Source organism: Hyperoodon ampullatus (assembly GCF_949752795.1).
Source record: "Hyperoodon ampullatus genome assembly, chromosome: 5".
NCBI lineage: Eukaryota > Metazoa > Chordata > Mammalia > Artiodactyla > Ziphiidae > Hyperoodon > Hyperoodon ampullatus.
The window spans coordinates 43,525,264-43,596,772 of NC_136918.1; the positions used below are offsets into that span (position 1 = coordinate 43,525,264).

A 71,509-nucleotide genomic window follows, 5' to 3' on the forward strand; every position below is an offset into this window, starting at 1 on the left:
GCTGGAAATAAACTGTATGTTTGGTTTTTGTTTGTTTGTTTTTGTTTTTGCGGTACGCGGGCCTCTCACTGCTGCGGCCCCCCCTGTTGCGGAGCACAGGCTCCAGATGCGCAGGCCCAGCGGCCATGGCTCACGGGCCCAGCCGCTCCACGGCATGTGGGATCTTCCCGGACCGGGGCACGAACCCGTGTCCCCTGCATTGGCAGGCGGACTCGCAACCACTGCGCCACCAGGGAAGCCCTAAACTGTATGTTTTTGATCCTTTTATAAAAACACTTGCCAAAAGGAAAAACCTTGTTTTGCTCATTCCTTCTTAATTCAAAATTTTGCATTTCTTGATTGATTTTGTTAAATTTGTTTTAGGTACTACAGATCCCATCATTGAGTATAAGTCTTATCTCAATATTATCACATGTTACTATTACTTACTTTTTAGAAAATTGAATCAAGAGTTTATGATCCTTAAATAAAGCTAAGCTAAAGAAATGATATCAGCTTTTACCTAACTATGAAATTTATATTTTCAACCAAAAAATGATACCTCAGAGTCCCAAATGTGGTATTTTCTGGGAAAGTTTAATACTATTATCAAATCTTTAAAAAGAGCACAACTGGAAGCAACCTTTAAAATCAAGTTACCACCCTCCAGTATTATAGGCTGGGTAAGCAAGACCCATAAGGACAAAGTAATTACAGCAGGTCAGTGGCAGAGACATGCTGGGAACTTGGTCTCCTGGCTGTTGATTTAGCTAAATGGCAAGGACCAGTGTCTGTGAATGTAAGTGAATCCATTCATGTCTTTCAGGTGGCTCCTTCTCTCTCATGCTCTGTGCTTCTCCTTGTTGAAGGCTTTGGCCCACATAGTGGAGCTTAACAATATGTTTGGCCAGATTCAGTCGCCTGGCTATCCAGACTCTTATCCAAGTGATTCAGAGGTGACGTGGAATATCACTGTCCCAGAGGGATTTCGGATCAAGCTTTACTTCATGCACTTCAACTTGGAATCCTCTTACCTTTGTGAATACGACTATGTGAAGGTGAGACCCCTAATGTTCCCTAACTGGGCCAGCTTCTCTACAGGAGAATCTGCTGGGAGTTAGAGGAGCTTAGATGAATTAGATGCTGTGTTTACCACCCAGGCTGGCAGTCCAGTGAGGGAGACATACAATATTATAACATTATGAAGGAGGGTTGGGGGTGGCATGCTGGGTGCAGGCTGAGTAGGAAGACCTAGGAAAGACCTTGAGGGAAACTGAAACTGGCAAAGTGTGACTCAGCCAAACACAACCTTGCCTTTTCCTTTCTGACCTCAAAGTCTTTAACGTTTCCACTAACCTCTGCTTCAATGTCACCTTTAATTCAACAAGCAGAAAAGGGCAGAGACCCCAGAGTCAGCATTAATCAGAGTAAGCTAGCATTATATCCAAAGCTGAGGCATTAGAAAACATTGCCCTGTTCCCTAGGTAATGATCAAGTGTTTGAGAAGTGTAGAGTATGCCACAGCGGAGAGTAGGAGGTGAAGTTGGAAGGTTGGATTGGGGTTAGATTCTGAAGGGCCTTGAATATGATGCTGAAGAGTTTGGATTTTATCAACAAAGAGTATGGGCAACAGTGGGGGGTCACTACACAGATGGATGTAAAAAACAAATGGAAGAGGAGCAGAAAATGATTACAACATCAAAACAACATTTCCCAGAATTTAAGGAGAGCCCACAAACAATGCTATGGGTGGGAAGCTGTTCTCTTTTAAAAGTGGAGCTAAGAAAGATTAAAGTACTTCTGAGAGATGACACTTATTAAGGTTGTATCTGGTTCAAAAAGATGTGGAGACCTAAGAACCTACTTTATAACCTCTCTCTGGCTTCCTGGAAGAAGTTCTCATCAAACCACTCAAGAGTAGGCTTTCTATATTTTTGGTATTAGTATAGTCTCACTTTTCCACAGCCTGTAATTCAACAAGAGTTAACCTTGTAGTTACCAGAATGTTTGATCAACAGCAAAGAAGTGAGTTGACAAGGTGATTTACACTTAAAATCTCATTCAACCTTTAAAACAATCCTATGAGACAGGTACTACTAGCCCATTTACAGGCAAAGAAACAACCCCAAGAAAGTGAAGCAACTCACCCAACGTTGTACAGCTAGTAAGTGATGGATCAGGGTTCCAAACACGTCTTGTGACTTTCAATACCATGTTCTTTTGGCTCCACCAAACTGCTCACAAGCTGTACTCCACTGAGCCCTAGGATACTGCAGGGCCTGAAAAGAACAGTGGGATGGGTGGGCAGAGGCCTGGTAAGTGGGGCTGTGAACCCCTACCCTGATTAACTCATTTTAAATGGTGGGTGTTGCTAATTATGTATGTTGGGTATGCATCAAGTATCTCATTTAAAGCACATTTTCTGTGACTGAAAACTTTCTAAAATTGGTGCTCCATGACAGTTTTTCAATTTTAGCACTATTGACATTTTGAGCCAGACAATTATTTGCTGAAGAAAGCTGTTTTGCGAATTATAGGATTTTTAGCAGCATCCCTGGCTTCTACTCATTAGATGCCAATAGCACTCCCACTCCAGCTGTGACAACCAAAAATGTCTCCAGCAGTTATCAATATCCCCAGGGGAGTAAAATCTCTCCATTTGAGAACCATTGCTCTCTCTATGTGATGCTGCCCATCTTTGAATGTCCTGTGCTAGAAACTGTGAGAATTTAAGGACACAAAAATCTAGTCCCTTAAAAAGAGAGATGAGCCTAGAAAAATAGCAATTGCACAAGATGAAAAAGAGTAATGACAATAAAAGATTGACAAAAAGAATGAGAAAAGGTAAAACTGGTTGCTCTAAGAGATGATGTGGCTTGGTAATCTAGATTGACATACAGTTTCTATAAATTCATTAAAAATGGAGCCAACTTCTCAGACTCGCAAGGATCAAGCAGAGTATTCACCAAGATCCTAAGTGTTCATCATCCTAAATTGAAATTTCTAACAAACAGGTTAGTTATGTCTTCTAGGACATAATCTAGCCTCTGGCAGAACCAAACTCCAGGATCCCAGATGCATTTTGGGTAGGGGACATTAGGTTAGCAGAATCCCCCAGCCCATTCCCCTAGCTAATGCTCACTGTACAACCATGGTATTCTCAAATATCTAGGTTGGAGAGTGAACTTAGCAGAAGGAAAATGACCAAACACTGGCTTAATAGAAGAGTAAATTCCATAGATTTAGACAAGTCTAGATGTGAACTTCCTAACTGCTTTTTTCTCTACTTTCAAATATGTCAACTATCTAGAAATTTTGCCAGCGGAAACACTTGCCTTTATTAGTAGCTGGGGCCTCTAGACCACGGAAATTAGAACTTTTTTCTTTAGCTGTGACAATGACTTATTTTCATTAGTCCTCCCTGCCTCCACCCTAAGAATTCACTCTCAATTCATATTCAATCATTTCTCACAAGTTTTTCTCTTATTTATATGGATGCCAGGTTTGACCTTGTTAGGACTCCTTTATCGAGATGATAAACACACAATAGAGGATTTAACTCATTCCTTTGCCCCCAAATAAATTGAGTCTCCTGGCAAGGCAGATTAAAGAGTTGACATCAGCTACACTTTGTAGTGGAAAAAAATGATACTTTTCAAGGGCAACAATAGACTGTGAAGACCTCTTCTGACCCTGAATCAAGGACACTGAAATTTCTACCCAAAGTTTGGCCTTTCTGGTTGGAGAATATTTTGGAAATTGATTGATGGTTTCTATCTAGGGTGGTGAGATACCTTCCTGATAGCCCAGGGAGATGGGACTAGGCCCTCTGGAAGGGCAGCATCATCCTGGTTTCTTGACTGGGATTCAGGAAATGCCTGTTCTAGTCCCAGATCTGCCACTAACTCCCAAATGATCTGGAGTAGAAAAGACAATCGTTTAGCACTCTCTCTGCTCCAAAATTAGACTTGTGACCTCTGAGCATAGCAAAGAAACAGTCTGTGTGAGGCAACACAGAGACTGAGCTGCCTACCTCAAGTGCCCGACAGTCCTTGCTTCTCTGATTCCAACACATTTTTCCAGTTCCTTTAGAAGAAGAGATTAACATATTGGACAGAGAGGTATTACTTTGCTTGGGCTTGCACAGCTCACTTCCTTCCAGAATGCCATCCCAGCACTAGCATTGGCCTCCCTGCAGAGGTTCTAGCAGCCATGGGGCCTGAGCAGGCCTTCCTTCACAGGACGCTGCACCCTGGTCAGCTGATGACTAGTGCTCACGTGGAGACAGGCCCTGTGTCCTTGCCCACACGTGCTCGGCAGAGTTCCCCTCCTGGACTCAAAAATTCACAGGATGTCAGGCCACAGGGGCCCTCTGGAGACCCACCTAATCCCATGTCATTGTTGTTATTGTTGTTTTTCAAATATTTTCTCCCTAGTGGACATTTTCTTCTTACAAATCTTCTAGTAGTCCTGATATAGGAAACAGAAGTGAGGCTGCTAGGGTTGAAGGTGGCTCAGAAGCTCACTCTGCTCACTCAGCCTTCTTGGTCCCCCTGAAGGTCACACCTTGCAGGAATTACAGCTTGAATACTCCTTAAGTTCCCAATACAGGGACAAGTCTAGTACCCTCGCCTGTGAACCCTAAAACCCAGAAGCCTTCAACATATAGTCGAAACCCGTTGACTTTTTCTAATTGTGTTCTCTCCCTAACCCTCCACCCCCAGAATATGTGGCTTTCCTGGCTATGAATGAGAAGGAGGCTCTTCCCTTTTCATCTGAATGAAGCATGAGCATGCCAGCCATGTCACCCTTGGATAAGTCAATACCCCTCTACAAAATTCTGTCTTTTCATCTGTTCCATGAGGAGTAGAATGAGATGATCCCTAAGGTCCCTTAAATTCCAGAATTTTAATCTTCATTCTCCTTGCCAGAGCTTTCCAGATGACCCCCCCAAACCCTCATTATCCTAGTTAGGATAATGCCAGAAAACGGTAATAATATGTTACAGCGGCCACTTCTTGAAGTTCCGTGGCCATAAGCACTCCATTAAGAGACTATTGTCTGCTGGAGTTGCCTTAGTGACATGTCATTTGAAGAAAACTTGTAAATATATCATGCAGTGCTGTCCTTTTCCAAGGAACTTGGACTATCACTCATTTCCGTCTGATGGGATAATATCCCCTGTTTTGGGGCTCTTTCACTCTGTGACTGAATTCCCCTGGCAGGCCTGGGAGTGGGTTTAAAGGACCGTCCAGTTTACAGGAATCCTTTCAGCCCAGCCCCAGTCCACAGACTGCCCTTCCCACCCTGGCCCATCAGGGTGATGATGACGGAATTGCTGACACTGCACATCAGCAGCTTGAAGAAGCGCAGGACCCCAAGGCTGTGGTCTGGATGCTCTCATTTTATGAAAATTCCTCTCCAGCCTGACTTCCCGCAGTCTTTGGTCTTCAAGGCACATGCACGTCTGCACGACAGGATTTGCTTCCTTGGAATGTGGCTGCAATGTGTGGATTCCTACAGTGCACAGATGAGACATACGAATCACAGCTGGTTAATGCTGTAGGCGAGGGGCAGAGCACAGACACTGGCCAGGAAACTGGAGGCCTAGATTCTTGTGGCCATTCTCTACTAACTAAGTAACCCTGAGCAAGTGATTGCTTTTAGAGTGGACTCTTTCCTCCTGTCTCACATACAGGGAGTTGAACCAGATGTTCTCTAAGGTCCACCTAGCCCTGATACTCTATGTATCTAAGACCTCAGGAATCATGATTCAACTGCATGATCATCATGCTGAAGCCCTAGAAAGGGCAATTCATTGGCCAAGGTCACACGGGGACCAGAATTTATATCTCAAAACTCTCAGTCTTTTCTTTTCTTCTTTTAAAACTATTAAGTGACAGTGGAGTCCCCCATCTTATGGATGCTTAGGTTTTTAAGTGTAATGTAAGGCAAATATTGTCTATAGTCAAACTTACTCTCTTAAATACAGTAGAGCACTGTCTTTTAGAATGTCCAGAGGAGACTTTTTTCCCAGAAATGCAACAAATTATATAGTTTCTTTAGTTGAGCATCAGATGAAGTAGTTTGACTTGTGCTGAGAAATGAGCCCTGGAGCTATAGTTACTGAAAAAGGTACTCAGAAACCAGAACCACCAAGGGAACAGCAGATTCACATATCTTATTTTCAAGTTCACTTCATGGTATCTGTTCATTGGAAAACGAGATAATGAAAACCTGCATTTGGCTTTTTTTCTCTTTCTCTCTTTCCCCTTCTTTTATTGAGTGCATATAGCTCAACTGGCATCTGTTAAATGCTCATATGACATAACACCACTTTTCTCCTCTTAACTCTATATTCTTGATACATTCAACATTTCTTCCATTCTCTCCACTTTAGCCCTTTAGTTCCAGTTCTTATTCCTCTCACCTAGTTTATTGCAATACCATCCTAAATGTCTACCAGCTGTGGGTCTCTCCCCAACCAGTCCACCCTCTACATGTGTCCAGAGAGATCTTCTTAAACATTGCTTTGATTGTGCAACTCTCAAAACCTTTCAATGGTTCTCCTCTGTCTATGGAATGAAGTCCAAGAATTTTATGGAAAATCTACCATAAGTTGGACACTGCACCAAAGACAGGCCCCATGAAGATGAGTAAGACAGTACCTGCCCTCCAAGAACTCATGATTTCATAGTGTGTCATAAGACAAGTACATAATTAATAAGCTAAAACTGGGCAGAGTAACACAAGAGTATGGGGCAGTATATAAGTTGTAGAGTGATCATTTCTGGGTGTTCAAGAAAAGCTTTGGAAATAGTTAATGTCTGGGATAAGTCTTGAAGGGTAAAGAGGAATTTAACAGTGTAATTCCCTAAACTTCTTGATCTCCCTAAGCATCGGTTTTGTGATTGGTACCAAAAAAAAAAAAAAAAAAAAAAAAAAGACTCAATGATACAGTACCTTCCTTGCAGTTTATGCAAGGGTTTAAATGAAATGATGGCTATGAGTGGAATCAGTACTGCAAAAGGCAGACATGTTCAATGATTTGGAGTTCAGGCTCTAGAGCCACTCAGACCTAGAGTCAGGTCCTGCCTCCACTATTTATTGTAAAATAGGGATAACAGTAATGCCCATCTCTTGGGCTTATTGTGAATGTCAAGTGAGGTAAATGCTATATTGACATATGTCCAACACCTATGTAATTAGTTCAGTAAGCATTATTAGAGTGGTAATGATGGCAAGGGTGTGAGCACTAAAGTGCCTGCTGATATCACCAGATGCTCAATGAGTGTCAGTTTTCTCATCTGCTCTGACTTTACCACTAATTGGTTGCCTATGACCTTGTACATATCACTCAGTTTTTCAGGCAATTTATGGAAAAGTACTCTGAAAGGACTAATCAAATGCAAGAGGTTGTTGTTTATTTCTCCTGTGTATTCATTTGTCGTAACACAAGTTTGTGGCACTTTCTGATCTATTGCCTCCTTTGATTCTCATGGACTAGGGAGAGCCGGGACTACTACACCTAATTTACAGGAAAGGACACTGAGCATCAAGAGCTTAAGTGCATTTGTTGTCCAGGACTTTAGAGCAAAGCCAGGTTTCAATCCTTGTTCTTCTTACTCCTAAGTCATGATTGTGTTTCTCCATTTGGCCCTTCTCAGAACAAGTTTTATCCTGGTAGGGATTTCAGGATTTTGATATGCTTCCTGGCTATAAGAGAAATTTAGTAAAATCTTGTAAAACTGAAGGACCTTGAGGGTCCCTGTGTTGTCTAGATTTTGTTAAAGAACTTTCTCTTTTATTCTGACTTTGAGAGAAAAAAAATATTTATAAAAATGGAGTCTGAGCTATGAAGGCTGGGAAAGTGCTCAATTTATCTGTTTGTGGTACACAAGTCTAATGGTGAACTCAAGGACATTGCACTAGACTGTCAGCCCCAGGAGTTCAGGGCCTATGTCTGTGTTTATTTCTAGTAGTGAACACAGCCCTGGGGGCAGAACAGGAAAAAGCAAAAATCTCCTGGTGGTAAGCATAAAGGAAAGGGCTCTGGTCTAGAGATCAACCACTGACTCCTGTTGAGACATTGGGCAAGTCACCTGTCTGCTCTGGGCCTCAGTTTCTCCATCTGCCCAATGAGGAAATCGGACTGGCTGGCCTCTCTAAGCCCTTCCAGCCCTGATGCTCCCTTCCCAGGCCTCATTGGGTCAGTCTGCATCCTGCTGTGTAATTGACAGATAAGTCCCTCCCATGGCCCTGCTCCAAGACTGACTCCTCTGAACCCCCACTCCTAATTTCTGTGCAGTGCTCTGTGTTTACTCTGAACGTGCCCTCGACCTTCAACTACTGCCGAAGCTCTGTTCATTCTCTGGGAGTAGACAGGAAGCCTTGCCCCTGAAGGAAAAGAGGAATGGGTAAATGTTTCTCATGAATTTCAATTGTATTCCCTAGTGGAATTCTTCACTCCAGAGATACCAGGTTTCCAAATCCATTCTAGCTGATTCAGAAGAATCAGGAAGTGAAAATGAGCTTCAGAAAAAGCGTGACAAAAGCTTATTTTATGAAGGAAGTACAAACAGCACAGGCTCTGGGGTGATGGAAAACAGAAGGAAGGTTCCCAGCGCTGGGGCAGAGAATGTGGGCAAGTGTGGGTGAGTGTGAGGTGGGAGTGCTCTGGGGAATAGGTGCCCCGGTGTGCAAATCTGTGTGCTTATGTGTACACAGGCCGCTCTCAGACACACCTTGGTAAAAAGCAGGGCTTGAATTTGCTTTGATGTGCTCATAGAAGAAAAAGTAGGGAAGGGGAGGTATTCATTTATTCCACAAATATTCATTGAATGCCTACCATTTACTAGAGCTTGGGGTATAGCGGTAATCAAGACAGAAATGCCTGCCAGCGGGGTGCTTACATGACACTGGGGGGAACAGACAATAAACACTAAACACAATCCACAGGTTAATTATATAATGAGTAGTAAGGTGATAGGCAAAGAAGTGAAACAGAGCAGGGTAAAGAGGGTCCACATGAGGTGGGGTGTGTGTTACCACTGAAATATGTTGATCAAGGTGGTCCTTGTTGAAAGGGTGACATTTGAGCAAAGACTTGAAGAAGCTGAGAAAGTCAGCCATGTGGCTTTCTGGGGAAAAGCATCCCAACCAGAAAGACCAGCCAAGACCTTAGTGGGAAAGTGCCTGGTGTGTTTGAAGAAGAGCAAGGATGGCAGTGTGGCTGGAGCAGGAGGGACAGGGATGGGAGATGAAGACAGAGGTACAGGTGGGAGCCCCATCACCAGGAGGCCTGGGAAATAGGGTCCCTGCTAAATGCGCACAGGCAATGGCAGACTTTACAAGCTGCTTTCCCACCCATGTGTCATTTGACCTCCTGACTCTTAGAGGATAGAATTAAGGTCCACCTAGTATGTTTGTGAAAACTGAGGCTGAACCCAGTGGTGCACTTATCAATGATCAACAACCTGGTCTGGACTGGGGAGTGGTTTGGGAGGGCAGAGGAGAGATACCTCGGTAGCTCTCTATTCACCACTCAGATATTCTAGACATTAGTAAACTCAAGTGCCGAGATAATAGTAAAATGATAGAACAGTTAGGAGATGATGAGTTTTTATATAATTTATTTCTGTTTAATATAATTTATTTAATTGTAAATTTATGAAGCAGTTTTTCACGATGGCTATGTTTAACAACAGCATTGCAAAAATCCCTGAAAAGTTGACAACTGGCCCCTGTAAGTTGGTCAGAGCCAGCTCCAGGGCACCAGTGCCTGGGGAGGTTAAAGTGACACATGTGAGTGGCAGGGCGGTGACCAGAAGCCAGGCCTTTTGGTCCCTATTCTAGCTCTCTTGAAAATTTTCCAAGATTTGAGGATGTGCATTCGGGCTGGGGATGGCAGGGTCCTGGGCAGTGGCGGAGGGACATACCGGCTTGCACATTCCTGGAAAGTGCCTGGAGACGCTGGCCCATGGCGGGTCCCTTCTCTCCGCTCAGCACTTACTTAATCACTGCTTTCACCCCAGTGCTGACTGTGACCGACCTGGAGCCAGGCTGCCTCTGCAGGAGAAGAACAAAACAAGGCTTTGTTTTTGCCTGTCCCCAGGCTATTTTCCTGTCCTGAACCTTTTGGGGCTCAGCTTCCCGGTCCCAGAGGGTATTTGCATGTGAATGGGCCTGGCTCTGAAGTCACAGAAGGGGTGGATGGGGAGTCTAAGCCATTCACAGGCCAATGAGAGTAAAGTCCTTCCTGGCCCCCCTTCCCAACTATGATTCCCAGACGCTCCCACCCACACCCGCCAGCCCTGCCGCACTGAGATGCCAGGCGCCTCCAGTTTCCCACCTGCGGGATGCTTGCTTCCCGAGCTCTCGGCCACCCCTCCCCAGCCAGCTCTTTCTTCTCCCCGTGCTCTGCTGCCTAGAGACCATCTACTTTTCTGCCCAGAGCCCTCCTAGTGACTGGGCAATCCTCCTGGTAGCAGAGGGATTCAGGGACTCTAACACCTGCCAGCTGGGTCTCAAGGTCCTCACACTGTTAATGGCATCTAGCATTTGCATGCACACGATACATACCTTCCTAGGGGCTTACCCAGCTCTGTTAGGAGGTTTTTACTCCGACTAACAAATGTATAAGAACACTTTGCTGAGACTATCAGTATATCTGGGCCCTCATGGTAGCTCTGCCATTATCTGGCCATGTGACTTTCAACCAGTTACTTCACTTCTCTGAGCCTTAGTTTCCCCATCTAAGAGAGGAAAATGATAGGTAGCCTTTAATGTTCTTTCTATCTCTGACCTTCTATGGTCTTGTAATTCCAGTTACTGAACAAGGCTGGAAGTCAGAACATCTGGATTTTTATCAGGTCAGCTACTCCTAGGCTATGTGACCTTGGAAATTCATGTCACCTCTCTGGTCGGGGAATCACAATGTCTACCTGAAGTGCAATCATTACAAGACAGCCATCAGAAACAAAATAAAGAAGGTGAAAACACCTTGTCAACTGGAAATTCCACATGGGGGGAGTGGGAATTATTACTATTACTACCACTACTACTACAATTATTATTATTATTATTATTATTATCATCATCATTATTATTTTATGGCCAAACGACTTGATCCAGGACTGAAGCAACAACCTGCAGCCCCTCACAAATGTGGCCAACTTGAGTCTTAACCCCACCAGCTGTGCTCTTTTTATTTACATGGCTTTCAAGAGCTTCTGAAATGCAATACACACACACACACACACACACACACACACACACACACACACACACACACACACACACACACACACGTCTCCTTTTTTTTCTAGACCCAGGTTCTTGTCTGGCATCTGGTACCTTTACTTTGCTCCTTCTCATGATCTTTAACTGCAGTTTGGGCACCTGGATAAAGTAGCAATTTGAGCTGTTAACCCCTGGCCCAGTCCCTGGAGGGTGACAGACTTGTGGTGAAGGCGACCACAGGAGCACAGAGCACTGACTTGTGAGTCAGGGGTCCTGGGCCCAGGGCTGTCACTGAATCATTGGCCTAAATTCACACACCTAGAGAAATCCTTTGAAACACAGGAAAGTAAAGGGATTCCTGGACTTGCTATTATTCTCTTGTGGATGGAAGCTTTCAGAGATCCCTTAAATTACTCTGGTCCTCTCTTATAAAATTAGGATAATATCTTTTCCATGTCACTCATCTCCCAGGACTGATAGGAGGTTTGTAACTTTCAGAGAGCCAAAGGGACCTAAGATGCCACCTGCCAAATGAGGAGGCCAGGTTGCAAGGTCTCCCTAGGTTCCCTGCCTGCCCCATCAGCCTGGGATCTGGGGGGACTCATAAAAAGAGATGTCTGTGCTGATGACCCCAGTGAGATTAGGAATGAAAGAGTGGAACCAGGAAACGAGAGTATCCAGGGACGGTTTCAGTCTCTTAATTCTTCAAATATGTGAAATTACCATGCCCCACTTAGCTGGGAGTCCAGAAAGGTGTCACCTCAGTTGGTTGAATCTCAGTGGTCCTGTTTTTCTCACTGATTTACTGAGTGCTGACTATATTTCAGGTAACTTTCTAAATATTTTACATATATTAACTCATGTCATGTTCACAAAGTCCTATGATTTATAAATACTATTATTTTCACTATTTTACAAATGAGAAAAACCTATATACAGAGTGTATTCAATTCCTAGGGCTGCCATAACAGATTGCCATTAACCTGGTGGTTTATAACAGCAGTTTCTTCTGTCACAGTTCTGGAGGCCAGAAGTCTGAAATCAAAGTGTTGGTGGGGCCATGCTTCCTCTGAAGGCTCTAGGGAAGGATCCTTCCTTGCCTCTTCTAGCTGCCTGGTGGTTGTTGCCGGTCCTTGGCATTCCTGGCTATGGCCGCATATCTCCAATCTCTGCCTCTGTCTTCACACTTCCCTCTGTGTATGTCTCTGTGTCCAAGTTTCCCATTTCTTATAAGGACACCAGTCATTTGGTTAGGGTCCACCCTAATCCAGTGTGATGTCACCTTAACATAATTTCATAGGCAAAGAACTATTTCCATATAAAGTCAAGTCCAAGAGTTAGGACTTGAACATATCTTTTAGGGAATACAATTTAACCTAAAACACAGAGAATTTAAATAATTTTCCTAACATCTATTAATTGGTGAAGACTCATGTGCAACTTATATAAAGATGAGGTCCCACATGATCCAGTCTCAGTAAGGGGTTACATCCAAAAAAAACAGAAAACTTACACAATTGAAAGCAACTCACAATTTGACTCACTCTCTTGAGAACCAAAAAAGGGCAGAGACGTTCTTACCACAAACATTCTTAAATGTTCAATCCTCCATGCCCCCTCTCTCCCTCTCCTCTTCTTTCCCCTAAAGTCTTCAGGAATTTCACACCAAGGATCTCTTCTATCTCCCCTCATACCTCCACTTACACCCCATCCTCTGGGTCCCTCTTGGACTTGACAATCACAAAAACTGTTCCCTGACATGAGACCCTCCCTGCCATGTACTGCCATATGTGAATTTTAGTTGTTCCAAGTTTCTTGATTGTTTTCTCAGAATTTTATTTTTCACCGTATTGTTTGTGTGGAATTAAAGCAAAATTTTTCTCCTCTTTTTCAGCTTTGTTGGGACCCAAGGGCTAGAAAAAAATGAGAGAAGGAAGTGAGAGAGTGATGAGGGGTCTCCATACATGACCATGAGGAAGGGAAGACTCAGGTGGTTATAAGAGATGGAGAGACTGGAAACCAACCCTGTACTTCCAGGCTGGTTCAGCTGCCCCACCTGTGTGCTCCCTTTGTTGGTTGACCTGAACCAACTGATGTTATGCCATTGGGTAGAAGCTAGAGGGAAGTAGCTGTGGGCCCAAATTTCTTTTTAAAATACTTTTAAAATATAAAAACAGGAAAAAGAAAAATTACCTGTCATTTCACTAGCCATTGTTGTTTGCTCTAATTCCTTCCACTTTTTATTTTCAATGTATACTTTCAACATAGTTATAATTACATTGAATATACAATTTGTCCTGCTTTTTCACTTAGTATAACCTACTAAGAATGTTTCCAGATCACTGAAAATTCTCCATTAATGCAATAATTAATAGCTGCTTAACTAAGCTAATGCTAATGCAACAGTTCCCCTAGAATTAGGTATTTACATTGTTTCCAGTTTTCTATTATTATATATAACTGCTAGAAACATCATTGTTCATAAGTTTTTACCACAATTGGAATATCTTCCCCTAAATTATATTACTAGTTATGGGGCCAGGGAAGAACTTTCTAAGCCAAAGATAATCCAAAATGGCCTCATCTACCTTGGAAGGTAGTGAGTTTTTCATCTCTGCAACTGATCGTGAAAAGGTGGTGTGAATTTTTCAAGGGTGTGGTAGAAAAATAAGAGGTTAAATGAGGTAACTTTCAAGGCCCTAAGACCCCATGAGACTGTAATTCTCAAAATTTCAGTTCACAAAGGTCAGTGTCTCTCTTTGTCCCAGATTACTTCCTTACTCCCTATAACATGTCTAGTGCTATGTAACAAACCACTCCAAAATTTAGTAGCCAAAACAATATCCATTTTATTTGCTCATGATTCTGTGGTCAGAAGTTTAGGCTAGGCTTGGCAGGATGGTCCTTTTGCTGGATTTGCCTGAGGTCACTTCTGTGGCTCCAGGCTGTATCAGTCAGAGTTCAGTCAGAAAAGCAGAGCCTCTGTGAGTATAGTGAGATAAAAGCTATTTATGGGCATTAGAACTCATATAATTATAGGAGAGGCTAGGAAAGTAAAGATCCCAGCTTCTCCTAGACAGAGAGTTGGAGGACCAAAGACAGTTCACTTATCCATTTTCGTGAAGCCCTGGCATGAGTGGAAATATTGGCATCTTCAGAGAAATCTGAGAATTCAAGCCTATTGAAGAAGCCAAAGTTGGGCCATGAAGGGGGAGCTCATGGAGAGAAGTCTATGAGAAGCTGTTGGCTCTGAGCAGCTACTATGCCTGTGGGGACACCTGCAAGCCTCTGGTGGGCCTGGGCCACTCTTAGTCATCAGAGCCAGAAGCAGGAAAGAAGAGCTGGATGCAGAGAGGAGGAGAGTGAAGACAATTAGAACCTATTGGCACATCTACATCTGTCCATCTCTGTATCTGATCATAAACCAACCTCCAGAGAGTAAGGACTATTGCCTTCCAAACTCACACAAGTTCCTCTTTTGGCCAACAGTAACCTGGAACTATAGAGAGAAGGAGATTCTGGGGAACATGTTTCCGAGGTTAACTAAATTGACAGCAGGACAATTCAGCACACTCCCTGAATGCCTAAATTAAATCTGAAAAGCTCTTCAAGGGCCCAGAGAAGATGTCAGTGGGGCTCCAGGATGAAGCTTGGGAACATCGACAAGCAAAGCTCTCAGGCATTTGGGCTTATAGGACGGCCTCTTTTTCATTTTTTTTAAATTGAGGTATAGTTGATGTATGATATCATATAAGTTACAGGTGTACAACACAGTGATTCACAATTTTTAAAGGTTAAAATCCATTTTATAGTTATTGTAAAATATTGGCTATATTCCCTGTGCTGTACATATATCCTTGTAGCTTATTTATTTATACATAATAGTTTGTACCTCTTAATCCCCTACTCCTATGTTGCCCCCCGCCACTGGTAACCACTAGTTTGTTCTCTGTATCTGTGAATCTGTTTCTTTTTTGTTGTATTCACTAGTTCATATTATTTTTTAGATTCCACATATAAGTGATATCATACAGTAGAGGACAGCAATTTTTGTTTGCCTCCTGTCTTAATGGAGCATGAGCATTATTGACTAGGGAATCAGGATGCGGCATTGTGAACCTGAAGCCACCACTCACTAGATAATGACCTTGCTTGATTCGTTTAAATCATCTGGGCTTCAAGCTTCTCATTGGGTGGCTGTCAGTGTATTTGTTAAGCTCTGGTGAGATAACCTTATGGACATGTGGAAAGCAGCCATAGCTGTCCTCCCACAGAAATTTGACCAAGTTTTCTGCTGCTCTGCCTTAGCTTTGCCTAGGAGGTTTGTGCTGTTTCTACTAAGGTAGAAAATTCATAGAAAACAGGCTCTGGCTTCTTTTCCTTAGATCTCTCTCCCCTCTTCCCTGTCCTCAATAGAACCCCTTTCCTACATCAATAGAACTCCTTTCCTACATCAATAGAACCCCTTTCCTACATCAATAGAACCCCTTTCCTACATCAATAGAACCCCTTTCCTAGGTGGTGGTGGGAAGGGAGGGGCAGTTGAGACTCCTAATGCCCCCGGGACTTCGCTATTCCCTCTGCCTGGATGTCCTCCCCTCTGCCCCGCAAACCATCCACCTACTATTTCTACCTGCCTAAATTCTACTCACCTTTCAGTCCCCAGATCAAAGAACATTCTCTTCTTCTTAAGTGTTCTCTGATTCCTCTCAGCTGGATGCAATATTTCCCCATCTTATAAGCCCAGGGGCTTCCTAGCTTTCATTGCAATAACTACAATCTGGTGATTCCCTAACACATACACATTTGAGTACTTATTCTCCTACTAAATTTTACATTCCCAGAGGCAGGGGACTTCCTTATTAAGCACGTGCAACAAATAAGTAATTTTTGACATCCTTCACATTATAATGCAGACAGAACTTGCTATATAAATATTTGCTGAGTTGAGTTGAAAGAAAGCAAATTGAGGACATGCATCCATGTGTTGGTGCCCTAAATCACAATAATCTGAAAGGACATGGCTGCCCATAATAAGAAGTAGAAAAATGAAGTGTCTGTGATCCCCAGCCAGATGGTTCTCTATTATTACGAATTTTGTGTTTTCATTTGATAAGGTATTTCCCTCCATCATGTTAATACGATGACCCTAGAAATGGGATAGTCTGAACAGAAGCCAGAGCTCAATCATCAATCTGTACTCAGAAGTCAATGGTTTTTGTAGAATTTTACAATCATAGCAAGGGCTGAAGATATTAAGTAGGGCCAGTGACCCCTCTATTTAGGTTATGGCCAGAGCTGTCACTGAGCCACATCCTCTCTGGGAGACAGTCCATGCACCCAAGATAAAGTTTCAAGAGGCCCTTGAGCCAGAAAAGTTGTTTGGCAAAGTGCCTATGTCTTTTGCCTTGCACTGTCTGGGTTGGTGGGTTTCTTTCTCCAGGGTCAAAACAGTTCCAAACACAAAACAAGTATCAGGGAATCATGATTATCTCTCTACTCTTGAGCAAGTCACTGCCCCTCTTTGGACCTCAGTTTCCTCTAGAAGGATGGGGATTGAAACAGCTCTTAAGGGTCCCTCCTTCCATGCTCTGATATTCCAGGACTCTATTTGGAGCTGCAGGCTGAATTCCCAGGGCCCTGGGCCCTTTTCTTCCCTGCTTCTAAAGGTATATCTGGCTCAGATTTCCCCATGGGTCTCAGCTGGGGCATGCTTACCTATCCTCTGGAATAGTGAGGTCCTGCAGGTGATGATCGTTTACCTGCCATCATAAACCGTCCTTAAGCCTGGAAGTTACAAGGAAGGAGGTTGTTTATCACAGACTTTCATTAGGTCTCTCCCTAATCCAAATTATCTCTGGCTGATTTCACTTGAAAGTGTCCATGCTACAGGTACTAAAGAACCCCAGAGACTTTGGGAATACCGAATTAGGAAGGAGGCTGCTGTGCCTGGAAGTGTTAATGCTCAAGGCATGACTCTTCATTAGTAATTGATTCTGTATCACATGGTAATAGACCACAAACAAGTTCAAGTTCATCAGGTTCTTCAGCAGGACGCAATCTGTGTGTTGAAATTCCTGCTCACCATCCTCTAGTGGGTTTATTTAATGTATGGATATGATGACTTGTTAGAATACTAGTATGTCAGGACTGGAAGAGAGTGTAGAACTCAGCAAGTTGAAACCCCTAGTTTACCAGGTGGATAACGGAGAGCTACAGGAGTCATCCACATAACAGTTTATGGTGGAGTCAGGAATAAGGCTCAGGACCTCTAAATGCCAGGTCCATACACACTCCAAAGCAGAGGTCACCAAGATAGTGCATTCCAGCTCATGCAGTTACTCATAGAAGAAGCCTTCTCCCAGGCCCTCACTCTAAATCTATTTTGTCTTATTTTTATTAAGTTCTAATGATAGCAGCTTAACTGGTTTCTATTTTACAACATATTTCAGCTAATAAACTGATTTTAAAACAGTGAATAAAACATTACATAAAGAAGACATAAGAATTGCAGAGGCATAATAGTCTGGGGACCTTCAAAGCAGGGCAAGCAACATTACATAACTCAATATCCCTAAGATAGTTGATGTTCATAACAATGTCCCTGGATCACCAAGAAGGATTAGCATGTTTTACCTGAGAAAGCAGGGATTTGAATAAAGCACTTTAAAAAGCATTACACCCCACTACCCCGGAAAAAATTTTTTAGTCATAGCTAGGTAAAAACTTCAGCTACCTGGAAAACTCAGATCAGCAAAACAGCAAAACAGCTGTGATGTTCAAGGAAGTGACATTTCAGCTGTGTGCAGATAGGCACATTCTATAGCAATAAGGCTGGTGTGAGTTGGGCTAGTATCTGCAGAGAAGAGGAAAAAATAGCAAAGCTATGATCTCATCTTCTGTTTACACTTCAGTTCCCAAAGTTAGTGATTAATTGTCCTTGTGTTTTGTTGCCAAGGCAAATTGTTTTTCTTTAAAACTCCCACTTATTTTAAATAAATAAATCATTAGTTTCAAAACAGAAGTGTCAAATGTTAAGATACTTCTGACATACTAAGCTAATGAACAAAACAATGAATTCATTAGAAGCTACTAGAGATAGGCAGCCTTTGAGAACTTTCCTTTAATGACTTTGAAAGGCAACAGAAATCATTCTTGGTCAGAGATTTTTCTCATGCATCTTGGTTAAAATACCAATCTAGAGGTTGCAAACAGAAACACTACCTTAAAAGGATCGCAGTAGGTGTAAATGATAGAGTGGTAGGTAGGCCAAGTATTGGTAGTCAAATAAATATACCAACCAGCTACAACACTGTGCTTCCCAAACCAAACACACAAATTCTGCTTTAGGCAATCAGTTTAGAATCTCTCCTTGGGTCTCTGAATTTACCCAGGGCCTCAGACTCTTGCAAAGTAGAGAATTCTTTAGCAAATAGGCAATATTTGCATCTGAGTCTTAACACAAATGCACCTATTTCTGGGTGACTCCAGTAGTTTCTGTATTATTAAGACTACCTATTAAATACAGTTCTGATTACGTCTTCCTTTACTCACAGAATTGAGTCACTTGTTATTATGTCATTCAAGGTCAACTGTAATCTAGTTTCAACTTATTCCTCCAAATATATCTCCTCCTACAATCCCCACAGACTCCCTGGCATCTCATTATTCTCAGAACAGGTCTTGCACTTTTAGTTCTTAATGACAAATATTTATTGGGTAACTGCTATGTTCTAGGTCCTGCACCATGCACTGAAGATGCATCTATAAAGAAAAGAATCTGAAAAAGAATAGATGCATATATATGTATAACTGAATCACTTTGTTGTACACCTGAAAATAACACATTATTAAGCGACTATACTTCAATAAAAATAATAAATAAAAAGCATAGGCAATTTTTTTAAAACTTCCACTTCTGATACAGATATTGTATCATTTTATAAATAAAACTCAGATATATCAATAAGTAATTAAGTAATTAATTAAGTAATCAATTAGGTAATTAATTAATTAAAGTCTCACTCTCTTGCAGCATACATTCTAACGGGGATCTTTCACCTCCTTCTGAGTGCATCCTCAATGAGACACTTGTCACACTGTGTGATATCTCTGTGTCTGTTTTTCTCCCCCTGAACACTGCCTCCCCGTGACAGCTCTGTGTCTTACTCATCTCCCATCATCCCCACCCAATGCTTTGCTCTGTGGCAGGCACACACTGAATGTTCAATGAATGACTTATATTGTGTATAAACTTTCTTTTCCTGGAAATGTAAGTTCCTGTTGCGTATAGAATCTATCTGTGAGATTATCTAGCTCTTCTTATTTATTTATTCTATTATCCAATGTTAAAATTTATGTATTTTAACATTGAGCAATTTTTAACAAATAAGCCATTTTGTTGTCAACAGGGATGACAAATGCCAAGCTACTTCTGATGGACCTAAACAAAATGAGTGAAACAGTGGCTGGACGGCCACATTGACTTAACCTGTAATGTGTCTTTCCTCAAATCCCAGAATCCCTAAACCCCTTTCTCTGGCTTTCCCAGGCTGCCTGTTCTACTTGTGGGCAGACCCTCCATCTTTTCTCCTGGAGACCAGCAGAGAAGCTAACTTGGGAAGCTGCTCATCTTGTTCCCTTTCTTTTTGACCCTAAAGGTAGAAACTGAAGACCAGGTGCTGGCAACCTTCTGTGGCAGGGAGACCACAGACACAGAACAGACCCCTGGCCAGGAAGTGGTCCTGTCCCCTGGCTCCTTCATGTCTATCACTTTCCGTTCAGATTTCTCCAACGAGGAGCGATTCACAGGCTTTGAGGGCCACTACATGGCTGTGGGTAAGTTAGAGAAGTGGGTGGCTCATCCCCGGGTCTCCCTTTCTCTCTCAAGATTAAAAGTGCCTTGTGCTCTCTTCTTTAAAATGAACACCTTATACTCACCACATAGATTCTACCAGTAATGTCTTACTGCATTTACTCTATCACTTATCTATCCATCTATCTATCCTCTATCCATTAATTCATCTTTTTTGATGCATTTCAAAATAAATTGCAGACATCAGTACTCTTCTTCCTAAATAACATGCGTATTGTTTATCTAATCCATTCACACTTTTTTCTTTTAATGTAAAGTTTACATTCAATGAAATGCACAAATCTTAAGTACATTTAAATTTTCAAAAATTTATATTTGTGTGTAACACAAACCCCTAAAAAGATGTTGAGCTTTATCATTAACCCAAAAAGTTCCCTTGTACTCCTTCCCAATTGCAACCCACTCCCACCTCCTTTAGAGGCGGGATTTTTTTTTTTCCCACCATAGATTTTTTTTCCACCATAGATTAACTTTGCCACTTCTAAAACTACATATAAATGAACACATACAGAATATATTTTGTGAGGTGAGGATTCTTTTACTCAGCATAAAGTTTTTGATATTCATTCATGTTGTTGCAATGCATCAGTAATTGTTTCTTTTCCTAGCAGAGTAATTTTTCATTGTATGAATATACTGCAATCTATTTATCTATTCTTCTATTGATGGACACCTGGGTTCTATCCATATTTTGGCTCTCAATAAAATTTCTATGAACCTTTTTGTACAAGCCATTTTGCAAACATGTTTTCACTTCTGCTGGGTATATATCTAGGAGCAGAATTTCTGAGTCATAGGGTAGGTGTATGTTTAGTTCTATAAGAAATTGTCAAACTTTTTCCAAAGTGTTTGCACCATTTTGTATCTCTCCACCAATGTATGAGAGTTCTGGCTGCTCCTTATCCTCACCAACAGTTGATGTTATCAATTAAAAAATGTTTAACCATTCCATGGGGTATGTAGTGGTACTTCATTATGGTTTTAATTTGCATTTCCCTGGTGCCTAGTGATGCTGAGCATCTTTTCATGTGCTTCGTGGCCATTCCTGTATCTTTTGGGAAGAAATATATGTTCCAATTTTTAAACTGGGTTGAGAACATACATCTTTTTATCCTTCTATTTCCAATGCCTAGGATATAGGGCTTGACCCCCATAGGGACTTAGAAAGAGAGAAGCAGCATGGAGGAGAGGTTAAGAGCCCGGATTCTAGAGCCAGCCCACCTTGATTTGAATGCTGACTCCACCACTTAACTCTTGGTGTGACTCGGAGTAAGTTCTTTAATGGCTCTAAGTCTTAGCTTCATCATCTATAGAAAGGGGATCATAATGGTCCTGCTTGCTATTATCACAACTGTCAGAGAACAGTGGCACCACCAGGAGTCAGGTTGCCTGGGTTTGAACCAGGCTCTCTGTGATCTTGGGTAAGTCTCCTCATTTGTAAATGGAGACAGTGGCTACTTATGGGCCTTTGGTGAGGCTTAAATGAGGGACTGCAGGAACCTCCCAACACAGTGAGTGGCCCATACTGAGTGCTCCGTAAATGCTGGCTGTTGTCTTCACCATCACACATGAACTGGTTGACTGAGAGGCTCTACCTGCCCCGCAGATGTGGACGAGTGCATGGAGCGAGAGGACGAGGAGCTGTCCTGTGACCACTACTGCCATAACTACATCGGCGGCTACTACTGCTCCTGCCGCTTCGGCTACATCCTCCACACAGACAACAGGACCTGCCGAGGTGGGGCCCAGCGATGATCCTCTGCATCACCATTATGCGCCATATTTTCCGATAAGATTAGGGGAGGCTCAGAGGAAGGACAGATATGAAGTAGGGATGATTTAAAATGAAATCAGAGAGCTGTGCCTCAGATACCACAAGGATAAAGATGCTGAAATGCCCACCAGCCTGGAAGTCGGGTTCAGGTTCTCAGAGGACCGCATTTCAGAAGCCCTAGCCTCTAGTCCATCTTTCTTCCTGGGCAGCAGGAATTTCTGCTCCTTAGTCCCTATTTCCTCTTCTACTGTAAGTAACTGGCCAAGTCAAGGGAAAACCCAGGTTTCCCAGTCCTGAACCATGAACTAGGCTTCACCCACCAGGTCCTTTTTTCCTGCTCTTTCATGGCCCCTCAAGTTCCTCTGTGATAGAGAGAACCTCAGTGAAAGGGAAAGAAGAGGGAAGAGAGAGGCAAAGACAGAGGTGGCAAGAAAGTGTCCCATTCCTTCGAGCTCCCTTTGCTTTCACCTCTCATCAGTGTGCCTTCTCTGCCACAGTCTCCAGGCTGAGGCAGGGGTGGGGAAATAGGAGGACTCGGCCACTTTCCATGAGGACCTCCTGGCTGGCAGGTCATAGCCACATAGGAAAATGGTAAAATGTAGTAAGTGCTGTAAAAGAAGTGTGGACATGGTACCATCAGACCTGAGTCTGCACAGAGAAGTGAGCAAGCACTTCTCAGAGATGGTGCCCTTGATGAAGGAGAAAGAACAAGGAAAGGAGGGCACTCCAGGCAGAGAGAACAGCTTCTGCAAACATTCAGAAGCATGACAGAATTTGGAATGTTTGGGGAATTGCCAGTAGATTAATATGACTTCAGGGTAAGGATCTGTGTTTAAGGAGGGATCATTGGAGGAGGAAAAGGCTGGAAACAAGAATGTTTTTCCTTTCTCCTTCAAAAACTTCTACTTATTCCATATAAAACCCTATAGGACCCATCAGTACAAAGCAGGCACATAACAGGAGTTTTCTTGAAGAGGATTGTATTTTCCATGGTTTTCATTCAGTAAGTATTTATTGAGTATCTACTATGTGCTGAGTACAGAGGGGCTAAGAATGAGCAATGTTTCCCAATCCTGTTTTTCATTTTCACTTCTGCCCCCAGGAGCCTTTTTAAACATTCTCTTCCTAATTGCCTCACCCATGAAATTTTAATACCACAGACATACTGTATATATGCTTATGCACTGTATGTCTATCTGTGTATTATGCATAAAAAGAGTAACAACTCCCCCTCCCAAAGAACCAATTTTGGCCCCCTTAGGGGCGATATTCTCCCCATGAAAGTGGTTGGTGTAGAAAATGAAAGCTTTGGGATTCAGAAACCACTCTAAACCTTGTTCTGCAGCTCATAGCTGTGGGACTTCAGGTTAGTCATGCCCCCTTTCTGGCCACAGTTTTCTCGTTTACAAATAAGCAGGATAAACAAAGGCTTAGGGAAAATTGTCATGCCAGATCCAGGATGGGTCAGCCCAAGGACAATGGTTCAGTGGCAAACAACAGGGCCTTGGCAGGGCTCAGCCATGGCCAGGATCCAGGACCCTGGGTGCTGGGTTGCAGCTGTGGTGAGGAACAGAGCAGAATCCCTGAGCTCAGGGAACTTACAGTCTGGTGGAGACAGGAAAATCCACTGACAAATATATTTCATACTGGCAAGCAGTGGTCAGCAGCATGAAGAGAAACAAAAGCAAGACCAGGGCCAGAGAGTGAGGGTACGTGTGAAGGTCCTGTGTTATATGAGGGATCAAGGAAGGCTTTGAGCAGAGACCCCAGGGAGTCCTGGGCTGAGGGGAGAGCAGGACAAAAGAAGACCAGACTTTCTACCAGACCACTCCATCTCAGACCCCTCCAGCCCCCCACGAAGACCAGAGAATTTGACAAGAAAGCTTATCACACTCACTGCCTTTGAGTATTGACTCTGCAAATTACTGGGTGTGTGACCTTGGTTAAATCACTTCCCCCCACTAAACTTCAGTTTCCCCATCTGTAAAATGGGGATAATGACTCCTTCCCCACTTGCCTCTCAGGACCACTGGGAAAATTGTACAGTAGCAGATAAGAAAGGGGTTGCTGTGGCCATAGGTGTGGTGTGCCACTTTGCTCCGGTGTGTTTCCCACAGTGGAGTGCAGTGACAACCTCTTCACGCAGAGGACTGGCGTGATCACCAGCCCTGACTTCCCCAGCCCTTACCCTAAGAGCTCCGAATGCGTCTACACCATTGAGCTGGAGGAGGGTTTCATGATCAGCCTGCAGTTTGAGGACATTTTCGACATTGAGGACCATCCTGACGTGTCCTGCCCCTATGACTACATCAAGGTAAGAAGACAGTGGGCATAAGCCCTGGGAATGCTGGAAAATCTTGGATGAATTGGGAAAATTGACATTCTTGGCCCTCCCTTCTTCCAGGAGAGGGGGCCAAGCAGGTTTCTTCCTTAAAAAAAATATTTAAAATAACATCTACCAGCTTAATTGGATCCAGTCTAGGGATCTTCCCTGTTCCCAAACTAACCCTTTGCCCACCTGCAAAATCCCTTCTGCCAGGTAACATAGCATCATCATGAAGTAACACCAGGGTGAAGGTCATGGGGACCATCTTAGAACTCTGTCTACCACACATCATATCCTGGGAGCTATGCTATTAGCCTTATCCAGGCACGTAACCTCTTGGGGCTTCACTTTTCCCCCTTGCCACAGTAAGGCTGACAAGATGAAGATGTACCCAGGATTAATAGAATTCATCAAATGAGGGTTAAAGAGTGCTGGTCCTCAGAGGTGAAAGGAGAAAGAGTTAAAGGCATAGGCAGGACTGGGCCCGGGAGCTGGGAAATCCGGACCAGCCCAGAGTGCGTCTTCCCTTCTCTCCATCCCCACTGCCTCCATCTGAGTGCAAACCCTGCTCTCTTCCGGTCAACTGCAAAGCTACCTGGCGGGTTTGCTGGCTTCCACTCTTGGTCTACATGGTCTGCTCTCTCATAGAATCCAGGGTAAACTCTATGAAAGCCAGCTTACATCAAGATTGTATTTGGAGTAAACATAAATTCCTCAACACAATATGGCCCTTGCCTGCCTTTCCAACCTCAAGCCGGGGCATCCCCTCTGTTCCAGCCCCACTGGCTTCCTTCCTGTTCTTTTATTTATTTATTTATTTTTAATTTTTTTTAACATCTTTATTGGGGTATAATCGCTTTACAATGCTGTGTTAGTTTCTGCTGTATAACAAAGTGAATCAGCTATATGTATACATATATCCCCATACCTCCTCCCTCTTGCGTCTCCCTCCCACCCTCCCTATCCCACCCCTCTAGGTGGTCACAAAGCACCGAGCTGATCTCCCTGTGCTGTTTTACATTTGGTAGTGTATATATGTCCATGCCACTATCTCACTCCGTCCCAGCTTACCCTTCCCCCTCCCTGTGTCCTCAAGTCCATTCTCTACCTCTGTGTCTTTATGCCTGTCCTGCCCCTAGGTTCTTCAGAACCATTTTTTTTTTAAGATTCCATATATATGTGTTAGCATACGGTATTTGTTTTTCTCTTTCTGACTTACTTCACTCTGTGTGATAGACTCTAGGTCCATCTGCCTCACTGCAAATAACTCAATTTCATTTCTTTTATGGCTGAGTAATATTCCATTGTATATATGTGCCACATCTTCTTTATCCATTCATCTGTTGATGGACACTTAGGTTGCTTCCATGTCCTGGCTATTGTAAATAGAGCTGCAGTGAATATTGTGGTACATGACTCTTTTTGAATTATGGTTTTCTCAGGGTATATGCCCAGCAGTGGGATTGCTGGGTCGTATGGTAGTTCTATTTTTAGTTTTTTAAGGAACCTCCATGCTGTTCTCCATAGTGGCTGTATCAATTTACATTCCCACAAACAGTGCAGGAGGGTTCCCTTTTCTCCACACCCTCTCCAGCATTTATTGTTTGTACAGATTGCCAACAAACAGATGAAAGGATGCTCAACATCACTAATCATTAGAGAAATGCAAATCCTTCCTGTTCTTGATACTTGCCAGGCTCTTTCCCACCTTTGGCCTCAACCTTCATATAAGTTGTTTTCGCTGCCTGGAAAGTATTCTTCCCTCCTCTTCCAATGAGAAGCTCCTTCTCATCCTACATGTTTCAAATCCAATGTCACCTCCTCAAAGAGGCCTTCCCTGACTTCCTATTTAAAGTTATTATCTATTATATTAATGATGAATTATACAAACTACATAGATTTTACCACATAAATAGTAAACATATAGCATATACTTATATTATATATGTACATCATCCTGATTATTTTTATAATGCTTACCACAGCCTGTAATTATTTTGTTTATTATCCGTTAGTCTGCCCGACTAGGCTGCAGGGTCTTTGAGAGCAGAGGCCTTTTCTGTCCTGTGCACCTGGACAGGGCTCTGCCCCTTTCTGAGCCGTAATGTATTCATCTATGAGCAGAGGATTATCAGCCTGCCTTGTCCACTTCCAGGGCCATTGTAAATTGTAAATGGGAGAGTGGAGATGGAACCCTTTGGTGAATGGTAATGCCCACTAAAAATGTGAGTGAACACCATGGGCTCACATCGAAGCTTCCAGAAAACCCCGGGTGCAGTGTAGAGACAATCCCTGCAGCAGCCACTGCCACTCAGGTGTGACCCTGCTTCTTCTCTGTCTTTCCCCTCACAGATTAAAACCGGTCCAAAAGTTCTGGGGCCCTTCTGTGGAGAGAAAGCCCCAGAACCCATCAATACCCAGAGCCACAGCGTCCAGATCCTGTTCCGCAGTGACAACTCAGGCGAGAACCGGGGCTGGAGGATGTTGTACAGGGCAACAGGTAACACGGCCTCTCCCCTCCTGGGTCACACTTGGCTCCCATGCTCAGCCCTCATCGGGCAGTGGCCAGGTGGTGAGGGGGAGCAGGCCTGGGGCTCCTCCCGGGATGTGGCAGAACTCCCAACTCTGCCAGTGAGCAGCTTCGGACCGAGGCAAATTCTCTTTGCTGACTCAGTTTCCCATCTGTAAAATGGGCGCAAGGGCAGCAATGATGGTGGGTTTGGACTAGATGTAGATTTCAAAACTGGCTGCACTTCAGAATCACATGAGGAGATTTAAAAAAAAAAACTGTTTCCTGAACTTTACCCCTTCACACTGTAATACATTGGGCGTGGGGAGGACCCCTCCAGTGCCAGCTCTCCTCACGTCTGGGGCAGGAATTTGGGTGAGAGTCTGTAGCTCAAAATGTTTCACCATGGCCGTTTGCCTCCATGTGTCCCCCAGACTGACATAGCCCACAGGCCTCATTCCCCAGTACCTCAAGGCACCCAGTCCTGGTCCATACTCTGCTGGAGGTATTTGATCCAACGGGCCTGCAGTAACTCGAGAAAGAAGGGGGTAGACATCAGTGACAAGACCACAGCTGTGTGTGACTAATCCAGTTCAGAGACTATCCTGGCCTTGCCTGCATCATCACATTTAGTGCCTGCTTGTGGGGAGAGGCAGGAAGAGGATATTAACAAAGGAGAGTTTGTCCAGGAAAGAGGAATCCTATCCAATTTAGCCTTTTGAAGAGAGGGCTCAGGGGCATATAATCACAGTCTCTCTAACACTTTGAAGAATGGTCTTGGGAAGAAAGAGTGGGGTCATCGTGCGTGGCCCAAAAGAGCAAACTATGCCCACTGAGTAAAAATTACAAGGGTATAAATTTCAGTTGAATATGAAAATTCTGTTCCTTTAATCAGAGGAGTCTAGTATGAAAGATACAGATTGGGAGGTATCGAGCTCCCTGTCCCTGTAGGAATGCAAATAGAAGTCTGAGGTCTACTATAGAAGATGTAAAGGGAACATTAAACAAGAGTTGCACCCAGTGACATTTAATATCTTTTCCAACTCTGAGTTTTGGTGAAATCATCTGGCCAACCACTTCATTTTACAAATGAGGAAATAGAGGTCCATGTTGGAAAGTGACCTGCTCAAGTTTCCAAAGTAAGCCTTCTTCAGGGCCTGGTAGGTTCAGGCCCCCATAGCCTGGGAATATGGTTTTTGTGTGGCTTTTCCACCTTCATCAGGCCTTGCATTCTAGGGAATGGCCTCTCGTGACCAGACTTTTCTTTGTTTTCTCACCTTCTCCTTTCATTGTTCCCCACCAGGGAATGAGTGCCCCAAGCTGCAGCCTCCTGTCCATGGGAATATCGAGCCCTTGCAAGCCAACTACTTTTTCAAAGACCAGGTGCTCATCAGCTGTGACACAGGCTACAAAGTGCTGAAGGTACAGGGTCCTGCCGGGGGAGGGAGGTCATCCAGGCCAGAGAAATTCTCCAGAGCCTCCCAGGGCAGATGGGCTTCTAGAGCTTGTCCTGGTTCCACCACAGTATTTCCTACCTTCTCCATAAACCTCCAAAATGCATCAGAGATTCCAGTCTTCTAAAAATTCAAAGTGTGTGTCCCAGACTCTCATTTCTAAAAGTGACACAAAAGTCAGAGCAAATTAAATCCATTCAGCCCAATAACCAGTACAAACAACATTAACAAAGTTTGTCAGGCTTCTGGGGGGAACCTGGGATAGAAGTAGAGGTTTTAAAGGTGGCAGGTGGACATTGCTTGCTCTCTGAAACAGTCGTTCTCCTAGGAACCCCATGGTTAACTTAAAAACAACAGCAACAACAACAGCAACAACAACAACAACAACAAAAAAAAAAATCACCTCCCAACCCCACCTGATATCAATTCAAGCAGAATCTCTTGGAGGGGGGGCCCAGTGACTGTTCTCTGTTTAGTTGCCCAGGTGAGTCTGATGTGAGCCAAGCTAGTGGACTGCTGCTCTCAGGGAAGGATAATCCAAGCGAGGACCCCACGACATCAGCACATCACTTGTTAGAAATGCAAAGCTGTGGTCCCCAGGCCAGACCCACTGATTCAGAAGGGCCCAGTGACCTGTGCAGAAGCCCTCAGGGGCCCAGGGATGCTGCTGCTCACTCAGGTTTGAGAGCCGCTGCTCTGAAGGAGTCACAGGTCCAAGTTTCCCTTCAGAGACAGCCTCCCGGACCCCTTCTTGCACACAGTCCTGGCCTGTCTCCAGAGTAGGAGCGGGGGGATACAAAGTCAGCATCTGTCTTCCCCTTAGCTTCAAGCCCTTGGAGGCGCACGGTTGGGAAAGCTCAGGGGAGGGCAGCCACCTTTGCTGTTCGAGCTGCTTTCACTGGGAAAGACCACAGACCCCACCATTCCTCCTTCCCATACCTCCTTCATGTTTCTTCCCAGGATAATGTGGAGATGGACACATTCCAGATCGAGTGTCTGAAGGATGGGACATGGAGTAACAAGATTCCCACCTGTAAAAGTAAGAAAACACAATCGGTTGATTCTAAGGCTCATGAGCTCCCCAGCACTGGTGGGACCCGAGCAGAGCCCACACAAGGGGGAAAACCTGGCAGGTACACTCTGAGCGGGTTAGGGCAGGAATTACACAGACACATCGGGGTTGGACCAAAGTTTATTAATGTTTCTTTCAGCAATAAGATGTTAGAATTCCAAAAGGACCTTGTGGGTCCCAGTTTGTTTTCTAAATACTAATTTTACCTCTGCCTGCAGGCAGGTTGCCAAATTTGCTAAAGGAATAGCTTGTTTCCAGGTTCGAAACTAGCTCTGGCAATTGCTAATTCAGGAAACTGTTTTGGCACTGGTGCCCAGAGCCCAGTGACCTTGCCAGTCTTTACGTGGCCATCAGCTATATCCACTGTCTCCTGGGACAGCTCATGAGCTGGGGCTGTGCAGGAAGGGCTGTGTGGTCAACACAGTGGACCTACGTGAAGCAGTGGGTCCAGTTCTGCACTGGTTCTTGGGACCCAGAGTTCTTGCCTTGGTTCTGCTCCTAAGCCATGCTGTGACCAGGGACAAGATCCTTCACCTCAGCTGTAAAGATTTTGGATGAGCTTTAATATTCTACAATATATCCCACTGGTTCGGAAATAATGTAATCCGTATAAATCACCTAGTGAGCTTGTAAAAATACAAATCACCAGCCACCACGCCCTCTGCCCCTAACCAGGTGATTTCAATGCAAGACTTGTGAGGACCACAATTTTAGAAAACTTATCTGTGGCAACAGTGATGAGAGGAGGCCTGGCGACAGAAAGGGAAGAGAAAAGAGGGAGGGAGGGAAGGAGGATATATTTTCGAATGGAGAGGTGAGGAGTTGAGAATTAGGGTGGGTCCTGCCCAGCCCCATTTCATGACCTCATATAAACTTTAGAGTGTTGTCCTCTTCCCTTCTACTAAATGGCTCGGGTCCAGTAAGCAGGCAGATCCACTCCCACTGCCCCCAAGGGGACACTGTCAGGGTGGGGCTCCCTTGAGGCAAATCCCAGGCATAATTTTGGAGCAGAAAGTGCTTGTTTTCAATTTTCTTTTCTATATGATGATGAAGCTGGAGTCAGCCCAGTGTGGGAAATGGGTGCACTTTATGGCTGCAACAAAAAGTCTCAACAGACATTTACTGGATGCCTGTACAGAGGTCCACAGGGAATTCAGATGGAAAAGACAAGGCCCAGGCATTGAAGAACTAAATGCCAACAGACACATCTGCCACCTCCTGCTACACGTGGCTCGTGTGTGGTGCTGTGACTAAGTTCTGTGTGAAGCACTTTGCAGAACAGGACAAGGAGGCGGTCTGAAGGACGAGGCAGAGGATGAGGGGTAGAGAGGACAGGATGCTGCTTTGGAGACAGGAATTTCTAGATTCAAATCCAGACTCTACCAGTTAAATATGCATGAACACTTGACTGAGACTCATTTGGCCTGAGTTTCCTGCATTCTTGATTGTTCTGTGGACTGAGTTAATGTACGTATCATACCCATGGAGCACCAGGAGTAAGTAAAAGCTCAGTAGAAGCTTGTTTCTTTCCCCTACCCAACCCCGTCATAGGAAGAGGTTTGGTTTCTCTCATTCATACTCTTGGAAAGTAGGAAACGTTGGTAATAATTTTTTGTCCCTGATGAAACACACACTTTTTATTGTCACGGAAGTATTGATAGAGTAAGGCACTAATGTATCTGCTGGTGCTCTTTTATGTGACGTATGCTAGTATACAAAGGTATGCTGTCATTTTGTACTAAAGAAAAGAGGAATTTTTCCTCCCTAATATGACCTGGTTCTCCCAGCATAGCCTGAATCAGGACTATTAGACTCCCCACTCAGACACACCCGGCCTCTCTGCTTGTTCACTGAGTAGGTATTTATTGAGTACTTTTGTCCCAGGCATGTGCTGGGTCCTAGGGGAGATGCAAAAAAGACAAAAAGACTGAGAAGTTGTGAGTCCCCAGGGACTGTGGGGAAAGCGGTTGGGAACAGACAGAAGTGTGTGTGTGCAGTGAAGAAACTTGCACCAAAACAGGAAGTGGGAATTATGGGCTGTGGTTCTGGCCCTGTGTCCACCTTGCTGGGTGACCCCAAACAAGTCCTGCTCCACTCTGATGCCATCTGCCAAATGAGAGTTTGGACCAGATGAATGCAAAGCTTGCTGCACAGGCAGAATGTTATCCTTGCCATGAGCCAGGATTTATGACTGTACAAATTCTCAGAATGGTACGCATTCCACAATCCCAAGCTGTCCTTCACACTGGCTGTACCTACACTATGCATTCTTAATCGATTCTGGTGGAGTGATTTCTGTATTTCCTGCAGAAACTGTTTCTGCTTTGCTTGCTAATTTTTCTTTCTCTTCTTTTTCTCTCTCCCTCCTTCTCTCTGCTTCCTTTCTCTTTACCTCCTGACCCCTCTTTGATCTTCATCATGGTGGCAGAAACGGAAATGGATGTGGAGAGCGAACCTGAGTCAGAGCAAGTGGCAGAGTGAATGGCGGGACCCCACACAGTGCAGACATCCAGGAATGGACCACTCACAAGACCCCTGGGTCCCAGAGCTCCTCCATCCCTCCCCATCCTGCCAACACTCCATTTCCCATTTCAGCGCGGATTAGAATGGATGCTGAACAAGGCAACACAGGCCTAAGCAGTTGAAACTGCGGCATATATAACAACTCTCCTTTTGAGGGTTCACCCATCATACAAACATTATGCTGAAAAGATAATGAAAAGATAATGGAGGATTTTTTTTTTAGCACTTCTATGTGGACTATACTCTTCTCAAAGGAAAAATGGCTTTCATTCTAGAAACATTCACATGGTCTTAGGTGGACCAGGTCAAATTGGGCCCTGATTTCCACTCCACACTTCAAGTTTAAATGGGCCAGAATGCCTGTGACTTTATGACTTTAATATTTGTCCATTGCTACTTTCTTAATAACCATGAGTAGGTGAAACTAACAATAACTCATATAGCACGGATTTTTAGGAAACCTAGACCTATTCTCATGCCCAAGAGTTTCTCTTCCACCTATACCTAACACAGGGCTGAAATTCCATCATCAGAAGATCTTTCCTCTGGGGTTTACAAATTTTGCATTTCTGAAAATTCCCTAATTAAAGTTTTTCAAAAGATAGGTATCATGCTTGAAAGCAGCAGTCCTCAGCTCTGGTGCCATGGGACATCAATGGGTCATAAATAATGATAAAGGGCTGTGGAGGGTGGAAATCTCTGCTTCAGCCTGAACAAAATCTGGGTAGACATATCAGAGCACCCCTGCATTACATGGTGACTGCTCAGTCTATTTGCTGATTGAATGGCCTCTTGATGAAGGCAGAATCCTGCAAAGTCGGACAATGAATGGTCCGGAGACTGCAGCACCATCCTAGGTCAAGGGTACCCTTGAGAGAGGAGATGGGGCAATCACTAAAGTTAAGCATCAGTTGAATCAATATTTTTAAGACCACAAAGTATAACAGGTCTTGTACTCAGTGTGAGTGAGGGGATCGTAATTTAGACAGAAGATATGATATAAACCCAAATAATTGCAATACCAGGCAACTTAAGATACATGCCTCAGAGAGCAGTGAATAAAGGGCCATGCAAGGAGAAATGAGGAAGCAGCCCTATCCAATTAGAAGAATGAGAAAAGCCTTTCAAGAAGCAGCGATGTTCGATCAAGGCCTGGAGGGCAGCCAGAGCATGAACCACGGGGTTTCCTGTGTAGGGAAAGCAACAGCACAGTGAGGGGTGTGTGACGCTGGAATGCAAGGGCACCGCAGGAGGGACGAAGAAGAAAGTGGGGTGGGACAGGTCAGGGGCATCCCTGGGACCTGAGGGCCAGGTGAGCTGATTGTGTGTGGTTCCCTAGGAAGCCCCAAGACTGTGTCAACGTATCCTCAGGGTGGCAGGTCAAGAAAGACATGTCTGAAGGAAAGTAAATGGCAGGAAGAGTGACAGTGGAGACAGGGTGTGGGTGGCACAACCCAACCCAGAGACTGATGAGAATGGGAGGCCAAAGGAAAGGGGAAGGAAAGAGTGTTTTGATCCCAGAGTGTGGAAGTGGCCAGACACACTTTAGAGAAGATGATGAGACCCTTTCCCAAGCAAAGAAGATGGACTAACTGAGGAAGCAGGGTCTGGATCTAGCATCTTGGATTGTGGCAGGCAGAACTCAAAGGGTCTTCCGAAAGAAAAGCTGTCTCTAGGTCCCAGAGACGCATGGCTCTTTGCCTGCCAGTGTAGACTTGGGGAAAAGGTTCACCTCTTCCCCACTCACTATACCCAAGCTGAAATGACCCTCTATTTTGCACTATCTGTCACCCCCTGTGTCTGGTTGTAAAACCAGCTTCATCAGTGGGCAAAGTTACTTCTCTGGAGTAAAGTAAAAGCAGGCCCTCCGTCCAGACAATCTCTCTGCACCAGTGCTGGCTGCATACAGGCTCTCAATGGCCTGACCACCTAGCCATGTCTACGACTGACCCTGGAATCATCCACCCAGAACTAGGTATTAGGTCTTGAGGATAATTTGGGCAAAATAAATTGCTAGACCGAAGTTAAGGGACTCAGAGTAATACAAAGATCCAGGCACTAATCAATGGTATTTCCTAAAAAAGGAAGAAAAATCTGCTTAGAGACTCTGCAGGAAAATTCTTTTAAAATTGTTCATAGCTTTAGATAGTAAATATTATTGCCTCTTGTTATCATAGTGCTGACCCTTACATGCTTTCTCCTCAGAGCAGAAGGGTGTCTCTACCTTTGGGAGAGCAAAACAAATGGGAGCGATTTGTCCAGGGGGATTGGAGGCCAGGAAACAACGCTAACCAGTTCTCTTGGCGTTTGCCTTCCTTGTAGATAGGAGGTACCTACCTGCTTTTCCTCCCATGCTTCATCCCTCTCCTCCACCCTGAAGGGTCTTAGAATCATCTGTATTTTCAGTTAGATAACTCTCTGTTCAATCAAAAATATAAATTTGGAGTCCTAAAGTTAAAAATCACAATTTCTGAATAGCATCTCAGGGATAAACTGCCCCTATCTCTGTTTCCCGAGGTGACCAGGTAAAATTCAGGAGGAGGGAAACTCTGGCTTTAGAATGTGATCCTCTGAAATTATCAGAAGATGGACAGCTAATGTCCACCATTACCCAGCTAATATTGATTACAGGCCGTTTTCACTAGAAAACAGATCCTAAGAACCGTGAGTCTGGTTTACTTAAAAAAACACTGAGTTTAAGGTCATGTCTAGTTCTCTGACTGTAACTCACTATGTGACCTTAGACCAGTCAAGTCTCCCCGCTGGGCTCATCTGTAATAAAGATGATGTTCTAGGTTGCCTGACTTCAGGTTCCTTTCCACCTGCGAAGTTCTGAGTCCTCTGGGATTCTTCAATTCTGGCAGAGGCTGTTTGAACTAAGATTAGGATTTCCTTAGAAATGAGCACCATCTTCTAACAAAGGCCCCTGAAGAGACATTGACAAATTGCGTCCTCAGCTCCTGACCTGGCTCCTGGCAGACTCGTGCTGGCACCTCCCCTAAGACTTGGCTGGACTGGCAAGCTCTCCTAAGGTCACCTCTGAGGAGCAGCCATCTTTGGTCTTGCCCTACAGCCAGCCCCAACGTCCAGCCACCAACAACCAGAGAAAATGAGTAGGTGAAGACTATAAGTTGGTCCCTCCTGACCCCCTTTCTGCCTTCTATGCCTGCAGAGAGCCAGCAGGGTGCGGCTGTGTACTCATGCAGGAGCTGGGTTTCTTTTTGTTTGTATTTTTTTATGCCAAGCTCCAAAGTGAGCACAGTAATTGCTCTTACTCAGCATGTGGTTGGGTCTGGAAGAACTGAAGGTTCTTTGGTTCATGTGAGCCAGAATTTTCTCCCTGAGACATGGGCTTCATGCTTGGACAGAAGAGGATAAGAGGATTGCACAATAGAACTGGAAGTCAAGGAAAGGGCCCTGGTGGAGAGAAGACTGGGATCTGCTTGAATCTCAGCAGACCTGCCCCTGCCCTGGAATTGACACCAGGCCAGGTGAGTTGACCACACAGTGGTCACAGAGGGGAGACGCCCCAAATGCAGGGCCACCATGTGCATAGACTATAATGTTGCTCTCTGGAGTTGTGTGCAGTGTACAAGCTGCACATCATATGAGACATGCACCAGATGTCCCCAAGAAGAAGAGGAAGGGGTAATTGAGGGGTCTCACTCTCTTCTCTCTCAGTTGTGGACTGTGGAGCCCCGGCAGAGCTGGAAAACGGGCTGGTCACATTTTCCACCGGAAACAACCTTACCACATACAAATCTGAGATCAGATACTCCTGCCAGCAGCCCTACTACAAGATGCTGCACAGTATCACAGGTGAGCCTTCTATGCTAAACCAGCACACTCCGTCCTCACACGCTCTGGGTCTCAGGGTTAGGCTGGGGGCTGAATCAGCCAGTCTGTTGACCACGGTTTGGGAGGAATTGGGAAGAGAAACCCTTGGAGACATGCCTCACCTCTCCCTGCCTCAGGCCTGCACCCCGACTTAAGCTGCATGACATCCCCATACCCACACAGACATACAGCCTCTGGCAGAGAAGGAACCCTCAAGGAGATGTGAAGGCCAGTCAGTTCTGCTTCCACCACAGACTAGCACTAAGAAAATTCTCCTACTTTCTCAAAGCCTCCAAGTCCTCCTTCTAGAAAGGGAATAGTGATAGCACTCACAGAGCTAGCATAATCCTCATGAGATGGTGGGCACAAGTGTGGTTTATGAAAGGGTTTGTTAAGTGGAGAAGCGGGGGCAGGGGAAGGGCGCCACAGAGAGCTGGGTGACTAATGATGAGAGGTGCCTTCCAGGGGCTGGGCGGGGCCCCGACAGGCAGGAGTCAGATTGCTCAGAGCCTTGGACACCATACTGAAGAGCATCCTGTTTATTTTTGAGGCCAGTGGGGAGCTATTGTGATTTTGGGAGGAGATGAAACGATTCCCAGTTTAGAAAGATGCTTCAAGTTGCAGACAGGACTGGCTCAGAGAGAATGGCATCAGAAAGACTCTTTGGAAGACTTGCAATGATCCACAACAGAGGAGTTAAAAACCCGGATCTATTTTCCATGTGCTATAAATCACCTATGTTCTCCTTCTTCTTCAACCTTTTCTCCCTCTCCCAGATGTATATACGTGTTCTGCCCAAGGAGTCTGGATGAATGAAGTCCTGGGGAGAAGCCAGCCCACCTGCCTGCCAGGTACCTCACCCTCAAGTTCTCTGCCTCAAGGTCTCCCATGCCAGGCCCTCGGGCCGCAGGTGCTCTGGCTGTTAATGGAGTAAGGGGTGGGGGGGGTCATGATGCTTCGATTGATTTTTAAGAGATAACGTCAGAAGGTCAAAGGTCAGAAAAGCCTAGCCTCACATCTTCTCAAACCAACCAGCCTCTATATTCAACCTGTTCTGTCACACCAGGAGCCTTCTTGCCTCTTCTCTCTGCAGTTCTGCACCCTTCCCACCAGGTTTTTCATCCCACACAGTTGGTGTTTGCACTGGCTGTGCACCAGGAAAAGTGAGAAAGTAGACACCTCGTCCTCAAGCACTCACTGTGTTTCAGAGGAGGTGGAGATCAGACAAATACCAAATGACCATAGGACAGAGCAACAAGTTCTTCCAAAGAGCAATGCGTTCAAATCTTAGTGACTGCTACCTCCCCCAAGCCTGTCTACTGACCCCACTTTAAAATGAACAAAGAACGTTGTGGTAATAGGAAAGGTCCCTGGCTTCCCAGAGAAGGAGGAAATTCCTGCATGTAGTTGTCTGTGAGTAAAGGGATGGGGACTGGTTAGGAAGACTTCACTTAACAGGGCTTTAAGTCTAAGAAAGAACGCAAAGAATTCGTGAGGAGCTGAAACAGGGGAAAGGCCAACCTATCCACACTCTGCTGATCCCCATCATCTCAGTTAGGCTTAACCAGGAGCAAACCCAAGGGCCATGGCTGCAGAAGCCTCAGAGAAGATGGGGAATGGTGGAGCTGTGGCAAACTGGAGGCCAAACCCCCATTTTGCTAAAATAGTAGGTGAGCCAAAGAAGACGGCACTGCAGTGGATTCCATCCCAGGCAGCCATGTTGCGGTGTCTAGAAGGGGAGGAGGCACTGAGCTGGGAGTCATGGGCCCGGGTCTTGGTCCCGCTGTTGTCTTTTCCTAATTGCAAGCTTTGGTAGGTAACCTCACCTCTCTGGGGCTAGGGTTTCGTACCTCAGAAGTGAAGGAGCAGTACTAGGTGATCCCTGACATTCTATGACTCTTCATGGTCATCGTCCTCTAGATTCATACAAAGCATCTTGGATACAATGAGTCATGAAATTCTTTTAACACCTGGTATCGAGCAGAACATCGTGTATCATTGAACCAGGCCAGGGAATTCTAAATTCTCCACCCCTAAAACACCAAGATTGAACCCAAAGGCAAGCCAGAATGGAGAAAGCCATTTCATCTGGCATCATAATATTCCACCTTTCCAAGGAAACTGTTAAGAAAATATTATTTGCCCCTTATTTTACACATGAGAAAACTAAGGATCAGGGAGGTGTAATGATTCATCCAGGGTTACCTACAAAAAGTTAGAGGCAGAACTGGAAGATGGACTCAAGACTTTTGATGTCAACACCAGCAATGCTGAGCCATTCTTGACTCTGCCATCCTCATGAACCCGGAATTCTCGAATATCACATTTCTGTTTTTAGGACCCTCCCTCAGTACCTGCAGTCTTCTAGAGCCCAAATCTGACTTCAACACAGCTGAAGCTCTAGTATTTCAAGGTGAATCCTTTGCCTCAGGAAAGACTGGATGGAGAACGGTAGCAGCCTAAAAGAATGGCCCCATTTCAATGAGCACTCTCAAAGGCTGGCTGCATCATTCAACCTCTTGAAAGGACAAGAGCATATCAAGAAGAAAAACAGACTTTAGTGGGAAAAAATGAAGCCAGAGTCCAAAGAAACAGGCTCCATTTCTGGCTCTGCCACTAATAACTTTGAGTATGTCACTTGCCTTCTTTGAACCTCAAGTTTTCCATCTTTAAGTTAGCTGTTCTCCAAGCTTCCCCCGCTCAGACACTCTATGACCTGGAGTATGCCACTGGCACCTTCATGGGAAAAAGGCACCATTCAGTGCTGGCTTTGCTGTGACCATGGACTGAGCCACAGATGTGTGCCTCACCAGATGAGGGCCTATGAGCACTCAATGAGCTGTTTTGCAGGGCCAGTCACAGACCTGCCTGGAGAAGTCACTTTGTAGGCTGCTGCTTATAATTGGGAGTCTGGCCTTCAGCTCTGAAAGGCCTGCCACAGACAATTAGTAAAAACTACCTCACGTCTGGCCTGGGGTGAACAGCAGGGTGCCTCGGGATCACGTAAGAAGCATTTGGCATCCAGAAGACGAGCATCTGAAAAGCATTAGGTTGCTGGAAGCCTGACCTCTCAGAGTTGCCAAGAAAACTCAAATGCTCCTTGGTCTTCAAAGGACTGCTGAAAGTATTGCAGGCCAAGAGGTGTAGCCTGGCAATTTGCAACCAAGAGGAGGTCCACGCTCATACCAGGCTTAGCCCCCAGGCCTAAGCACCCTGCTTGGAGGGGCCCTTGTGAGCTTGTTCTTAGGCAGCGGGGGGCTGGCTCTGAAGACCCTCTGCTCATGGGCCAAAGGCGTTTGGCTACAGGAGGCTGGTGGTGCATGTGCATGCTCGGGGTACAACTCGGTAGAACGAAGTTTGATCAGACCTTTCTTCTTTCCCTGAAGGTACTAAGGGGTTCCCAGGTGCAATGATGGGTAGAGCAGAGCCTATGCATCATTGCTTGTAGATTACGCCACCTTTCCCTAACCTTGGATGCCCTGGGCATCCCTTCACATCATGTGTCCTTTAGTCCAGAGAAGAAAAGGTTCTTTATATGTAATGAGGCACTGTGGGATACAAGGACAAGACATTCATCTTAGAATCTAGTTAAGCCTCTGCTACTCAACTTAATAGCAATGTGATCTTGGGCTAGTCATTTAACCTCTGGAGAGTTCTACTCACCTATAAAATGGGGGTGACCATGGCAAATGAAATAAAAATCAAAGGAATTTGGAATTTAAAGGATCCTTGGAGATCATCTTGACCAACTGCCTCATTTAGCAGATCAAAAATTGAAATCCAGAGAAGGAAATTTCCTTACCCAGAGTCACACAGGACAGAGGAGAGAAAAGCCAGTTCAAGGCCCCAGGTGTCTCAGTTCCCAGTCCAGTGTTTGCTGTGACCTGCTAGACAGTATTTTAATTTCCTTCCATCTCTCAAAGCCATTGACCTGTGGTTTTCAGAAGTTTTCTAAGTACCTACAGCATGGACCACGTCTGGGTTCTGAGATGCCTTTCTAGGGAAGAAAGGGGTAAAGTGACCACTGCTAGAGATAGTCCTGGCTAAAGATGATCCAGGCCACAAGTGATCTTGGCTGGAATGGTTCAGGATGGTGAAGGCCCACATATAAAAAGGTCTGGTCCATAGACAGCCCTGGCTACAGAAGGGTCCAACTACAGATGGGCCAGACTAGAAAGACTTAGGCCAAAGATGAGCCCACTCAGAGCTTTCCCAGGCTAGCATGGCTCTGTGATGTAGAGTAGGGGCCGTGGTGGCATAATCTACAGTGGGTGAGACGTGCATTTCTTTCAGAGGGTCTCTCCACCTGGCTTACCTGACGTGTCTCTGTCCCTTGTCCCCGCTCCCTCCTTCTCCTTGCAGCGTGTGGCCAGCCCTCCCGCTCCCTGCCAAACCTGGTCAAGCGGATCATCGGGGGCCGGAATGCTGAGCCCGGCCTCTTCCCATGGCAGGCCCTGATCGTGGTGGAGGACACCTCAAGGGTGCCCAATGACAAGTGGTTTGGGAGTGGGGCCCTGCTCTCTGAGTCCTGGATCCTCACGGCAGCCCACGTGCTGCGCTCCCAGCGCAGAGACAACACGGTGACACCGGTCTCCAAGGAGCACGTCACCGTCTACCTGGGCCTGCATGACGTGCGGGACAAATCGGGGGCTGTCAACAGCTCGGCCGCCCGAGTGGTGCTCCACCCAGACTTCGACATCCAGAACTACAACCACGACATCGCTCTGGTGCAGCTGCGGGAGCCCGTGCCCCTAGGGCCTCACATCATGCCCATCTGCCTGCCGCGGCCCAAGCCCGAAGGCCCGGCACCCCACATGTTAGGGCTGGTAGCTGGTTGGGGCATCTCCAATCCTAACGTGACAGTGGATGAGATCATCAGCAGTGGCACGCGGACCTTGTCAGACGTCCTGCAGTACGTCAAGTTACCCGTGGTGCCACACGCCGAGTGCAAGACTAGCTACGAGTCCCGGTCAGGCAACTACAGCGTCACAGAGAACATGTTCTGTGCCGGCTACTATGAGGGTGGCAAGGACACGTGCCTGGGGGACAGCGGCGGCGCCTTTGTCATCCTCGACGACTCGAGCCAGCGCTGGGTGGCCCAAGGCCTGGTGTCCTGGGGGGGCCCCGAAGAATGTGGCAGCAAGCAGGTGTATGGGGTCTACACCAAGGTCTCCAACTATGTGGACTGGGTGTGGGAGCAGATAGGCTCCCCACGGGGCCTGGGGGAGCTCCAGGTGGAGCGGTGAGCTGCCTGCCGTCCTCGGGGCGCCTGCCCTGGCCAGCCCCAGCGAGGCTGCACCACACACTCCCAAAGACGGCACACTCCATGTTACTCACGTGACCAGTGGGATGGACCACGCTGTTCCCACCCTCCCAAGACAGCCCCTGGGACCCTGAGAGGCAGCAGTGTGGTACAGGGAAAAGGCCCTACACAGGAGGCCTGGGTCATTGGCCCTGGGCGAGTCCCCTCCCCTCTCCAGGCCTCCTCCCCACAGTACAGTGAGGGAGCTAGACTGGGGCCAGTACCCCCCACTCCTCTCCCGAGTGCTCACCCCAGGGGCCTCGTTCACCCCTAGTCATTTGTCAAACCCAGTGGCCCTGGTCTCACTCTTGGCATAACTGAGCTTGGACCTGACTGTTAGAAAATGTTTCCTTGCCTTGAGCTAAGTCCGTGTATTCTCCGAGCTTTGCCCTCTGGGTACATTTGGGCAGAAAACTCCTCAGGTTTGGGGGGACAGGGATGACACCCCAAGGCCCCTCTCTCCAAGTGTAATGCCTTGTAGTACTTTTGTCCCTGGGTTTTCTCTCCCAAAACTTCTTGCAGTCCAAGCCTTATCCTTCTGTTCCCTGTTAAAGGAATTTCAAAGGACAAAGAGAAAGCTGGGAAGCTCTGTGGTGACTGGGGGGGAGGAGAAGAGCAGTGGGAGGCTCCCCAAGCCCGTTAAATTCCCACCAACCACTCAGAGCACATCATTTGGACCCACACGTCACTCCCGAATACCAGCTGACCACATGGGTGTCCACACCTGGCACTCCAGACGAGCACGAAGCAACCTTCCAGCCTTGAAATGTGTCATCTGAAAAGGCTACCTGAGCCTCAGCCTCAGGTGTGGAGACTCAACTGGATTGTTCGGAGAAAGAGAAGGCTCACACCATGCTCCGCTGTGCCTCTGGACAGGGAAACAGAAGAAGGAGGGCTCGGGACATAGGAGTGACCCAATCCCACCAGACTGCCCAGCGTGTCTGTGGTCTGAGCTCTACAGAGAACACACCCAGCATGGATGTTGAGAGGGATCCAGTCCTCCAGTTTCCAGGAGCCAGAGCCAAGAGAAGCAAGGACCTGCCTGTGGAAGACAGTGAGAAGAGAGGGAGAGCCCAGAGTCCTGGGTTCTAGCCCCAGCTCTGCCCCCAACTGGCTGTGTAACCTTTGACAAATCACTTTCCCTCTCTGGGCCTCAGTTTCCCCATCTGTAAAAGGAAGGCATCAGATCCCCCTCAGGGTCCTTCCAGCTCCAGCGTTCGGTGGTTCCAATGCCAGCAGCCTCTCCCTGGCCCTCACAGGGCTGATCATCCTCCTTCTCCCCAGGCTCGCTCTCCTGGGGACTCTCCATCAGAGAAAGAAGAAGCCCTGAGAGGGATTCCAAGAGAGCAATTGGGAAGCGTTCACTTTTCCAGTCGGGTCCTGGAAGCACACTCCTATGTGTATGAACAGTGCATGTAGAGGATACTATATTTTGTTTATTTTATATCACAAGCTTCACTCCTCTGTAAGTTTCCTCTGCACTCCGTTTCTCCCATCAGGGGACTAAAGTGGAAATAAACCCTCTGTGGATAACCAACAGCCTTTGTTTTGGGGTTTGGTTATTGTTGATGTTCGTTTGTTTTGACTTTTTGAAGAAAACCTGGCCCCTCGTGAAGCCTAAGTCTCTCCCATTGCAGAAAAAGTATAATTTTTGTCACCTGGACATCATCCAAGAAAGGGTGATGAGGAATGGAGTCAGTTATGTGTCCTCTCGAAGGCTGCCCGTTCCATCATGGAAATGCCTGCCATTTAATTCCTTGAGTTCAAAGAGCTCGAATGAGCACGCAAGGCAAGACCGTGTGCACCTAGGTCTCACACAGGCAAAGGGAATTAACGTCATTAGAGGAGTGGAGATTGCCGTATAATGGGAAATTAAGGAGGGGGAGGTTCATACAGCTGAAGATGATCTGGATAAATTTGCAGAGGTTACAAAGAACGCACTGAGAGATGGGAGGGAAGGGGAGAGGGGACAAAGATCAAGCAGGAAAGTGTGCCCTGAGTAGAGTGGGGGCAGAGGGGATGAGGGGAAGGCGGACAGAGTCTCGAAGGTCATTCTATGTTATTCTATGTGCTCTGTCCTGTAACCAGTGATTCTCTAGTTTGGGGTATATCAGAATCACCTGGGGGTCTTGTTAGGAATTCAGATTCCTGGGTCTCACCCATGGGAAATTCTGAATCAGCAGGTTAGAACATGAGCAACATGCTGTGAAAAGTGGAGGGGTCGGGGAAGGACCAAGCTAGAGAGAGCAGTTGGGAAATTACAACAACCATTCTGGAGAGAGGTGGTGAAAACGCCCCTGGACCTAGGGTGTGACACTGCAGATGTGGGCGTGAGGGAGTTTGAAATCATCTAAGTAGTGTATTGGGCAGGGCTCGGTGTAGAGGCATCGTGTGAATAGTGCAGACACAGAGGTGTGGAGTAACACAAGCTAATCTGTTAGTGAGGGCTCCCCATACAATGTGCTCCTAGTTTGCCTTTGTTTGGGGTTTGTATCATAATGAAACTGTCATGCTTTTTACACTATTGAGAGCTACAAGAATCTTACATTATGCCTTATACTTTATATGTAGCTGATTTCAAAGATTATCATGTCTTGTGTTCTATTACATTTCAGAGTTTTACTTTCCTCTAGATATTTGGACTTTATGTTGTGACATATTGAGACACAGGTGTCATGAGGTTGCATGGAGAGCACATTGTGACATTACTCTCTGCTTCTTCTGGCGACTTTTTTACCAGTTTAGTGGCTGATTAAATATGGGTGTTGAAGAAGAGGGAGGCAGCGAGGATGCAGTCCGTGTAGACATTAACAGACATCTGGAATAACAAAGGGGAGACAGATGGGTGGTGAAAGGTGGAGACCAGGACTTGGGTTTTCTGTGCTTGAGGAGTTTATGTGCCATCCAGCTGGAGACGTAAGGATCAGTTCAGAGGAAAGGGCAGATTAGAGACACTAATCTGAAATTCATCAGGGTCTAAATGGTATGATGGCATGGGAGGAGATGGCATTATCTACTGGAAGAGAAAAGAAAAGGGGGCTGAGGACTCAAAAAGGGAAGCACGAGCATGGACGGCATGGAGAGAAGAAGAGAAACCCCAAGAAAGAGACAAGAAAGAGGAATCAGAAACACAGGAAAAGAGGAGCTTCAGAAGCCAAGGAGGGAAAGTGTCAAGAAGGATAAAGTGATCAACAGTGCAAATGACCCAGGACAGTCCAGAGGACGCTTCCAGGCTGGACTTTCCTGGGTGCTGGGACCCGGTCTCTACTGTCAACTCTGAGAGGGGATCCAGGGAGCAGGCCCACGCTCATGTTGAAGTCCTTAACCCTCCCTCCCTCTTACTTTATCCTCCTCGTCCTTTATCCTCCTCCTCTTCCTCCTCCACCACCTCTTTCTTCTTCTTTTTTCCCTCTTCTCTCTCTCTCTCTTTCCCCCTCCATCCCACACCCTCCCTCCTTCTCTTTCTCTCTTCAGGCTTCTCCTAGGTTTTTATCTCTTTCCTGAGATAGCACACTGCCCTTACATCCTCCCTTCTCTTGGTTTATATGCTCAGTTCTCTAGGTTTTGCTTCCTTGAAACCTACAAACCTCCAGCAGCCACAAGGTGAGGAGATTTCCTAAAGATGAAGAATATATGAGATAAAATTTCAGAAATAGTGTTCTCCTATACATGTAAATATCATCATTGAAGTTCCAGTTATGGGCCCAGAGTCATTCTATCTCCATCTATGATTACAGATCTATTAAATATTCAAATGGCCACTTTATGTCCAAATTTGTGTGGAGCATGGCACTTTCTTCTTTTGAATCCACCTCCAAAGGACAGGGAAGGATGTGGACACTGGGTGTCATCTCCTCTTTCCAGAAGCTTGACTATGGAAGAGAGGAGAGGGAGAGACTGTGGAATGAATGAGAATCAGGGAAAATGGAAATTTGATTTTTAGGATGAGAGGTCTTGATCATGTTTTGGAGGCATAGACAAAGGAGAGATGCAAGACAGAGGAGAGGGGTGCGAATCCTCAAAGCCAGGTCCCCAAAAGTTTGGAAGTGAGGAGATCCAAAGCCCAGAATTCGTTCTGAAGAGAAGAAAGTTTACAGAGGGAGCAGATGGAGAGGAGGATGTTTTTTGGTTTGGTTTGGTTTGGTTTTTCCATTAGTAGCAAGTTTTTCTACAAACTTTCCATGAAGTGATCTTTGGCAAATCTGGGCTTTTAGCCAGCAGCTTAGCAATCCCAGCAGAGAAGGACCTTCTAGCAAGATTCCCAAGGCAGGCTTTCATTGGCCTGGCCAGGGTTACATTCCCATCTCTGAGCAATCGCTGTGACCAGAGCATAAGAGGCTTTCATTAGTCAGGTCTGGGTCACATTCCTACCCCTAGAGCCAGGGGTAAGGTCATTGCAACTCAGGCAATATGGACAAGAAATGGGGGAAGAGTGGGCCCCAGAGGAAAATTGGGGTGCTGTTACTGAAAGGAGTAATGGATGCTGGGAAATCAAAAATAACAGATGTTCCTAACAGAGGGTGATGTGCTAGTAGCTCTGGCAAAGGGCAAGATGGAGCCCGGAGTGTGATCTGTCCTCCCTCCCTTGGCTGCAGTGTGTGGGATCCCCAAGTTCTCCCGGAATCTGATGGCCAGGATCTTCAATGGACACCCAGCCCAGAAGGGCACCACCCCATGGATTGCCATGCTGTCACACCTGAATGGGCAGCCCTTCTGCGGGGGCTCCCTTTTAGGTAAGGTGAAGGTGGAAGGGGTGGGGGACCCAGGATTAGAGGTTAGGGTAGAAGGAAAGGGACATGACCCTCTTTCTGGAGACTGACAGGATTTCTTCACTGAGAATCTTCCACAGTAGTAGCGGGACCCAGAAGTACAAAGTGGCAGAAAGAAACCTTAGCTGGAGCCAGGAGACGTGTTCTGTTCTAGCTGGCTCCTTCAGCCAACAACACTTCCCGAGCCCTGGTCATTCTCTGGCACTGAGAAGGGTGTGGGAGTCAGACCCTTAAACATGGATTACAACACAAGGCACTTACATGCGGCTCAAAGTGAGGGTGTGTCAGTGCCGTGGGACCAGGGGCAACCAGGAAACCCACCCTAGAGGAGTCAGAGAAGGGAGATTTACAAAGCCTTGAATGCCATGCTTGGGAATTTAGATCTTTTCTTGAATGCTGCTCCAGGTTTATAAGCATATTCTGGAAAGTTCTCTCCTGAGACAGCATGGATTGAAAGAAGGGTGAATCTGGAAGCCAAGAGTCCAGTGAGGCAGCTATAGTTCAATAGTGGGGAGGGAAGTCATTAGCCTCAGAAAAAGGACAGGGGATGAGGAATAGAAACGAGGCCGATTCAAAGCCATTGAGAAATAGGATTGTCAGAATTTTGTAATGGACTGAATGTGATTGGCAGTGAGAGGAAAGGCAGGCAAGAAATGATTGATGGCTCTTCCTGCCAGTTTAGTCCAAATGATCTAAGGTCCATCCCAGCTCTGACATCATAATAAAAATTAATAGCAATCTAGAGTCCCTCTGACCCTATCACAGAGGAAGGAGGCATGGATGGGTCCACTTCTGCCTGGGCAGCTCTGGGGCTGCCAGTCTCGCCTCGCGCCGACCCACCCTCCTCCTCCAGGGTACACTCAGGTGAGGACAACTCCCTGACCGGGATCCCCGAGAGGAGGCGCAGGCTCTGGTGAGACTGCGGTCTGGACAACCCGAAATGTGTGAAATGGTAACCCAGCAGAGAGTTTGATCCTTATATTCCCACAGACACAAAGATGAGTGGCCTCACCCTATGGAGCCTCCCAAAGGGGCACAGAGAGTGAGCACAGGTTAAAGGGGAGCCCAGTGGGGAGCAGGCAGGGGAGAGGACCAAGAATGAGAAGGGGCAGAGAGACAGAGAGAGGGCTTAGAAGGACAAGGACAAAGAGAAAGAGACAGAGAGCCAGAGGGCATATGAGAGAACTAGAGGGAAGTGAAGAGAAGTTAAGGGGAAAATGAAAGGAAACAAATACAACCGGAGGAAGAGAAACTGGTGGGGCATGAGACGAGACAGAGAGACAGAGAGAGAATTGTGAAAGGCAGAGAAAAGCAGGGAGGACCCAGAAAAGAACGCATCAGAAGAGAAGCAGACAGAGGGGAGGAGCCGGCAGGGAGAGCAGAAGGGAGCAAAGACATTTCTGGTTTTTTTAGAATGTAAGTAAATAGATGGATTACTGCCCACGGTTTTAAGAGTTAGATTAGTTTTCTGAAGCCTTGAGTGTTTAAGTTCAATGATGTTCAGAACTCCCTTGTGTCTACTGCGTGTTTATTCCCACTTCTCTACCCTCAGCCAAGCCACAAGATCTGGCTTACTCAGCCCTCCCCACAGCTCTCTTTGTCTAGAATCTCTCTCCTCCTCTGTTGTCTAGTTTTGTAGAGGGAGGGAAAGACAGGAGAGGGCAGAGGAAGCAGGGAAGGAGCTGAGGGACAGACAGAAAGTTCCCACTCGGTGCCCACACTAAAGCCTGGGTTCTGGCTCAGGGACTCAGTATTAGCAGAGCTGCGAGGCAAAGCCATGTCTTTGGACTCACCACTGCATACCCTAGGTTCATCTAAATGGCCCAGAGCCCCGCTCCAAGGCAGGCTCCCTAATCTGGGTACCTCATCCCACTTTACCTACCTGGAAAATTAGTCAACAGCCCCTGGCTGTGGACAGGGACCAAAAATGCCACCAGGGAAAAGAGGGTGGCCTGTGCGGAGCTCTATCCAGAAGCCAGTAGCCAAGGAACATAGCTGCTCCTGAGAGGGCCAAGTGGAGCCTGGGACCTGCTCCAGAAAGGGACTCTGCCCTGGACTCTGTACTTGTCCCTGATACCCCACCCCAAAGCCCTGGTGCCTTTCTTTCTGCTTCGCTCAACCCAGCATGTCTCTGGACTCAGCTATTTATGGGTTTGTCATCTGTTCCACCTTAAGGATGAACCGAAGCCTGACCCCATATTGAGCAAAGGGCAGGAACATGCCCATCAAGGGAAAAAGACAGCCAGATGCAAGAGATGTGCTCAGCTGACCATCAGGAGACCCAGGGTCCGGCCCTGGCCCTGCCACCAACCTGCAGAGTTGCCCTAGACATCCTCGCTCTCCTCCAGGCCTCAGAATCCATGTCTATAAAATGAGAGGTTTGGATCAGAGCAGTGGTTCTCAGCCCTGATGGCAGTAGAATCATCTGGGGCACTTTTAAAGCGTATTTGTACCTGTGCCTCACTCCCATGAAATAGATGGCCTGGCTTCAGGACCAGGTACTATTTTTGGGGATTTGCTTGTTTGTTTTTAATTCCCCAGGTTATTCTAAATGTGCACCCAAAGTTGAGAAGAACCACATACAACAGTGCTTTCCAAACTTTAATATGCATAGAAATTACTTGGAGATCTTATTAAAACCCTCAGATTTTACTACTGAATGCAGATTCTGATTCAGTAGATGTATGGTGGGGCCTCAGAGTCTGCATTTCCAGGAAGCTCCCAGGGGAGGCTGAGGCTACTGTTCCAGGGACCACGCCTTGAGCAGCAAGGCCGGAGGGGCAGCCAGTGAGCAAGAAGTTTCTTGTGGACACCTTGGGCTGTCCGGAGCTCGTCAACCCCATAGATTTAAGGGAGACCTGAAATCATCTTTAAAACATTCAATTTTGGCCTAGGTTGGATAAGGCAGATGAAATCACAGATTCAACTCCCCATTTTCAGATTAGGATCATATGAGTTTCTGCCTTGGGGCTGTGAAATGCAAGGGAGAGGGGTGCCATGGAGAGGAGGGGTCTGAAAGCCCTCAGCTTGAGGCTGTGGGAAGCAGGATGGGGCCGTGAGGACAGTGTGTGTGTACAATTCTGTTCTCAGGCTCTAAATGGATTGTGACTGCGGCTCACTGCCTTCACCAATTGCTGGATTCAGAGGACGCAACCCTACATGGCTTGGACTTGCTCAGCCCCTCTGCCTTCAAAATCATCATGGGTGAGTGCAGAGCAAGGTGATTCCTACAACCAGCTGTGGTTCTGGGGATGGGATGTGTCCACTCACTCACTCAATCACCAGGGAAGGTGCCTGGGATGAAGGATGAGTCAGGACTGGAGGCCAGGGACCTGCATCTAAGCCCAAGCCTGTGATTCTCAGGTGGTGGGACCATGAGCAGGTCATTGAAGGTGAAGCCTCAGTTTTTATAATAAAGAACCTCATCTGGATAATTTCCAAAAATGCTTCAGGCTTCTGTGAATCTGTGGTTTCAAGTGAATCATACACAAACAATCCAAGCTTCCCCTCTCCTTTGTAAAATCAAGACCACCGGCTGATTCAGTTTAGTTCACCACATATTTATGTCCTGACACTATGCCAGGATATAACTACACAAGTTCCTGCCCACAGGGACTTAGAGTCTAATAAAGGACTAGAATATAAGCACAGAGACCTTGAATATAAAGTAGGAAGCCAGTAAGTTCTTTAGGAGAGGAACAGATAAAGGGCATGGGAGATCGTAGGGAAGAGATTTCTAATTGAAGAATCTAACTCAAGACTCTGAGAGGCTTCATGGAGGGAGGCAACACATGACCCAGGCAAGGAAGGCTTGGACATATGGCAATGGGCACTGGAATGAGTATTATAAGGCAATGGGATCAGGTCATGAAGAAAGACAGAGGTCAGAGCCATGAGAATATGTGGAGAAGGGCAGGTAGGATGGGATGCCTTGAAAAAGGTAGATAAAGTGCAGTATAAGGGTTAAGGCTGGAAACATGGGCTGAATGGGACAGGGGCTGACAGGGAACAAGGTGTGACCTTATCCTCTAAGCTTGCATTGCCCTCATGCCTCACATGCCTTCTTCTTGCCCAGGCAAGCATTGGAGGTACCGGTCAGATGAGAATGAACAGAGTCTCAACGTCAAACAAATCTTCCTCCATCCCCTGTATAACCCCAACACATTTGAGAATGACATAGCTCTGGTGGAGCTGTCGAAGAGCCCGGTGCTGAATGACTTCGTGATGCCCATCTGTCTGCCCCAGGGGCCATCGCAGGAAGGTACCACCCCCACCTGTGATTCCACCTCTGCAGAGCACCTGGTGCCTCCATAGAGCCTTCCTCTCCAGCATTGGTCGGGCTCTGGTGCCAACTGAGCCGGCTGACCATGTCTGTGTGATTCCTCAGCTGCCTCCCCTAAAACAGCTGAGTCAAAACTGGTTCCAAGGTAAACAGGCAGGCTTGATCAGCACTGAAAGCACTATATCAGTCAGGGTCCAGATAGGAAAACAGAAACCAGACCAGTTATTATATCAGAGAGAATTTAATATAGGGTACTGGAGGACTGGAGAAGTAAAGGAAGATGCTGAGATAATAGAGATGGCACTTGCAGGAAGAAACCACCACTCCTGGGGCTGGAGGAACAAAGAGAAGAAGTTGGAGATATAGAACCTAGAAGCTTGACAGGGGCCTGTGAAGCAGGAACTCAGATGCTGCAAAAGACGCCCTGTGCTGATGGTGCTAGGGAGAACAGCTGGAACCAACCGCCACTGCTAGGGTGAGGAACCATTGCTAGGGTGATGCCAACAGGAATGGCAAGCCTTCCTGGAAGTTCCCCCTATTTTCAGGAACACCCCTGACAAAGCAGATCTGCCATTTCAGAGTCTCATTCACAGCATCACAAAGTAGAGCGTAGAAGGGTACGTTTGGAGCTGAGAGACAATAGCTTAATCACCAGCACAGGCTCAAATCCCCATGCTGCCATTTCCTAGTTGGGTGACTTTGAGGAAGTTGCCAAACCTCAGGCCCCTTCCCTCTACACTGGGGACAATATCCCATGGGTGGTTGTGATGTTTAAATGAAATAATAATCAAACATATCCAACATAGAGTGAGAGTCCAACCCAGGGCAGCTGGCTTTTGTTTCATCCTGTTCTAAATTCAGTGGTGCCATGTCACAGATAACCTCCTTTAGTTCAAAGTTATTTTTTAAAATGGCTGAATGGAATCTGAGAAGTATTCAGGGGAAGTAAGCCAACAGGAAAGGCACAGGTATGGCTCTGATTCATCAGATGCCATGAGCCTACCAAGTGCCACTTGATTTACATTAATTAATTTATGTATTACTTATAAAAGCCTTGTGAGGTGGTATTGTAGTCCCATTTTCCAGATGAGAAAACAGGCTCAGCAAGGTACAGTGACTTACCCAAGATTCAGCTTGTAAGAAGTAGATCTGGGGATAGAATTCAGATCTTCCAACTTAAAGCCCAATGTTGTTTTCAGTATCCAGGCTCTTTTACAAATGAAGAGATAAGTGTTCTATCAGTGCTCAACCCATTTCCACACTGCCTCGAGATCTGCCAACTTCACAGACTTCTAGAATATCAGAGCTGGGAGGGGTTTTAGAGAATACTAAGTCCAGCCTCTTCATTTTATGGATGGAGAAACTGAGACTCAGAGGGGGAGGGAACATAGCATATTGTGGGCTAAGCTGGACTTTGTATTTATTCAGTTATTGATTGAGCATCTACTATGTGTCAACACTGCTGTAGGCGTGGAGATACAGCACTGAATAAGATATATGAGATTACTGCTCTCGTGGAGTCTAGGTTCCAAGCTAGTTGGGAGTGGGAGAGAACAGGCAACTAAACAAATAAACCAGCTAATGTCTCATAGAGACAAATGCCTAGACCTCTGTCGTGGGTAACCTTCAACCCAGCAGTCTTCTTCCCCACCATGCTGCCATTCTCTGAGGGTGCAAACTCAGCCGTTCCTCCATGGGCAGAGGATGATGGGGCTGCAAGATGTCACCCTCTGAAAACCCCACAGACAGCCTCTCTGCTCTCACTGTGTCTTCTCTCCTCCAGGGGCCATGGTCATCGTCAGTGGCTGGGGGAAGCAGTTCTTGCAAAGGTTCCCGGAGACCCTGATGGAGGTGAAGTTCAATTTATACCCTTCAGAGGGTGACACCTCCGCCCTACATTGGATCTTTCTGCATCATAGTGCCCCTTAGTGGGTTAGAGGCTTCGGCAGGGGATGAGTGAGAGACGTACCAGGGGCCCAAACTCACCTTCAAAGTTAAATGAGACCGAATCCCAACTAGTTTGATCTGTTTGTTCTACATGTCATAGGGCTCTAGTCTTTAAACATTGCTTAATGTTTCTGTAGCTTATTAAAGTCTCAATTTATGGAAATTCTTCCAGAAAACAGCCGGCTTGGACTCCCCAAAAGGTGATCCATCTATATACATCATGAAGATTCACATAACAGAGTAACCAAGAATGGGCCAAGGAATGGGCCTTGAGAGCTGCAGTCCTTGCAGCAATGAACTTGACTGTTGCATTTAGAAGTTTACATTCTTGTCATATCAGAAAAGAACACTGAACCAGGAGTAAGGAGCCATGGCTCCAAGTCCTGGCTCTTAGTAACCTGCTGCGAGATCTTAAACGAGTCATCTTGCCTCTCTGGACCGCAGTGTAGTATCTCAAGCTGCAAAGTCAGGGGCAACACTAGATGTCCTCCAGGAGCTGCCTGGCTCAGACATTACCAGGTTCTACGACTGCCACAGCTAGTCTCTAAACCCTTCAACATGCGTTATTTTAGCGTACTTTAAAATTCTGGATTGGCAACAACAATTTAGCCCCTCAATCATGAACTCTAGAGTGTTTATTTGGTGCCTCCCATGTACCAGACATTGTATTAACTGCTAGGTATGCTGGGAGGTAAGAGGACAGATCTGGCCCCTGGCCTCCTTGGGCTTACAGTCAAGTGGGATAGACAGAAAGCAGTTATCAGTGTAATCAGTGGAATGAGGAAGAGGTGCAAGATGCTCCAGAATGTACAGCAGGGGCTCTGACCTTGTCTTAGGGGTACAGAGGGCTTCCCAGAGGGAGTGACACTTAAATGATGCATGAGCGATGGATAGAGTTCAGTCAGGCACTCAACAGTTTGCTGAGGACATGTGCTCACGACCACCCTGCCTGACTTCCTCTCCCCACTTCTCTGGGAATGCCATGGCCCCAAAGAGACCTGAATGACTCTGGTCCCCTCGAGCAAGGGCCAACAGGAGTTGTGCTTTTGGGGGGAGTGTGACCCATTCAGTTCTTGGTTTGGCTGAATGAAACTCATGTTTCCTCTTTTTATTCTAGACATCCATTCCAACGTTTACCCCCAAGCTGAATCAAGGGCAATAATAATCACAATACCTTACTTTATGTATCAATGTACCACCTCAATTCAAAATAACATTTCCTGAGTACTGACCATGTTCCAAGCTATGTGAGATAGAAATGGACAACATACAGACCGAGTGTCTGGAAGCTCACACTGTGGTGGGGGAGAACGTAAGTGAATGCTTGCTGCTAGGTGAGCCTCACTAACCCTACACCACCTACTATTTATGCAGTGTTTGTAGTTTACAGAATATCTGCTCATTCATCTCCTCTCTGCACAACAACTCTATGCGATTAGTATGTCAAATATTGTGACTCCCATTATTCAGATAAGGAAACAGAGTCTCAGAGATCTGAGAAAACAGTGATGAAGGCTACGTGCCCCAGGTCCCACAACCAATAATGGTAAGAGTGAGGAAAAGAAGACTGCCCATAGGTTTTGCGTACACTGCCATATTTGAGATAATGTATGTGCTAGGCAAGTATTATTATCTCCATTTTACAGATGAGAAAACTGAGGCCCAGAAAGGGCAAATGACCTGCACAAGGTCACACAGCAAGTTCATGGCTAAGACTGTACCAGAACATGGATCTCCTGATTCTGCATTCAGTGTTCCTTCACCTGTACCATAGGTAGTTTCTGAGGCCAGGTCTAAGGCAGACCCAGGCTCATCCAGGAAGGGGATGGGGATGAGTCAGCTCTAGGAGTGTCAGAGCAGCAGGGCTCCTCAGCCAGGGGTGGGGACCAACAGTGGCCTTGTGTTCCAGATCGAAATCCCAGTTGTTGACCACCGCATCTGCCAGGAGGCCTATACCCCACTGAAGAAGAAAGTGACCAGAGACATGATCTGTGCTGGGGAGAAGGAAGGTAAGTCAAGAGGCCGGCGTACAACAGGGCACCACCAGCCAGGGAGGGGAGCCGAGCCTGGCAGTGGAAGGACTGGAGACCTTGGAGCTGGCAGGTTGAGCAGCAGCGGACAGGGAGGAGGGAGGCAGGGGAGAGGGAGGACGGTCATGAGAGGAAGGATTCCACTGAAGAAGCTGCATCGGAGAGAAGGGGGCTAAGTAAGGAATTTCCATAATTCCCTTCTCCAAGCCCAGCTTTTCCCTTATGAAATGAGAGGGTTCTAACCTGCACTTTCTAAAATCGCTGAGGTCTGAGGAGGTCTGACCTACAACAGCTGAGTCCAGGTCTGGGTCCAATGGTCTACTGCGCCCCCTGGTGACCGATCCTCTGAACTACAAGGCAGTTGTGGAGAGAAGGAGGCTTCTCTGGATTTGGGGCTAGGGAAGGAGACACTTTAACCTGCCTCACTTCTTCCTCCAGGCGGGAAGGATGCCTGTGCGGGTGACTCTGGAGGGCCCATGGTGACCTTGGATATAGAGAGAGGCCAATGGTACCTAGTGGGCACGGTGTCCTGGGGTGTGGACTGCGGAAAGAAGGACCGTTACGGAGTGTATTCCTACACCTTCCACAACAAGGACTGGATACAGAGGGTCACCGGGATGAGGAATTGAATTCGGTTCCTCACCTTCTTCCTCACCTGTCCATGGTCAGTCAGCAGCAGAGGATAGTTATCTGATGCAAGATGCTCCTTGCCCTACACGCACCTCATTCGGCCCATCTATTACTGGCCAATAAAGGGGGCATCTCAGCCCCCTTCTCACTCTCTTTAAAGAAGCAGAGTAGCAGGGTGGACAGAATCCAGGTTGTATCACCTACTAGCTTTGTAACACTGGGCAGGTGACTTCACCTCTTTGAGCCTCAGTTTCTTTGTCCATATTATGGAAATGGCATACCTTACCTACCTCATAAAAGTCTGATGAGGATCAAATTTAGTTAATATGCATATAGCACGTAGCACAGTGCAGGCATAAACTAAGTGCTCAATAAATATGACTTAGCAGAAGGCCGGTGTGTCTACCAGGCACACTACATTCTCTTACAAATCCTGGCTGGGCCTTAGGGCTGACCAGTGTGCACCGCTCCCCTCAACCTTGACCATCTCCTTCACCTGCCCCGAATGCTCCATGCTTCTTTGCTATCATGCATTTCCCATCCCCAATCCCCACCCCTCCCCATAAAAAGGTAAAAGAGACGATGTTCTTAGTCTATGGCATATCCCATAGTGATGCACTTATGACCGTGAGCTGGATACCAAACTGTGAGAGTGCCTGAGAGAAGCAAGCACTCTCACAGGGTGGGGAGACTGGGAATGGTGAATTAGGAAGTCAGACACCAGGTTCTAGAACCAACTCTGCCCGCAGTTCCCTGTGCTCTATGCAACTCCCTTCCCCTCATCCCAAAGGACCCTCCAAGCTCTGACAATCTAGGATCCAATGAAGCCATTTCTCCCTGAAGAGATGAGTTAAAGCCAAAATAACCTAAAGGCAAAAATTGCCTTAGGTTCAATAGAGCTTTGTTGCAGACCAAACACTGCTGCTACTGCAACACCCACCCCTGTGCACCACACCCTAGTTCCCAAGGACATAGCCCTGGCGAAGTGCTAGCCAAGGGGCCTTTCCTTATTCCTAAGCAGAGCCTCTGCTCTAGGCACCGGCCTCCTTTTCTTCCTGGGAACCTGAGTTGTACAAGATAGGCCCTGGGAGGCTAAACTCAGCCCCCTGCACTCTCCCTCCCTGTGTCCACAGCTGACCCCGAGCCACCATTCCCCTGGTTCCTCACCCCTGTTCCTCACCCTGAACACCCCAGCCCTGCGGGGTCATAAGTGCTTCCCAAGCAGAGTGCCTCTCCTCTCCCAGAGCCACCTCCTCTCTCAGGAAGCTTCCAGGGATTTCCTCCCCTCCAGAGCTCTGAGATTTAAGCCCTTCGAGGGATCAGAAGCCCCAAGTCCCTGGCTTCTGTTCTATCAAAATTGGTCTTCATGGGAGATTTCATTTCTCGACCTGCACTGCAGCTGCTGGAGTCGTTCAGGGTCTCTTGCTGAAAGAAGATGATACTGAGGAATGAGAACTTATGGACACGAAGCCCTAAGCTCACCACTCAGGGATGGCAATTCACAGCCTGCTTTTGATTCTCTGAGCAAGTCATTCTACCTCTCTGTGATCTGCTGCTTATTCTGTAAATGGAAGATGGCAATCATACTCAATCTCACCAGACATTTGTCAAGCAAACTGGAGCTCTATTTCAGACACCAGAGAAGAATTGCAATGCAAAGTTTTGGAACTACCCTAAGGCATTCCAAACACCATGCCTTCCAATTTCACAGCACTGCCTGGGTGCCCCCACGTGCCAGGTTATGCTGACTGCTATGCGGACCACCAAGATGAGGGGAACACGATTCATACCTTCCAGGAGCTCCTACAGGAAGAGCTGACACATACACAAGTGTCTATCATGAACAGAATGAACCCCACCAAGTGCTATGTGTCAGAATAGCACAGAGGTGAAAGAAAGGCCATTCTAGTATGGAGACGTTGGAGGAGGGGGCATCAGGAAGACATCCCAGAGGAGATGGTGTTGGAGTTGAGCCTTGAAGAGGGTGGGCATTTCCACAGGTAAGACAGAGGGAGGCCTTCCAGGTAGAAGGACAACAAGAGTCCATGTCCACTCAGGCTTTCCTCAGATTACACTCTCTTCCCTCACATAAAGGACATGTCCAGGGCTTCCCTTGTGGTGCAGTGGTTGAGAGTCCGCCTGCCAATGCAGGGGACACGGGTTCGTGCCCCGGTCCGGGAAGATCCCACATGCCGCGGAGCGGCTGGGCCCGTGAGCCATGGCTGCTGATCCTGCGCGTCCAGAGCCTTTGCTCTGCAACGGGAGAGGCCACAGCAGTGAGAGGCCCGCGTACCGCAAAAAAAAAAAAAAAGGACATGTCCAGCAGACCAGTGCTCTGCCTCCGGGATCAGAGCCCACATCTAAAAGAAACTTTCTCCTTAAAATCAGACAACTCTGAGACTTGAAGCAGCCTCGGAATTTGTGTACAAATACTGACTTCTGGCTGGACCCAGTTTATCCTGGTTATTCCCCCAATTGCAATTTCATCCTGATTCTAAGAGATGTCTAGATGTGCTGCTGGACTTGGGCTTACCCTTGATCTACAAACATTTACTAGATGTACCAGCTCCCGCACTGATGCTAAGGTCCAAGGAAACCAAATGTCTCACAGAGTCATAGAAGCAGAGGGTTGGAGTATCTGTTAGGACCATATTGTCTAACTCTATGACCTCGTTCTTGAACATATCTAAAGATGGGAAACTCACTACCTCCAAATATAGCCAATTTCAACCTCAAAACGTGCTCTTAGAAAGGTCTCTTCTACACAACCAAAATCCACCTCCCAGAATATACTTAGCATATCTAAAGCTATGATTCCGTACCATGAATGTTGTTATCAGCAATAATGATCATGGCCGATTTCATTAGAAACAGAAGCTGTTGCTCTACATGTGTAGCTGTAACTACACATTACTTCCAATAAACATCTGTATTGAGTCAAAGCATCCTGTTTGGCTTGTATGTTTTTCACGTACTGATAGTTCTGGTGAGTGGTGTTTTCATTTATCAACATTTCTCTGTATCCAATTAGGATCCCTGAACCATGAAGAGAGAGAGAGAGATTGATGGGAAGATCAAATTATCAATACAAAAGCACTTCTTAGGCTTTTCAGGTCAGTTCTGATTAAATACCTTGTTCTATTGTTCCTATAAGTTATCAAAATATCCCAGGATGCCAATCTTTCAATATCCAAATTGTATTTCTTGATTGTCACCCACACCTAGAATAGAAAAAACATTTTTTTTCGGATCATGTGTTCAATTGTTTGGTTCAGAAAATATGGCACCAGGTCTATGAGTGGCCTGTTCTGAACTGGAGTTTGTACTTTCCTTCTGCCATGAGTTAACCTTATTCCCAGGTGGCAGGAATCAAAGAATCAGCAACAATAAGTCCTTCAAGTAAAGGTAGACAACAATCATGGAAGGAAAATCTATACCCCTCATGCAGCAGAGACAGTGGCCAATCTGGGTCTAGTATGGGACATGAAATCAAGAGACTTAGGTTCTAATGCAAGCATATGTTGACTTCTTTATCCACTTAATTTCTCCATCTATAAACTGGCAGAAAAATCTTTGCCCTACCCCTGTCTGAGGGTTGTTGAATCAGACGAATTAGCATGTAGGAAAGAACTTTGAAACTAAATTAGCTCAAAATAAAAAGGTCTATGGGAAATAATCACTAAAACACTTTTGAGTATTTACCATACGATTGAGACCACACTAAGATCTTACACAATTCTCTAATTTAGTCCTCATAATAAGCTATGACAAAAGTACTATTATTATCCCCATTTTACAGCTGAGTAAACTGAAGCATGGTGAGGTTAAAAATGTGGCTCTACCTAGACACAACAACACCCCAGTAGCAATGAGCACACGTACTGTCCAGATTTTTGTTTCTAATACTATTCTCCAATAAAAGAAATAAGGGCTCCTTGAAGACATGGCTGATTCAGGACCAGGGCAGGAAATATACAAGATGATACAAAAGTATCTGGTACCAGAAATTAAGTAAGTCACACAATGATGGGGGTGTGTGACACAGGAACCAACAGGAAGAGCTCCAGTGGTAAAAGCTGGTGTAATTTGAGCAGCAAAATATCATTGGATTATAACTCAAAGTATAAAATAAATACCCGTAAATATATACTTATATGAATAAATAACTGAGTAAAAAAATAGAGGAGAATAAAAAATAATTTATGTAAATACTTTGACATAAAGGAGGTGGAACATAACTCCCCATCCCTTAAGTGTGGGCTGCACATAGTGACCTCTTTCTAAAGAGTACAGTACGGAAATGGGGTGAGGGGAGAGCCACTCTATAGAGGAGAAACCTGACAAAACGTTGCCTCAGCCACATGAGCACAGTTAATATCAACAGAGATGAGTCACACTGATAGTTTGTGACCTGGATATGCTGTGATGAAAATGTTGCTGTGCCTGTGTTCTACCTCCCCAGATCTCATAAGCCCACTCTAATCCCGAGAAACATATCAGAAAACTCCCAATTGTGGGATATTTTACACAATACTTGACCAATACTCCTCAGAACTTTGGAGATCATCAAAAACAAAGAAAGTCTGAGAAACTGTCTCAGCCAAGAGGAACCTGTAATAGGTTGAACTGTATCCCTCAAAAGATATGCTGAGGTCCTAACCCTCAGTACCTCCAAACAGGACCTTATTTGGAAATAGGGGCCTTGCAGAGGTAATTAGTTAAAACAAGGTCATACTGGAGTAGGTGATGACTGGTGTCCTTAAGAGAAGATGAGACACAGAGAAACAGACACATGAGGGCAGAACACATTGTGACGATGGGGGCTGAGATTGAAATCCCACAGAGGCAAGCCAAGGAATGCCAAGGAATGCTAGTTTCAGCAAACTAGCAGAAGCTAGGAACAGACAAGGAAGGATTATCCCCTACAGGTTGCAGAGAGAGCATAGCCCTGCCAACTGTGAGACAATACATTTCTGCTGTTTTAAGCCACCCAGTTTGAGGTGCTTTGTTATGGCAGCCCTTTATGGAAACTAATACAGAGCCTAAGAAGACATCTTTAGATGACATCCTGGGACAGAAAAAGGACATTAGGTAAAAACTAAGGAAATCTGAATAGTTAAGAATAATATATCAATACTGGTTTATTAATTGTGACAAATGCACCATACTAACATGGGATGTTAATAACAGGGGAAACTGGTGAAGCGTATATGGGAACTTTATCATCTTCACAACTCTTCTAAAAATCTAAAAGTATTCTAAAATTAAAAGTTTGTATTTAAAACAATGTGACCTAAGATCTTGCAGCTAGGAGATTAGGGGCACTGGGATTTGAAACCAGTTCTGATGGACTCTGGAGCCCAGGCTCTCGCTCCACTGGTTCTATACCAGTGGTTCTTGAACTAGGCAGCACACAGGAAACTCCCGGTTTAAAAATGTTTAACCATCTTAAAGGAATACTGATGTCTGGTTCACACCCTCCAGAGACTCATATATAATCAGTCTGGAGTAAGGCTGAACCCTGGGGGCTTGGGAGTGGTAGTTAAAGTTCCCCCAGGTGATTCTAATGTGCACCCAGTTTGAGATGCACGTTTCCAGGCTGTCCTGCTCATGTGTGACCCCTGAGCCTTTATTTCCCAAGCTTGAGTTTTTTGACCCAGGTCATGTTTCTGTGAGAGGCGGAGGAGAGGCAGACACCCTGCTGCTCTAGCCCTAGATCCAGGAGTTTTCTGTGATTCCGCAGCAACACTGTCGCTAAGACATTTCTGCGTTAGTGTCTTCCTGGCAAGAACAGTGCTCTTTTACTTTGCAGTGGTAAACTGAAGAAGGGGAATGCATCCCAGGCATGGGCGATAGCACGTGAGAAAGCGGGGTTATGATAGGGTGTTTGGGGGAAACTGAGTGACTTGGTGTCCCTGGAGAGCCAGAGAAATTGGGAGAAAAAAGAACAGCATCAGGAAGTACTGACCTGGGATGCTTAGCGTGGTTTTGGGAATGGGGAGACATTTGAGGGTTTTAGACCAAGGAGAGACGTGGTGAGCTTTACCTTGAAAGGTAAATCAGGCTTTAGTGCAGAGAGTAAACTGTGGGAGAAGAGCCTAAAGGTAGGGAGACTCAATATGGCTTCCCAACAACAAGTGAGGCACCCTCTGGTCCTGAACAAGGGCAGGCCCGAGGAGAGGGAGGATAAGAATCGGCTTCCAGGGGCTCTGAGAACCTAGGGCTGGGCCTAGAAGAGCCACTTTGAAGAGATTCAAACCTCTGTTCACATTTGAGGGTGAATTAGTAGAGAGTAGAGGGGGAAAAGGGAAGGGACCAAAACCTGAAGGCAGTAACTGTTTTCAGATCCCTGGACTTTCTGGCACCGGTGCTCTCTCCAGAAAGGAAGCCAGGGCATTCTCTGAACTTGAGGGAAAGAGACAAACAGGGCCTTTGTGACCACCTCCTGCGTCTGGTATGTGTTGGCCTTTTTTCAAGAAGATAAGGAAAATGTCTTTTGTATGCAAAAACACAGGCTCAATTCCCAGCAGTGAGCTTCTGATCACAGGAAAAAGAGCCAGGGCCCTGCTAATATTTAGGCAAAGCCTCCTAGGGAGACCTCTCTGAGAAGTGGGGTGTTAGGACAAGACAGTGTTAAGACAGGGGAAGATGTGTCAAGCCTGGATGTTGCCCAGGGCTGAGCGTGCAGTGCAGGATGATGAACAGATTAGTGTGGGTGGGAACATATCTTACCCTCCAACATCTTCCAGTCCCAGGGGAAGTCTCTGCAAAGTAACATGCCAACAGGCCAGCACCAAACAGAGCAAGCCCCGGGGATCCAAAGGGTACAGTGTAGATGCAGTCCAATCCCAATGTCTTAGATGATGCTGACCTATTTTAAAAGTGAGGACTCTCACCTCCCATTCAGCTGTTTATCCTGTGACATTTTTCCATCTTGCCCATCTCCTGGGACTATCCAGCTTATTTAATCCACTCCCACTAAACCCTCCCATGTGGCCCAGACTTGCCAACAGGATCCCAGACAACAGAATCCTTCCTTTAAACAATTCCAACAACAGCTCCCTTTGCTCTGAGTTTGCCTGTCCAAGGCCCAAATCCATATTGGCGGTCTAGGCCTCCCATTAAGTCTTTTTATTTCAGTGTATTTCATCATTACGAAATACTTTAAACATACAAAACAAAACAAAACAAACAAGATACAAATCCACGTCCTGCTCAGACCTGATGAAACAACAAGGGACGCAGGGGACATGGACAGGATTCTAATTCAAGAAGTAAGTTGGTGCCATGAGACAGAAGGTGCTATGGATGCGTGGAAAGAGTTCTGAAACCTGACCCTGAAGACGTGGGCTCCAGCCCCAGCTCTGCTGCCTAATGGTTCTGAATGCTCAAGTGGGTCATGCTCTCTGTGCTCAGTTTCCACAGTCCCCCTCGAGTTTCTCCATTCCAACCTCTATACATAGATAGCCCCAGGGCTCAGTCCTGGGCCTCCTGTCTGTACTCTCTACCCTCAGTCCCTGAGTAATCTCATCTAATTTCATAACATTTAACATCATTGAAATGCTAATGACTTCACTTGCATCTCCAGCTTGGTCCTCTCCTCTGAACCACAGGTATGAATATTCAACTGCCTTGGCATTTCTTGTGTTCAGTGTCTAACAGGATGCCCAAAAAGCATCTCAGACTTCACATGTCCACAACCAAGCTCCTGTTATGGCCCCCATGTCTGTTCCTTACACAGCCAACCCCATCTCAGAAAGTGGTAACTCCACTCTTCCAGTTGACCTGACCAAAAATCTTGGGGCATGTTTGATTCATCTTTCTCACACACCATACATCTGAGTCATCAACAAACCCCCTCAGCTCTACTTTAAAATACAGCCAGATTCAATCCCAGTTACTACCATCCTGGTACAGGTCTCCACCCAGGAACAGGCACTATCCCCTCTTTGCTGGATTGTTGCAGGAGCCTCCTAGCTAATCTTTCCTCTTTCATTCTTGTCCCTCTGTGGACATTCTCAACACAGTGACACTAAATTGGATTACATCACCCCACTGCTCAAACCCTCCAATGGCTTCTTGTCTCATTTAAATCAACAACCAATGTCCTGATGACCTATGGCTTATATGCTCTGACCCCCGTCCTCACTTAGTAATGACTACTAAGCCTGAACTGCATTCCAGCCGCATTGGCCTCCTCATGGTTCAACATTCCAGGCTGCTCCTACCTCAAGGCTTTTGCACACGCCCTTTGCCTTACTCAGTTCCTTCATCTTTTTTCAGATGTCACCTTCTTAGTGAGACCTTCCCTAGCTGCCTAATCTAAAACTGGAACTCCATCCCCTGCCCCTCCTGTCCCCCTTGCCTACTGTATTCTTCTCCTTAGTACTTAACACTATCTAGTATACCACACAGCTTACTTACAGTGTTTGCTGTCTAGTTTTTCTACTATCCATAAGGTCGGTGATTTAGTCACTTTGCTCTCCACTATATCTCTAGCACCTAGAACAATGCCTGGCACATAATATGTACTCAATAAACATTTGTTGAGTGAATAAATCTTGAAAATAGGGAAGATCTTATTATGTCCTCAAAATAATACTGTAAGCCTATTAAGATGGGAGTGAAGAATTATTGGGCTTAGAAGTGAAGGGATAAGACACAGACCGATATTCCAACACTACCACCCAAGTCCTTGTATAAGGTGACCCCTCTCAAGGTAACTGCCTTTCAAAATGTGAATACCTTTAGAGAGAGGTTGAGTCAGAGTAAGATGCATAAATCAATTTGCTCCAGAAAGGAAAGGAAAGGAAGATGCTATGGACATTCAGGTAAGAAGGTCCACCCCCAAGCTGACCTAGGCAGACTGAAATCTTGGTGTAACAACTAGATGGCCTATTAGAGGGGTCAGGGTCAGGGCACTATCCCAAATGCCCGAGGACAAAATAAGACGTGGCAGCTTTATCGCAATGGGTTTGCCTCCAGGACCCAGGTGTCGTGAAAACCACCACTAAACCTAAGCAAAAATGGGAAAGGAGAAAACCCACATCAACATCGTTGTCATTGGACACCTAGATTCGGGGAAGTCTACCACTACTGGCCATCTGATCTACCAATGTGGTGGGATCGACAAGAGAACCATTGAAAAGTTTGAGAAGGAGGCTGCCAAGATAGGAAAGGGCTCCTTCAAGTATGCCTGGGTCTTGGACAAACTGAAAGCTGAACGCAAGCGTGGTATCACCATTGATATCTCCCTATGGAAATTCGAGACCAGCAAGTACTATGTGACCATCATTGATGCCCCAGGACACAGAGGCTTCATCAAAAACATGATTACAGGCACATCCCAGGCTTATTGTGCTGTCCTGATTGTTGCTGCTGGTGCTGGTGAATTTGAAGCTGGTATTTCCTAGAATGGGCAGACCTGTGAGCATGCCCTTCTGGTCTACACTCTGGGTGTGAAACAACTAATTGTTGGAGTTAACAAAATGGATTCCACTGAGCCACCCTACAGCCAGAAGAGATATGAGGAAATTGTTAAGGAAGTCAGCGCCTCCATTAAGAAAATTGGCTACAACCCCGACACAGTAGCATTTGTGCCAATTTCTGGCTGGAATGGTGACAACATGCTGGAGCCAAGTGCTAACATGCTGTGGTTCAAGGGATGGAAAGTCACCTGAAAAGATGGCAGTGCCAGTGGAACCACACTGCTTGAAGCTCTGGATTGCATCCTGCCACCAACTCGCCCAACTGACAAGCCCTAGAGTTTGCCCCTCCAGGACATCTAAAAAATTGGTGGTATTGGCACTGTCCCTGTGGGTTGAGTGGAGACTGCTATTCTCAAACCTGGCATGGTGGTCACCTTTGCCCCAGTCAATGTGATAACGGAAGTGAAGTCTGTTGAAATGCACCATGAAGCTTTGAGTGAAGCCCTTCCTGGGGACAATGTGGGCTTCAATGTCAAGAATGTGTCTGTCAAAGATGTTCACTGTGGCAATGTGGCTGGTGACAGCAAAAATGACCCGCTGATGGAAGCAGCTGGCTTCACAGCTCAGGTGATTATCTTGAACCATCCAGGCCAAAGCATTGCTGGATATGCACCTGTGCTGGATTGTCACACAGCTCACATTGCCTGCAAGTTTGCTGAGCTGAAGGAGAAGATTGATCATCATTCTGGGAAAAAGCTGGAACTCTTGAAATCTGGTGATGCTGTCATTGTTGATATGGTTCCTGGCAAACCCATGTGTGTTGAGAGCTTCTCTGACTATCCTCCTCTGGGCCATTTTGCTGTTCGTGACATGAGACAGATGGTTTCTGTGGGTGTCATCAAAGCAGTGGACAAAAGGCAGCTGGAGCTGGCAAGGTCACCAAGTCTGCCCAGAAAGCTCAGAAGGCTAAATGAATATTATCCTCAATACCTGCCACCCCAGTCTTAATCAGTGGTAGAAGAATGGTCTCAGGACAGTTTGTCTCAATTGGCCATTTAAGTTTAATAGCAAAAGACTGGTTAATGATAACAATGCATGGTAAAACCTTCAGAAGGAAAGGAGAATGTTTTGTGGACCATTTCTTTTGTGTGTGGCAGTTTTAAGGTATCAGTTTTTAAAATCAGTACTTTTTAATGGAAACAACTCGACCAAAAATCTGTCACAGAATTTGAGACCCATTAAAAAAGTTTAATGAGAAAAAAAAAAAAAGTCTAAGCAGCAGTTTTTGAGCAACGTCAGAGCTAGCAGGGAGCCTTCAGTTCACCTTACCTCTTTGCTTTACAAATGAAGAAACTGAGACCCAGGGGAGGGGAAAGACTAGATCATCCAAGGTCAGCAACCTACATGCCTGGATATTGGCTAAGCCAGGGCTGAAACCCAGGTTTCCAGCCCTCAGGCCAATGAGATTTCTATACCACAACCACCAACCCACCAGCCCTCACAAGGCCCTGTCATAAAAGAGCCATATAGCAGGCAGATTTCACTTCCCTGATGCGTGTGGCAGTACCCACGCAATGCCGAAAATGATCCCAAAGGAAATTTCTTAGCTGGGAGTCCTGCAGAGAACCAGAATGGGACTTGGAAAAGAACTAAATTCCTTCTGGGGTATTTCAGCCAATGGGAATGGAGCCCAGAAATCACTGATGTTTTCTGTTTGGGGAGATTTTTTAAATAGCTATCTTTGAAGAATGAAGAGTGGCTACCATGCTGCTGGGAAAATGAAGTTATTGCTTTGCAAGATATATGAGGAGAAGAAAAGAAACGATGCTACATATATTAAAATAAACTAGTTCTAACTCTTGGACTGGGAAGTTAACCCTTGCCTTCCATGTTTTTTCCTAAAGTATTTACCAACAGAACTGAAATCACAAAGAGAAAGCCCTCCAGGACTCAAAGGGGAGGCTGCCAATTGAAAGGAAAAGGAGAAGAAAGAAGAAGATGAGCATTCAATCTCAACAGAAAGAAGAGAATGAACATGGGCTTTGTATCTGGAATGTCACAGATAGTGTATTATTTATTCCTTACAATAGCCCTCCGTGGCAGATCGATTATTCCAATTTCAACGAGGAGGAAAACTGGGGCTCAAGGAGCTTAACTAATTTGCCTAAGACCATACAGCTAGTAAGTAGCAGAACTAGGACTCAAGTCTTTCTTAACCCCAGATTTCATGATCTTGCCTTACTCCACGCTGTGCAGTGCAGCTCAACTTTCGTACTTTCTCTAGTACTTCAGTTTCTTCTCCATAAAATAAGGGCACTCAATCAAGACATCTCTAATCTGTCTCACAGCAAGTCATCCTTAGTTGGTGATCTTCTGGGTTTGCAGGACTCCTGAGCCCCAAGAAGAGTTCTCCCATTGGGCTGTTCCTCCATCCTGCTGAGTTTGAAGGAAGTGATCAAGGCAGCACTTCTTGCTGACCCTACACTAAGGATTGCAGCCTCTGGAACACCAATTCAAGTGCCTGTAGGTCTCCTCCTGACTTGAACATCAAAACCAATGCACAGAAGCACCAGTGGGAGAGGCTTGGGATCCTGGAATGTCCCTGAGGAGTTTATTTATAAAACCTAGGGTACATCTAACAAGGTCATCATGTGGCATGTAGCCACGTGTGCAAAGAAAGAGCTGTCCTAGAGAAGTCTTTGCCAAGACAAGGGCTAAGCTGTGAATAAGCCTAGCAAGTATAAGGGACAATAAGGGAGACAGAGGAGGTGTTTGTAGATTGTAGACATCTTCCTACAGAGCAGGAAGAAGCTTAATGCTTTAGGAAAGAGTTCTGGAGTAAACCCAGTCGAGGGTTGGACCCTTGCTCTACCAATACCTGGCAGTGGGGACTGGAGTAAGTCACTTCCAAGCCGTGATCACACTCTAGCAGGGAGTATAGCTATAGACAAGTAATTACAACCAAGCTTGATAAGCATCTGGCAAGGGTGGCAGAGCTCAAAATTGGAGATTCTCAGAGCAGGATAAAGCCATGCAGCAGGTGGTCAGGCAGGAGCAGGGAGGTTTGAGGGAGGGTCAAGTCCCCAGGGAGTGAGTGGGGAAGCTGTGCCCAAGTCCTAGAGCATCCAAGGCAGGTCTTCAAGGAAGATCTCTGGGCTCATTATTATAAGCCTGGGTGCGGAAGGAAGCCTATTCCTCAGTTAGGAGGCATTACACCAGGCAGCTCAGGTGGATCACCTGGGGGTCTTATTCTAATTTCAGATGCTCAGACCCCACACCCAGAAATTCTGATTCTGCTGGTCTGAGGTGGTGGCTAGGCACTGACGTTTCTTTAAAGGCTTCCCAGGATTTCTGAAGTCCAAGGCTGAGAATATCTGCAGTAAGCAGAGATCTCTGAGAGACACGGCCTACCCCTTAGTGCTTGCTGGATCCCAGCACCCAAATCAGGCCTTGCCAGAGAGAAGGCACTCAGGATATGCCTCCTGGATAAAGGAATGACTACTTGTGTATGTGAAGCAAAGGAAGTCACCAGGCAGTTACTAGAATCAGAGCAAGGGCAAGAGTAAGACTAACCTTATGCTGAGTCCCCTGGATGGCTGACCAAGGGCTGCCTGAATCCCTCCTGACTATGTACACGGTTGGCCCAGACCTTGAAGCTGGAGCTAGATCAAGCTTTATATAGGGACCCCAGAAAGGGGAGAGAGAGGATGGGAGGGGTGTCCAACAGCCCATTACAGATCAGGGACACTGGTGAATCCCAAGCACACAGTAATGACTACTAAGCCTGATTGAAGAAATCCCATCTTTATTAAAGTATCCTGTCTTTATATAAGTGGCCCTCCTCCCTCCACCACTACAGACGGTGGGTGGTGACTTCCCATTAGAAAGGGGGGCAGTGGGGGAAGGAGAAGGAGTCAAGTTATTAACAAAGGTGAGGTGGACGAGGACCCTCAAAAGTACAGGGTGGTGCCCCGCTTCCTGCTTTCTGCCTCCCCTCCCCAAATCACACTCTGTACCCCTACCATCAGAAGGTCTCCTCTCCTCCCTTTCTACAACATATGGCATCCCATTTGAAGGCGATTAGGATTCTCCCACATATCTATGCACTCCTCTAGGACAAAACACTTCCCATCTTTCATGCTCCCTCTCTTACTAATGGCCCCCCATCCCTGTGGTTCTAGGTGGACAGCTGATCTTTGGTGAGCGGGCCCATGCCTAGTCCATATGGGAAAGCCTCTCAACGAGGGTTTCAACAAATAGCCCAAGAAGCCAGGCCCCTCTTCCTGTATTCTGACCATCAGAACCACTGAGAATCAGTCCGACTTGGTCCCTGAACTCTGAACACTCTTCACTATAATGGAGAGTCATTATATTTGTTTCCTAGGGATTTTGTGCTTTGCTTCTAACATTCTACCTTCTGAACCTCTCCTAAATTCTCTGATGGTTCATGTGCAGTGGGTGGGAAGCCTAGCTCTATGGGACTCCACCCCAAGCACCATCTGGGCACCAGACAGGCCCCAGAGTCCACCCTGAGTGGAGGGAAGCCAGAAACTGGGAGTGTGGAAAACAGAAGCAAGGGACCCTGCGTACCCAGGAACAAAGGGGCAGCCTAGTGCCTCCACCTCTCTCCCTTCAAGAGGAACCTCTGCTCTGTGCATGGAGAAGGAGCTATGGACGAGACTCATACACCAGGCAGAGGCTAATGTAAGGCTGCATCTCCGGATACGGGCAATAATGAGGGGTAGGGCTGGGGTTAATGAGAAAGCAAGGAGGAGCTCATTGCTGTGGAAAGGCCCCTTGAGATCACACCTAGCCCTGTAATTTTCAAACTTTTTAAATGCAGTTGGACCTTTTTCATACAAAACTCTTAAATAATCTCCATCTAATATGGAGCTGCTCTAGAGGAGGAGGTAGGAGTTGGGGATGGGTGGTTTGACCATGATGGGAAATGCACTCACTCACCCCTTCCAAATCCAGAAGCCCCGAGGCACATATGCAGAACGTTGGGGTCCTGGGCCTCACTTTGAAAAGCCAGTGATCTAGCCCAAACCCTTACTTTTATAGATAGAAAAGCAGGGTGATTTGTCCTGGGTCCCCACTGAGTCAGTGGTGGCACTGGCACTAGAACTTATCCCCACTCCCAACTCAGGTCTCTCTTCACCCCCTCCCACCAGTTGGCTGGCCTCTCAGGCCTTGGGCCCCTAGCATCCACCTGGGCCCAACAAGGGAATCTTAGACGGAGCTGTGGAAGGAGAACTGCAGGTAGATGATCAGCAGCAGGACCGTGGCCCAAAACAAGCACCAGGGGATGGAGCAGAAATTGCAGCCAGAACCCGCCTCGGCCTGCGGCTTGGTGGGGCTGGGAGCCCGGGAGAAGGTGTAGGTTGTCGCCTCCTCCTCCAGCAGCTTCTCGCTGGGCTTCCAGTGCACGATGCCCTCCTGGCAGGCCTCGCAGAACTCTCCGCGGTGCCGCCGGTTGTCTTGGCGGCTGGCCACGTGGATGCGGTACTGGCCGCCGCGCTCCCCGTAGCACTGCTCGCGCAGGCTGCTGATGAGGTTGTCCACCAGGCTCTCGATGTTCTCCTCCAGCATGCTCGACTCGTCCAGCCGCGCCGTGCCGCACTCGTAGCACAGCTGCTTGAAGACGCGCATGCGCACCGAGCCCGCCCGCTGGGCGCAGTCCAGGTACATGTGGAAGAGGATGACCACGTGGGGCGACTGCCAGGTGTGCCAGCACCAGGAGCAGTGGAACCTGCGGAGACGAGGAGAGGCAGGAGGAGAGGACGGAGTGGAGGCGGTGGAAACAGATCCAGGAAGGAGGTAAGGGGCAGTAGGCAGAGCCTGGAGGTAGAGGTGTTGTGTTTACGGCCCCCTGGGTTTCATTAGCTTTCCTCAGGTGGCTTCCCAGCCCGCCCCATTGTGTGCTCTGCTAGGAGCAGAGTAGGCGCCTCAGGAGGCAGCTGGCATTCAGCAGCGCTCTGCCATCACTGGGCCCCCCTCTGTGCTCTGCAGAAGCCTCAGTGCCCTCCATTTCAACGCCCTCAGGCCTTGCCTTTGGGCCTTTGGCTCTGGGCACATTTCCTCATCTGTAAAATGTGCACGTTGCACTAAGAGTCCTTCCTGCTCAAATATCCTTTGAGTCTGATAGCAGGGATGGCCCGCGCCACAGAGAAAACGCAAGCTCCATCCACACACTCTTTTTTTTTTTTTTTTTTTTTGCGGTATGCGGGCCTCTCCCTGCTGTGGCCTCTCCCGTTGCGGAGCACAGGCTCTGGACGCGCAGGCTCAGCGGCCATGGCTCACGAGCCAGCCGCTCCGTGGCATGTGGGATCCTCCCAGACCGGGGCACGAACCTGTGTCCCCTGCATCGGCAGGCAGACTCTCAACGACTGCACCACCAGGGAAGCCCTATCCACACACTCTTACCTGTCAACACTGACTATGAACTGGCTAGACCCCAATCCAGAGAAAATGACACCATTATCAATTCTCAGCCTCTGGGCTGGTGCCAGGGTTAATGTATCTGAAGGCCTGGAAGTGGAGGCAGTTCACGCCCAGAGTGAGCTAACTGGGGCCAGCTGGGGTTCTCAGGTCATCAGCCAGGTCGGGAGGATGCACAAGCCCTCCCCACTCAGCCCCACAAGCCTTCCAGGTCTTTGAGAAGCTGCTGGGCCCTGACAGCGAGTGTCCAGTCCTTTGCATCCCTGCCGTCAGCTGGTTAAGGGGCTCCACATTTCCATTCTCATCTCTTCTCGTTTACTCACACCCTTTGGGGACTGTTTCCCCTCTCCCAAGCTAGACTACAAAACTTGGAATGGAAAATATCAAAACTGGAGGGACCTTAGAACTCACCTAATTAACGCTTTGTTTTACTCTGAGGCAAAGAGTAAAAAGCTGTATACACAGTGAGTTAGAGGCAGAGCCAGTATCCAACACCTAACGGGTACCCAGTAGATGTTTCTTGAATTGCATAAATTGAACTAGGGAAGGAAGGAAAGCCTTGCTTCTGACCCCCAGGCTGCACCACTCAGCCTCCGAATCTTATGTCCCCTAGGTAAGTCTTTACATAATCCACCCATGGACAAGAGTGCTGGAAAGTCATCTCAGACATTACTGTGCATATGAATCACCTAGGGACCTTGCTGAAATGCAGATTCCGATTCAGCAGGTCTAGAATGGGGCCCAAGCTTCTGCATCTTTAACAAGTTCCAGGTGATGCTACTGATGCTGGTCCATGAACCAAGAGGCAAGGATCTATGCTAACCCCTCCTTCCACAAGTGGGGAAAGTGAGGTCCAAGAAGGAAACTGAATTTCTCAAAGGTCATAAAGAGTAGAGCTAGTTTCCAGCACACCTCAGGTGTTCAATATTTTATATTAAGTTAAGCTGAATTAAATAGATGGAAACTGAACTGTTCCAGGACCAGAACATAGGTCTCCTGACCCACAAGCACCCCCTTCTCTTGGCTTTCAATTGTGTTAAGAGGTTATTAAAATATAAAAATATATAAAATACCAGCGTTTGGAACTAAT

General features: G+C 46.4%; 3 protein-coding genes and 1 pseudogene across 4 annotated transcripts in view; 3 read left to right on the forward strand and 1 right to left on the reverse strand.

Annotated features, from left to right (window-relative positions):
- Positions 1-794: 794 nt before the first annotated feature.
- Positions 795-40,836, forward strand: LOC307053507 (mannan-binding lectin serine protease 1-like; the record flags this gene model as incomplete). The annotated part of the gene is made up of 10 exons (XM_079704935.1): positions 795-1,037; positions 19,881-20,058; positions 21,702-21,833; positions 23,987-24,183; positions 26,548-26,695; positions 28,008-28,126; positions 29,119-29,197; positions 35,435-35,572; positions 36,367-36,441; positions 39,953-40,836. The coding sequence occupies 10 exons, from the start codon at positions 795-797 to the stop codon at positions 40,834-40,836; spliced, it is 2,193 nt and encodes a 730-aa protein (XP_079561061.1).
- A 3,123-nt stretch (positions 40,837-43,959) lies between these two features.
- LOC307053724 (mannan-binding lectin serine protease 1-like) lies at positions 43,960-54,549 on the forward strand (the record flags this gene model as incomplete). The annotated part of the gene is made up of 6 exons (XM_079705217.1): positions 43,960-44,152; positions 45,488-45,625; positions 49,737-49,922; positions 51,727-51,794; positions 53,800-53,899; positions 54,359-54,549. 6 exons carry the CDS (start codon positions 43,960-43,962, stop codon positions 54,547-54,549), a joined length of 876 nt encoding a protein of 291 aa, XP_079561343.1.
- Positions 54,550-63,576: 9,027 nt separating this feature from the next.
- LOC307054059 (elongation factor 1-alpha 1-like) lies at positions 63,577-64,952 on the forward strand (annotated as a pseudogene). The gene has a single exon. The product of its transcript is annotated as an elongation factor 1-alpha 1-like (transcript).
- A 4,258-nt stretch (positions 64,953-69,210) lies between these two features.
- RTP1 (receptor transporter protein 1) overlaps positions 69,211-71,509 on the reverse strand; it is a gene marked incomplete at both ends in the record, with an annotated part of 2,824 nt that continues 525 nt past the window's right edge. The window contains one exon of the mRNA XM_079704726.1: positions 69,211-69,730. Within this exon, the coding sequence (XP_079560852.1) occupies positions 69,211-69,730 (520 nt within the window). The remainder of the gene's footprint in view (positions 69,731-71,509) is intronic.